The 64,462-nt window shown below is 37.8% G+C and overlaps 3 protein-coding genes across 11 annotated transcripts in view; all 3 read right to left on the bottom strand.

Annotated features, from left to right (window-relative positions):
- Window positions 1-21,765: 21,765 nt before the first annotated feature.
- On the bottom strand, window positions 21,766-25,757 carry LOC127428226 (protein FAM174C-like). The gene is made up of 3 exons (XM_051676425.1): window positions 25,250-25,757; window positions 23,484-23,612; window positions 21,766-23,281 (listed from the first exon to the last, which is right to left on the bottom strand). The coding sequence occupies exons 1-3, from the start codon at window positions 25,534-25,536 to the stop codon at window positions 23,278-23,280; spliced, it is 420 nt and encodes a 139-aa protein (XP_051532385.1). The 5' UTR covers window positions 25,537-25,757; the 3' UTR covers window positions 21,766-23,277.
- A 2,092-nt stretch (window positions 25,758-27,849) lies between these two features.
- ptbp1b (polypyrimidine tract binding protein 1b) lies at window positions 27,850-52,496 on the bottom strand. Of its 8 annotated transcripts, none has more exons than XM_051675605.1 (16): window positions 52,429-52,493; window positions 51,803-51,853; window positions 50,526-50,556; window positions 43,088-43,148; window positions 42,828-43,000; window positions 41,588-41,734; window positions 40,815-40,970; window positions 40,598-40,708; window positions 40,302-40,476; window positions 40,134-40,214; window positions 39,899-40,044; window positions 35,107-35,140; window positions 34,109-34,201; window positions 30,863-31,079; window positions 30,694-30,771; window positions 27,850-30,584 (listed from the first exon to the last, which is right to left on the bottom strand). In XM_051675605.1, the coding sequence occupies exons 1-16, from the start codon at window positions 52,434-52,436 to the stop codon at window positions 30,452-30,454; spliced, it is 1,695 nt and encodes a 564-aa protein (XP_051531565.1). In that variant the 5' UTR covers window positions 52,437-52,493; the 3' UTR covers window positions 27,850-30,451. The 8 variants fall into 8 exon arrangements, 6 of the variants coding, with proteins under 6 accessions (XP_051531565.1, XP_051531561.1, XP_051531562.1 ...); XM_051675601.1 differs by having other exon boundaries at window positions 40,296-40,476; window positions 52,429-52,492; XR_007894979.1 differs by lacking the exons at window positions 27,850-30,584; window positions 30,694-30,771 and adding exons at window positions 32,792-32,862; window positions 33,175-33,268 and having other exon boundaries at window positions 30,931-31,079; window positions 40,296-40,476; window positions 52,429-52,492.
- Window positions 52,497-59,661: 7,165 nt separating this feature from the next.
- si:ch211-262i1.4 (thymic stromal cotransporter homolog) overlaps window positions 59,662-64,462 on the bottom strand; it is a 7,984-nt gene continuing 3,183 nt past the window's right edge. For both annotated transcript variants that reach the window (XM_051675608.1, XM_051675607.1), the window contains 4 exons: window positions 61,886-62,362; window positions 60,565-60,648; window positions 60,036-60,192; window positions 59,662-59,853 (listed from right to left, as the gene is read on the bottom strand). In XM_051675608.1, coding sequence (XP_051531568.1) covers window positions 59,814-59,853; window positions 60,036-60,192; window positions 60,565-60,648; window positions 61,886-62,362 — 758 coding nt within the window. In that variant the 3' untranslated portion in view covers window positions 59,662-59,813. The remainder of the gene's footprint in view (window positions 59,854-60,035; window positions 60,193-60,564; window positions 60,649-61,885; window positions 62,363-64,462) is intronic.

Raw genomic sequence — 64,462 nt, 5'->3', positions numbered from 1 at the left:
TCATGGTCACAATTAGTGGTTCTCGCTCTCAATGGAGTGCATGGTAAGTTGTGCAAGGATCGCGGAGAGTAGCATGAGCCTCCACATGCAAAGTCTCCGTGGTGTCATGCATAATGAGCCACGTGATAAGATGTGAACCGCTCTCAGAAGCGGAGGCAACTGAGACTTTCCCTCTGACACCTGGATTGAGGTGAGTAATTGCGCCACCACGAGGACATACTAAGTAGTGGGAATTGGGCATTCCAAATTGGGAGAAAAGGAGACCTTCTTAGCCACAATGGGGCCGGTTCTTTTTGACTTGGACAGTTTGACGTCCGAGTTCGATTCAGTTTGATTTTGTGAACCGGCTTGACCAGTTTCTTGCTGAAAATCAGCTCAAAGGAGTGACTCGTTCAAGAATCAGACATCACAGCCAGTAGCTAGTTAGTTCTCTCTACTTTAAGTTGCTGTTACATGGTAATTTAAGTTCAGCCAAAGAGACAAATTTCAAGTTAAGTGCCATCAAAATGTATGAGTTAGCTTACTCAATATTTCAAGTTAAGAGCAATTAATATGCATGTGTGGTTCAAAATTTTAATCTGAAAGTTCTATTTACTGTAAATGTATTAACTTAAAATAATGTGTGTAACTGGTTGCCTCAGATGTATTAGTTCTGCTAACTTATTTGGGTTTACGGTATAAAAGACAAAGTAAAAACAGCCCTTAGATTTCTGCAGGCCCTGTTGGAACAAAACATATGTTAATATGCTGAACCACTAGATATATGGCCATCTTGCGCCAAGACTTTTTGGAACCACATTTTGGCTCCACATTAAGTGTAAAGATTTTCACATTTACAAACAATATCTTCAGAAATAGAGGACAAATTATTTAGCTCTCTGTTGATTGATAAAGTATATATATATATATATATATATATATATATATATATATATATATATATATATATATATATTAGTGTTTTTGTTTTTTCTTTAGTTACCAAGACGCTGTTGAATTTTTAAAGTGGTGTTTTTAGGATTGTTCTGGTACTGTTCTCCACCTCAAAGAAAGGATGTGAGAGATAAATTGCATCTGTCAAAGCAATCTGTCACAAACAGAGTGGATAATATTTGTCTTTTTATTTTTAAAACCTATTATTATTATTTGCAACCAACTAAATAGAATTTGTCTATGGATATTTGATAAGAGTTGGCTTTCATTTTTGTTTTAATTAGTTTTTCCTTTTATTTTATTGTTTTAGGAAAGTTCAATTGTTTTCATGCTTCTGATAAACTTATTAAAAATAAATTTTAATTATGAAAACATTATTCTGTTTGATGGTCAGTCGGAACCTCAAAATTAGTTACGGCATTGTTGTAACATCTCTTTGGCATACAATCATGTATTTATTGTTATTGCAGAAATTATGAATGCAATTTAATCTCTGAAATGAACAACTCTAAAGATTCAAAAGAGTATAAAGTCATTACTGAATATTGTTGAAAGAGTGGTTAAGAGCAGTGTTTCTCAACCCCAAAATGGGTTGCAGGTCTATTCTGGTCACAGACTGCACTGAAAAAAAACAAAAACAAAAAAAAAAACAATGCTAAATGTAAATCATTTAAAGAAACTAATCATACAACAGTGCACAGTTAGCACAGCAAAATAAATAGGTTTATCAACTTTTAAAAGGGAGGAGAAAAGTTTCCCATATCTTTTGATGTTGCCATCAAAGGCAGTGCTTCCAATCATAACGCTATTTGGCAAATTCATCTGTCACTTGTAGAAGCTAGCCAAATTTGGTAGATTCCAACATGGACAGGTTGCGTGACATGCCCTCATCCTTATCCAAAACTATGCAAAGTGAAGGAAAGTATGACACAGACTCATTTAAATCTGAAGTGTGTCATTTTTATGTTAAAATAGCCTACCGTTTTATCTCAGCATAATATGCAGAGATAAGTCACTTGCAGGTTGATTTCCTTGAAAAGTGTGGTTCTGTGGTGCTTCAAATTCATTGCTCTTTCAGTCTGACACAGCAACATTGGCTTAACTAATGGCTTGAGTTTGGGGTGGGACTATCTGTTTGATGACCAATGGAAGATGGGAGTAGTGTTTGCTTAACCTTTTTGAAAACAATAAGGATTTTTGCATTTCCGTTTGGTGCTGTTAGTGGTGCAGAAAGTATACACTTAAAGGGGTAGTTCACCCAAGCATGAAAATATTATCATCATTTTCTCACCCTCATGCCATCCCAGATGTGAATGACTTTCTTTCTTCTGCAGAACACAAATTATGATTTTTAGAAGAATATTTCAGCTCTGTAGGACCATACAATGCAAGTGAATGGGTGCCAAAATTTGGACCCTCCAAAAATCACATAAAGGCATCATAAAGGTAATCCATACGACTCCAGTGTTTTAATCCATATCTTCAGAAGCGATATGATAGGTGTTGGTGAGAAACAGATTAATATGTAAGTATTTAAGTTAGTTTTTTGCTAGAAATTCTTCTCCCTGCCCAGTAGGGAGTGATATACATGAAGAATGTGAATCACCAAAAACACAAGATGAAGAACGTTTAAGTTAAAGCGGAGATTGACTGAGCAGGGAGAAGAATTTATAGTAAAAAAGGACTTAAATGTTGATTTTTTTCTCACTCACACCTATCATATCGCTTCTTTAACCATTGGAATCTTATAGTTTACTTTTATGCTGACTTGTGTGATTTTTGGAGCTTCAACATTTTGGCACCCATTCTCTTGTATTGTATGGACCTACAGAGCTGAAATATTCTTCTAAAAATCTTCATTTGAGTTCAGCAGATGAAAGAAAGTCATACATGTCTGGCATGGCATAAGGGTGAGTAAATGATGAAAGAATTTTCATTTTTGGGTGAACTATTCCTTTAAGCTTTAAATACAGGTTCATCTGCATATTGTTGGCCTATGTAGTTTATGGTAATATTAAGGAATTTCAATGCTCTATTTTACGTAAATTTTGGTTTACTTTTGTACTGTATGATAAACAGTTTTGATACTGTTGTGTGTTGGCACTTGATGTCCAACGTAAATTCTGGGTCTTAAAACAAAACCAGCTGAGAACCACTCAATCAAATCAAATCAAATCAAATCAAATCACTTTATTGTCAAACAGCCATATACACAAGTGTATATGATCAGCATAGCAGTCGTGACAGTGATGAGACATATACCAATTTACAATAACATCAAATTAACACAACACAATTTAAACATCTAATATACACATAATTACACACAACAATATACAAATAATAACATACACTGTACAGTATACAATACGTACTATATAGATACACATTATTCAATAAAAATAAAAAATAAAAATATATATAAAAAAGTATATATATAGTAGTAAATTTAGAATGTACAGTATTGTACTGTATTGACATTCAGGCTGTCGGTTGATAGTCAGTTGTTAAGAGAGAATATAATATAATAATAATATAATTTATGACAGTCCGGTGTGAGATATAAGAGTAAGGGTAATAAAGTAAGGGTAATAAAGTGCAGTGCTGATGTATTTTTATCGTGGGAGATCAAGAGTTCAGAAGTCTGATTGCTTGGGGGAAGAAGCTGTCATGGAGTCCTGATGCTGCGATACCGCCTGCATGATGGTAGCAGTGAGAACAGCCCATGGCTCGGGTGGCTGGAGTCTCTGATGATTCTCCAAGCTTTTTTCACACACCGCCTTGTATATATTTCCTGGAGGGAGGGAAGCTCACCTCCGATGATGTGTCTGGCAGTTCGCACCACCCTTTGCAGTGCTTTGCGGTTGTGGGCGGTGCTATTGCTGTACCAGGCGGAGATGCAGCCAGTCAGGATGCTCTCTACAGTGCAGGTGTAGAACCATGTGAGGATGTGGCGGTTCATTCCAAACTTCCTCAGCCGTCTCAGGAAGAAGAGGCGCTGATGATCCTTCTTCACAACGACTTCAGTGTGGATGGACCATGTGAGTTCCTCAGTGACGTGGACACCCAGGAACTTGAAGCTGCTGACTCTCTCCACTGGTGCTCCATTGATGGTGATGGGACTGTGTTCTTTGTCTTTTCTTCTGAAGTCCACCACAAGCTCATTTGTCTTACTGACGTTGAGGGAGAGGTTGTGCTCCTGACACCAGTGTGTCAGAGTGTGCACCTCCTCTCTGTAGGCTGTTTCATCATTGTCAGTGATCAGACCTACTACCGTCGTGTCATCAGCAAATTTAATGATGGCATTGGACCTATGTGTTGCCACACAGTCATGTATGTACAAGGAATACAATAGTGGGCTGAGAACACAGCCCTGTGGGGCTCCAGTGTTGAGGGTCAGTGATGAGGAGATGTTGCTGCCTATTCTAACCACCTGGCATCTGCTTGACAGGAAGTCCAGGATCCAGCTGCACAGTGAGCTGTTTAAGCCCAGAGCCTGGAGTTTCTCATCTAGCTTGGAGGGCACTATGGTGTTGAATGCTGAGCTGTAGTCTACAAACAGCATTCTCACATAAGTGTTCTTTTTTTCCAGGTGGGAGAGAGCAGTGTGTATTGTAGATGCAATGGCATCATCAGTGGAGTGGTTGTTGCGGTAAGAAAACTGCAATGGGTCAAGAGAGAGAGGCAGCACAGAGCAGATGTAATCTCTGATTAGTCTCTCAAAGCATTTGCTGATGATGGGGGTCAGAGCAACAGGACGCCAGTCATTTAAGCAAATTATTTTTGATTGCTTTGGAACAGGCACAATGGTGGATGTTTTAAAGCATGTGGGGACTACAGACAAAGAGAGGGAAAGGTTGAAAATGTCAGTGAAAACATCAGCCAGCTGGTTCGCGCACGCTCTGATGACGCGGCCCGGAATGCCGTCTGGGCCCGCGGCTTTGCGGATATTCACCCATCGGAAGGATTGGGTTACATCCGCTACAGAGACGGAGAGTGAACTAACCTCTGTAGCTTCGGCCGCGAGAGCTCTCTCCGCAAGGGCAATGTTATTTCCCTCAAAACGACATAAAAAGTATTTAGCTCATCCGGGAGAGAGGCAGCGGTGTTCATGGTGGAGTTTTTATTCCCTTTAAAGTCCGTGATGATGTTAATTCCCTGCCACATGCTTCTAGAGTTGGTGGTGTTAAACTGTCCTTCAGTCTTGCTCCTGTACTGGCGTTTTGCGGTTCTGATAGTTTTTCAGAGGGCATAACTGGCTTGTTTATGCTCCTCCGCATTCCCGGAATTAAAAGCGGAGGTCCGCACATTAAGTGCCGCGCGGACATAACTATTAATCCAAGGTTTCTGATTCGGATAGATCCGTATTGTTCTGGTCGGAACAACGTCCTCTACGCATTTTCTGATGAAACACATGCCGCTATCAGCGTAAAGCTCGATGTCGTCATCAGAGGTGGACCAGAACATCTCCCAGTCCGTGTGATCAAAACAGTCTTGTAGCATAGAATCTGATTGGTCCGACCAGCACCGGATCGTTCTGAGGGTGGGTGATTCCTGTTTCAGTTTCTGCCTGTAAGCGGGCAGAAGCAGAATGGAAGAGTGGTCCGATTTGCCAAATGGTGGGCGGGGGAGGGATTTGTAGCAATGGTCCAAAACCCGGTCCCCTCGTGTGTTAAAACTAATGTGCTGGTGGTATATTGGTGCGACTGATTTTAAACTGGCTTTATTAAAGTCCCCGGTCACAATGAACGCGGCGTCAGGGTGCGCGGTTTCCTGCTCACTTATTCTCCCATACAGTTCCTTGAGTGCCCGGTCTGTGTCGGCTTGTGGGGGAATGTACACAGCAGTGATAATGACCGCTGTGAATTCCCTCGGTAGCCAGAATGGTTGACACAGAAGCATGAGAAATTCCAGATCAGGAGAGCAGGAAGACTTGATAGAATGTACATTCCTCTGATCACACCAGGATTTGTTGATCATAAAACATACACCACCTCCTCTACTTTTACCTGAGAGATCTTTCGCTCTGTCCGCTCGGTGCACGGAGAACCCCACGGGTTCAATGGCTGAGTCTGGAATCTCCGCAGACATCCAAGTTTCCGTAAGGCAGATAATGCAGCAGTCCCTCGTCTCTCATTGGAAAGAGATCCGCGCTTTCAGCTCGCAGAGCTTGTTATCCAGAGACTGAACATTTGCCAGTAGAATAGTGGGTAGCGGGGGTCGATTTGCGCGGCGTCTTACTCTGATGAGAACGCCGGCTCTGTTTCCTCTTTTCCTCCTGCGTTTCCGTGGCCGTGCTGCCCAGACAAAGGGCTCCGCTTGCGTGTTTGTAAACAGCGGGTCGGCATTGAGGATTGGAGTTGCATCAAAACTGGAGTTTTGTGGCTTTAAGTCTGTTAGCTTTGAGACCATCTATACTGTATATGCTAGTTTACCCATAAACGCTAACAAAATTAACTTTAAACAGATGTAAATGCATCTCTCTCTTTTGACACTACAGATCACACATATTGATGACTCATCTGGCACTCACTCATTTTGTCCAATAAAATGCTCTCTAGAATAAGAACATCCCTTCTCCTAAGTCCAGAAACATACTTTATGGAAGTATGCGTACATACTGTACACAGATTTGAGCACGTGCGGTCCGGTTGACTGTGCATTGATGTGTTACTGTGGCGGTAACAAGCCTTTGTACTCAAGGGGCCGATTTTGAAGAGTTATCTTCAAAAGTATGGGCCTGCTATTATTCAGATAAGTCGCCAGAGGTGTAGTCAAGACCAGACCCTCCAAGACCCAGACCCAGATCAAGACTAGACCCCTTGAGACCAAGACAAGACCAAGACTAGACCCTCCAAGACCCAGATCCAAACCAAGACCACGTTTATATGGTCTCGAGACATCTTGAGACCAAGACCACAAGATCAAGACCCCACCTCGGGAAAATACCCCTGTTCATTAACAAATCATAATATTGTAATATGATAATAAGAATTGTCATTTTCATTGAAAACACGGCTGGCCTAAATTGCCTAGTGATGATAGTCATCACTAGTATGAAATCAAATATCATTTTACATAATTTTCATTTTAAAGAGTTTGCAGATTGTTCCCTATCTGTCACTCACTCGACATTGTGTCGATGTAGTGACACTAGGGGTAGCTCTTGGGAGCCCCAAACACCTCTGATCTTTGAGAAAAGGCCAATGAGAATTGGCGAGTGGAATTTGCATGCCACTCCCCCGGACATACGGGTATAAAAGGAGCCGGCACGCAACCACTCATTCAGATTTTTTCTTCGGAGCTGAGTGGTTGATTCTCACGAGCTGAATTTCACTGCTGGTTCATTCACCTCTTAAGAAGCGTACACTGTTGGATATATGGCACATTTCAGTGGCTTTCTTTCCCTCTGTGCGATCAGTGCAGAGTACGCCCCTGGGCGCTTTAAAAGAGTATATATTCTCAACAAAGAGTATATTTTCCTCTAAAAGAGTATGCATTGACGGACAGTGTCTTTTTAAAGATGCCTTTCCATCTTTGTGTAATTCCTGGGTGCAGTCGGTATCTCTACACCTCTGACGGCCACGATCGCTGCCTCACGTGCCTGGGCCATAATCACATTGAGGCAGCATTCGTGAATGGTTCATGTTCTCATTGCGAGAACATGACCATTGCAACGTTGCGGTTGCGGCTTTCCTTCTTCCGGGGGAAAGCAACTCCAGCCGCCCCCCGTGCCGGGCCTTCTACCTACGGGTACGAGGCCGGGTCGGTTGATGCTGGAGGCGATTTGGGGACTCCAATGGGTACGGCTCTGCCGGACCGCCATTTCCAGTTCATCTGCTCTCACTACCCTCAATGGCGGGGCGGCTGAGGGATATACGGGGATTCCTCAGGTGTACAAGGCGGTTGCGGTGCACCTGTGCCCGCAAAACGCCGCAACCTGGTGGAATCGTCTGGTACTCCCCTCCAGGGCCTGTAGGACTACGTCGTCTCTGGTGACCAAAGCCTACAGTGCTGCTGGACAGGCCGCCTCCACCCTGCATGCCATGGCCCTCCTGCAAGTACACTAGGCCAAGGCACTGAAAGAGCTGCATGAGGGTAGTCCTGATCCCGATGTGATGCAGGAGCTGCGTTCAGCGACCGACCTCGCCCTCCGGACAACGGATCTGGTCGATATGAGGGACGCCGACAAGGTTTGTTTCCTGAATGCGCCCATCTCCCAGATCGGCCTATTCAGCGACACCATCAAGGACCCCGACTGGGCTATGTGCCCAAGATTCCCACGACCCCTTTTAGGGATCAGGTGGTGAGTCTGCAAGCGCTGCCCTGGGAGGAGGCAGACCCAGCCTTATTGTTGCTGTGTCCGGTGCGTGCTTTGCGCACCTACTTGGATCGCACACAGAGCTTTAGATGCTCTGAGCAGCTCTTTGTCTGCTTTGACAGACAGCGGAAAGGGAATGCCGTCTCCAAACAGAGGCTTGCCCACTGGATCATGGATGCTATCGTGCTGGCATACCAGGCCCAGGCCATGCCCGCCCCTTTGGGAATAGGAGCACACTCTACGAGGAGTGTGGCATCCTCGTGGGCACTGGCCAAGGGCATCTTTCTAGCAGACATCTGCAGGACAGTGGGCTGGGCAATGGCCAATACTTTTGCGAGATTTTATAATCTCCGGGTTGAGCCGGTTTCGTCCCATGTATTGTCAGGTACAAACAGGTAAGTGTGCGGGACAGCTGGCCGGGTGTATCACTTGTGTACAGCACCTTTCCCCTCCGTGAGGCGAAGACATGTGCTCTTTTCTCCCATGCGAGTTCATGAGTCTGTGAACCCTGGATATCTTTCCTCCCTAGCCCTGTGGCTGGCGAATTCGGCGGAGGAATTCCTAGCCAGACCCAGTAAGTGTGCTAGCATGCCCTGTACTGGGGTAGGTGCTCCACAGGCGCCGGTTACCTCCGGTAGCCCCTGTGATGTATTTTCCACGGTACGGTCTCCCTATCGGTCGACCCACATCTCCCTTGGGCAGAGTTCTCTCTGCCTCCGGTCGCTGTGTTTGTAGAGCTCCTCCCCTTCAGGCAGGACCTACCAATGCGCCTCTTCCGTGTGCGAATGGTGAGCCCACATGACGTATTTGCCACATGTTAACCTCCCCTTCGGGCAGAATGTGGTCTCAGCGGTGTCTTTTCCCCCTGAAAGAATAGGAAGGGAAAAGAACCCCTTCCCCCGCACGAATAACAGCGTTAGATGGCCCCTGCCGAATCTAGATACTCTGTGGAGAGAAAAAACATAGAGAGAAAAGGCCGCGGCTGGTGCGGCCTGCTCCCATACTAGTTACGTCTCTCCCCCCCCCCAGGGATGTGGGGAACTACACAACGTCTTTTGGGGCGTTGGGTGAGGCTACGTGCAGACTACTATTATGCACGCAGCAGCTTGCATGCACCTGCATCGGCAGTCCACGTAGCACAGTTTAGCTAGTTGTGGCGTTTTGTATAGGGACCCCTAGTGTCACTACAACGGCACAAGGTCGAGTGAGTGACAGATAGGGAACATCTTGGTTACTGTCTTAACCTCCTTTCCCTGATGGAGGGAACGAGACATTGTGTCCCTCTTGCCACAGCGCTGTACTACCCGCTGAAATGTCCGGGACCCTGTCTCGGCTCCTCAGCACAAAACCTGAATGAGTGGTTGTGAGCCAGCTCCTTTTATACCCATATATCCGGGGGAGTGGCATGCATTGGCCTTTTCTCAAAGGTCAGAGGTGTTTGGGGCCCCCAAGAGCAACCCCTAGTGTCACTACATCGACACAACGTCTCGTTCCTTCCATCAGGGAACGGAGGTTATGACAGTAACCAAGACGGTAAGCATGGTTATGTACTTTAATATTGTTATATGTTAAAATTCTCATTTTAAGAAAGTTAGCAATCTAGCAACTGGGAAATAATATTTAAACAAAAACAAAAAAACATGTCAAAGACAATGACTAACTTACCGACTGAATGATGATGTTGTACCACGTGCTTCACTTATTAATGTGTGACATATTTTGCCGGTTGCTCTCCATTTCTTATTTTCAGAATCTTCTTCAAAATTTTCAAATGCAAATTTTACCACTGCAGGCTCTGACATTTTCCAGACTGCTATATAGAGAAAACAGTCCAGTTTTACGAGATGCCTTCATAATCCAAATATATATAAAATAATACAACTAAAGTGAAGTGACTTGAATTGGCTAGTGCACAACAATTGAAGTCTGCATGGCATTAGTCTGATTTTCACTGCATGTACACTATTAATAATTATGTATACTATTAAACTATTCAAACAACTGTGCATAAAGTTATGCACTGAAAATAACAGTGATAAAACAAAGCAAGAAAAATGCTGTTGTGAAATATTCGCAATAATTGAAAATCACATTTTGAAAGAACTGATTAACTGAAATTACTTCCCAAAAGCATGGTTAATTGAGAAATGTGTTTCATATGTATTATTATTCTAACAAAATAATACTGTTTATTTTTTTTTAAATCACAGACATGTCAGCTGACCACATAAATGCAACGACCAATCAGAGGCATTTAAGTCATCGGCTCAGCCGTTGCTCACAGACTGAGTTCTGTACGTGCTTACTGCCGCACTCTCAAGCAAGGAGTAAAAACTATGTAAATAAGAAATTTATTGTGCAATTACAACAGCTTTATTGATTATAATGAGAGTTTTGGGGGAGAGTGAAGAACTCAGTGAGCTTGCGTTTAACTGAAGTGATTGATAGCTTCAGTGATTAAATGGAGCGCGTTTTTCTCGCTTTCTGTATATAATTTAATCACAATTTAAATAAGTTTTATTTCATGCTGCTAAGAAGAGGAACATTGTAAAGTTGTCCATTTGGTCACTGTCTTAATTTAGGCTACTAATGAATAAATAGAATGAACTAATTCAGGAACACAGTTCTCAGTTTGTTTGGGATGAGTAGCTGCATAAATATGGGAGGCAAATAAAATTATAGTAATAGATCTTATTAATAGCGATTACAATATCAGGGGAAAAAATCTTTAATTATGATTTTAGTCATAATCATTCAGCCCTACTCCCGCCAATAAAGTACACCTCACAATGTAACAAGCTTACTGGGTCATGCGATTACCCCGAGTGAGGTCACGGCTTCTACAGGCAGATGTAATCATAAATCTTTAATGTTTACTTTGTGTTGTTAAACCATAGTTCTTGCACTTACATTCATGTGATGAGAGATGGTGCTTGCCGACACATGCGGTATGACCGAGGCAAAAGTACTGTGCTTGCAAATTCTCAGTAATGGTAAAAATGCAGCGCCAACTAGTGGCTGAAATAATAATCGCTTTTAGTGCACTGGTAAATACACAGCGGTCTTGACCATCAAGACCATAGGCCGAGACCGAGATCCAGACCAAGACTTTAAATGTTGAGACCAAGACCCAGACACTGAGTAACATGATACAGACCCAGACCAAGACCATGTTTATATGGTCTCGAGATGTCTTGAGACCAAGACCACAAGATCAAGACCCCACCTCTGTAAGTTGCTGTAATAAATTTTACTTCACTTACTTGTTTGGCAATATCCTTTTCATTCTGTTGCTCCACCATGACAGTAGTTGGCTTGCAACATTGAGAATGCAGCGCGTACTTGTGTTGTGTTATGAATTGTGTTCTGACACAGTTTGTCACGCAACAATGCACAAAATCAAGCTTGTGTCGCTAGAAGCATCTGTGTTCACGTACTTGCATAGAGTATGTTTCGGCCTTAAAACCACCTCCTTTTGGTTAGCCGTAGCAAGTAGAAAATCCTGGTTTATGGCTAAGAGGTAAACTAAAGGCTACTGGCTATTTAAAAAAAGGGACAAACCTTTTGATATGTCCTGCCCCACTTTCCTGTTTCATGGGGACTTTAAAGGACTGCAGAGCAAACACAGAGTGAGACTCTTTTACAGGGGGTCAGAGTCACAGAATCAGGGGGAAAACCATCCCCATTGATCATGAAAAAAGAAAGGTCAGATCAGGGCAGACCACCTCTTTCCCAAACTGTACTGTCTCACCTCTCCTCAGGTGTGAAGTACTTGATACCAAACACTGGCTTTTGTACCAGTATACATAAAAAAAAAAAAAAGAAGCAGTTCAAAAGAGCAACAGCATAAAAGCAAATCTTCAATCACCTGCTTGAATTGAATGTACTGTTGTGTGTAGCTGAGTGTCTGCTTTCTCTGAAGTGTCCATCAGCATTATAGTGTACATGGTTTAATGTATGTGTAGAGTAAAAGAGGGTTTGTGTGTGTGTGATGGGAGGGTGTTTAGTGAAGGATTATGCAAATTTAATTTAGGGGGTGGGGGGGGGGTCCTGTCCAAAAATTACTTGGCCGGAACGCTTGCTCAGGCGGGGTGCTTGACTAACGTGTGTGACCAAGCCGCCAAAGCCAGCGTTTTCCCACAATCCAGCTTTGTTCACTGGCACATCACCATGAGGGTGCAGAGCTTCAGGCTGTGGAGAGGAGGAAGAGGAAGAGAGAGGAGAAAAGGAAGATAGGGGGGTAAATAAATAAGGAAGGATCCTGGTCCATCTTTCCATCTCATATTTATCAGATTTACTACATTTTAAAATACACCTTTGGGCAGGGGTGTAGCAGTCATTTTAAAATGGGGGGGGGGGGGGGGGGCACAGCCGTCAGTAAGTGGCTCGCACAGACCCAACACTTACAGTGCAGTATTAATATATTACAGTATATATTAATATATAAGTATGATATAAGTATTATATTAATATATACATATTATTTACTTTTAATTTTGTAGTATTTTAAAGATTCAAGTATTGCAAAATAAATGCAAAAATAAAGGGCATCTTGTGGAGCACTTGCTTCTGTTTCACACATGACAATAAAAGACGGAGCACAAGCTGGTCTTGAATAAATTATTTAATCAATTAAAATAATGACAATTGTGCATGTGCATATTTATTTATTTTTATTCTGTGCATGTGCATTGTGAGATTTAAATCCAAGAGGCTTGAGTGTTTTGACTACGTTCACCAAAATTTGTTTTAGATCAATTTAATGATTCAGTCACCATTCCTGGTGATGCCAGAAGGTGGTGACAAATGAGTGTCTTGTGTGAAATTAGTTAGTCACTGAATCAACGATCAAAAGAAAATTTTAATCCTTTAAAATTTGTATGTCTACAGACCTACAAAGAGAATTTAGTAGAAGTTTTAAGCATTATAAGAACAAAGCAAATCTAGCATTTCCATAGTGTTTTTGAGCTGCTGAGCATGACTTTTATTAAAAGTCATCAATAATAGTCTTATAATAATTATGAGTTTCAATAACATCCATGTTTTCATGTATAAAAAAGCATGTCTACATATCTATTCCCTTCAGTAAAATTCTTGTGTTCTAAGAACACAGCAGATCTATCTTTTTTCCTACAGTTTGTTGACTGCACACCAACATAGAGGTAAAAAACAGGAGCTGATATTAAAAATAGCTTTACATATTTAACACAGATCTAATAATCTGCTTAAATTGGCAGAAGCAACCGATCAAACTATTACCTCACAAACATAATGTAAAAAGCATAACTTAATGAAGACTCATGCGCTGATATAAACTCCACTTACAATGTGCTTAAAAGAAAGATTTTCTGCAGTGCATTTCACGTAATGCTGAATTCAAGAAGGATAACTCTCATTTTTATGTTCCTCATCTCTAGATTATTAATTTAGATCAACATCAATGCCGATAAAAAACATGGATAAATGAGCATTGTTGAAAGCAACTTTGTAGAAATGAATGGAGCCACGCTGATTAGACTGTCTGACTGATGGCCTATTATGTAAAGTTTATTTCTGCTCATGAAACTCACCTGTGATTGGCTGGATGGTCACTCAATCAGCCCAAAGTAACAAAACGCAAAGAATACTGTATACAAATCCACCATTTGGCGTGTCTCCTACGTCCCCCGTGGCTGCTACACCCTTACCTTTGGGAAAACGAGGCTCAATAGCTACACTCAAAACTGTACAAAATACTGATTTCAGAATCAGAAGCAATTATTAAAGGTGAGTTCGAGGACAATAAAGAATACTACTGTTTTAAATGGTTACCATTAAATTATGCCTATTGTTTGACTTAACTATTTTTAAAGAATAGTAGCATACAGTGTATACTGCACAGTTTTCAGTAAATAGTACGCTAGTCTTCCATTACAAACATAGTTACTATGCCTTATGTAGGAGTCAGTCTGATGAGCATGAAGAATTAATTGTGACTATCTGTGTGTGTGATGGAATATTTGTTGTTTTAAAAGAGAAAGATGATGAGTAACTGACCTGCCTTGCCCCTGTGTCTCCATCACTAAACTTGTATTTCTTAACACCATTTTTGGCACATTTAGGGGAGAATTCACTAAGAATGAATTACGTGTCTGGACATGGCAGGTTAAAACTGAGACCATTTAGTTCGAGATGGAGTACTCATATTAAAATGAATGGGAGAAATTGTAATACCCAATATGACATGTGTAGAAAAGGAAGTACCGCCTTACAGGTAGAAGAGCCAATAAACTTTCAGATACAGACATTGACTTTCAGTTAAGTCGAGAACGCGCATGCGCATAAGCTGAACCAGCCTGGAAAATAGCAATACCATTATTGTCAGATTTAACTGCTGATTTGAAACTGATACTTGATCGTAATCTTGATCAACCGTTTTGGAGATTTAATCATTGTTTGATGAATTTCAGCCGTTTTGTTCCATAGAAAATGTACACATCCATTGCTTTAAAATAAATAAATATTACTGCCTGCTTTCCTGGGGCGACAATAGTGTAATGTTAATTGCGCTAGAGCAAATATGTAGAGTTTTGTGAATTAGCCTAATTTACATAGAAAGGAGACATGTTTGTATGAAAAGGAACGACATTGATATAATTTAAAGGAATAGTTCACCCGAACATCAAAATTCTCTCATCATTTACTCACCCTCATGCCATCCCAGATGTGTATGACTTTCTTTCTACTGCTGAACACATATGATGATTTTTATAAGAATATTACAGCTTTGTAGGTCCATACAAAGCAAGTCAAAAGGGTCCAAAACTGTGAAGCCAAAAATGTACATAAAGGCAGCATAAAATTAATCCAAAAGGCTCCAGTGGTTAAATCCATGTCTTCTGAAGTGATATGATAAGTGTGGGTGAGAAACAGATCAATATTTACATCTTTTTTGTTACTGTAAATTCTCCTCCCTGCCCAGCAGGTGGTGATATTCACGAATAATGCGAATCGCCAAAAACAAAAGAAGAACTCTTAGAAGAGAAGAGCGTTTAGGTCAGCATACATATGTGGGATGGCATGAGGGTGAGTTAATGATAAGAGAATTTTCATTTTTGGGTGAACTATACCTTTAAAAACTAAAGATGTAGTGCTGTTTCAGTGCTGACTGCGCCTGCTTGAACTAGATTGTGGGTGGTTAGTGACTAAGATGGTTCAGTAAATTCACCCCATAATCTTATTTTTCATCTTTACTGCATCCCTTTTGAAAACTCTTGTTTAATTAATGTTACTTTCGTACTTTGGTAATACTACATGTTAACTTTATTTGCACTATTGTTATTTTACTTATTTTTGCACTGCTTTGACTAAACTAATTTACAGTTTAAAGCAAATTAAATTGCAATTGAAAGGAGCAAAAGTTAAAAAGAAGGGGAGGCCTCTCATCTTCTCCCTGTCCTCTCCTCTCTGCCTCTTCTGTGTCCTAAGTAAAAAAAAAAAAAAAATTAAAAAAGAGAATGCTATTTAGCTTACTATGCCTCACAATGTCAAGCAGGAGCTGCCCCACACCAATGGTGGCTTTGAAAGAGAATAAAGAGTGGGAGAAGAGACAAAATGACAGTAAGAGAGATTGGAAGAAACAGCATAAAGTTTCATTGCAGCTGCACTTTTGAACTTCCTTGGTCACTTAGGTCTCGAAGTGGAAAAACTTTTGACAACAGCGGATGAGAGGAGTGACCACAGTCAAAATCACCACCCTTGAAACACTCATCTGTCGAGAAGGAGAAAACATTTTTCAATCTCTCTGATGATCACCAAAAATAAGAGCCCATTTTACAGCTGATTTCTAAAATGGCTCACGCAGTTTGGAAAACAATGTTTTGTCCCTTAAGAATATTGTCCACTTTTGCTTCATCAGCAGTATAGCCACAGGTGAGGTTGAGAGAATGCCGCCGAACTCTAACTGATGTCAATCAGCAGAAGAACACAATGCAAAATGTTCCAGCTTGAATTGAAAGTGGCGTGAAACTTCCAGGAGGAATATTTTATGCTTGCTGTGCAGACAATGGACAAATGGTTGAGGAAAGCCAGACGACTCAGTGGGGAACCAGGAAAATCTCCACACCAGCCTCCAGATTTCAGACAAAGAAGCACAAAAGGTAATTTTTTTTATCTGCAGACCAGCATCTAAAAGGTATCAAGCAGGAGCTGCTTTTCACGGCTGAGAGAACAGATGGAGTGCTGAATCAAGCTGGGATGATCATCAACAACACACCACTGCTCTTCTGCCTTTCAAAAAGGCAGAGCGTAGCTTTTTGCCAAGTTGGATTTTCTTTCTTTCTTTTCTTTTCTTTTCTTTTTGACTGAATTAATCTCTTTCTAGTACTCTATCTTCTTAAAAGTGAGACTCTATACAGAGCTAAGGCCTTGCACTTGCAATAATCGTTCTTTCTTTCTTTTTTCTGTTACAATTTCCACTGAATTCCAGCTGTGGCAATCAATAGCATTTACCATTTGTTCTCCTTGTTGGCTTCTCTCTCTGCATTTTCAGGAGATCTGTAAATTGTTCTTGACAAGAGTCAACTGGAATCATCAAAAGCAAATCCCATCACAGGTCATCACAGTTCCTCTTATGGCTAAACAGCTACTTTTACAATAAAAAGTTCCAACTGGAATACTTTATGATTATTCACCAAGAGGCCAATCATGGTACTCTACTTCAAAGAATACCATGGCACTAACATGGCACATGTCCAAAAAGAAAGAAAGAAAGAAGGAAAGACCATGGTAATTTTAGGTAGGCTATTATTTTTGTTAGGGCAGTCTGAACTTGATGATTAACATTTAATCATTATAAGCATCAAATTGCACCATGATAAAAATAATTCATGAATAAAACAATATTTAATTGACATTTTGCTTTAATATTCCTATCAGTGTTAGCTACACAAACAGACTGAACAGGTTTCTGAAATAGAATGTAAATCTGCTGTTGCTCATTAAGCAGTGATGGTGTGAGCAGAAATTGACATAACTTCATTATGTCAACCTAAAATAATGACTATGTGTGTATATTTACCTAGAACTATTTCTGTGCCGATAGTAAGTGGTCACATATGGCACAATTAGGAGCATATTAAACCTCTCTGTTTTTCCAACGTAATTATGTTTAATATTATAGTTTTCTATTTTATTCAGGGTCTCCAATGGGTCACACGCAGGGCGGGAACAAGGCCAAACTAAACCGCTGAACAACGCATCACAGTCAGCTCAGTTGTTACAGTGTGCTCTGCTATTAGGCGGGCAGATGTCGCTACCTAGTGGCTGCTTTGGGTAATTATGCAAATCTGCTGAAAACCGTGGCAAAGAGGAAATTAAAGGGATAGTTCACCCAAAAATGAAAATTCTCTCATAATTTACTCACACTCATGCCATTCCAGATGTATATGACTTTCTTTCTTCTACAGAACACAAACAAAGATTTTTAGAAGAATATGTCAGCTCTGTAAGTCCATACAATGCAAGTAAATGGCCTGAACTTTGAAGGTCCAAAAAGCATATAAAGGCAGCATACAAATAATCCATACAACTCCAGTGGATAAATCCATATTTTCAGAAAACATATGATAAGTGTGGGTGAGAAGCAGATCAATATTTAAAGGAATATTCCAGGTTAAATACAAGTCAAGCTCAATCGACAGCATTTATGGCATATTGATTACCACAAAAATTCATTTTGAAAAAAAAGCAAAAATCTGGGTTACAGTGAGGCACTTACAATGGAAGTGAATGTGGGCCAATTTCTGAACGTTATAATACTTTTTCAAAAGTATAGCCACAAGACAAACAATATATGTGTTAACATGATTTTAGTGTGATAAAATCACTTACTAACCTTCTCTGTATAATGTTATAGCCAGTTTTACAACTTTGTTGCCATGACGATGTAATGTCAAACCCTAAAATGATTGTAAAAATTACAGTTTAAACAACATTACAGCTCAAATAATACATGAGTTTTAATAGAATAATTCATTTAAGGGCTTTTATGAAATTATAAGCTTCACATTTCTGCCTTTAAACCCTCCAAAAATTGGCCAAATACACTTCCATTGTAAGTGCCTCACTGTAACATCGATTTTTGTTTTTAAAGAAAAAATAATTTTTGTGGTAATCAATATTATGCCACAAATGCTGTCGACTGAGCATAACTTGTATTGAACCCGGAATATTCCTTTAAGTGTTTTCACGTTCACATTCTTCTTCTTTTGTTTTTGGCGATTTGGATTCTTTGTGCATATTGCCACCTACTGAGCAGCGAGAATAATTTATAGTAAAAAAGGACTTAAATATTGATCTGTTTCTCACCCATACCTATCATATCGCTTCAGAAAACATTCAGAGAATTTTAACTTTGGTGTGAACTATTCCTTTGGTAAAATTAATATCACAAACACAAGACTAAAGGAATAACAGTAACAGAAACACTAAATCACATCTGGTAATTATGCAAATCTGCTGAAAACCGTGGCAGAGGAAATTAAGGTGAAATTAAAACCGTATTGTATTGATGAAAATGCTACTTTATGCATCAAACTAGTTAAACCTGTAACGGAATATGACGAGACACAGATTGACCTCTACAAGTTAAAAATAACAGTAATAAAAAAATATTATAATTTAGTATATAACTATAACAATATTTTTATTTTTAAAACATATTATATACACATATATACATACATTACATATATATATATATATATATATATATATATATATATATATATATATATATATATATATATATGTACATTTGTTTTATTCTATAAAGTACTGACAACATCTCTCTCAAATTCCAAATAAAAATATTGTCATTTAGAGCATTTATTTGCAGAAAATGACAACTGGTCGAAATAACAAAAAAGATGCAGTGTTTTCAGACCTCAAATAATGCAAAGAAAACAAGTTCATATTCATTTTTAAACAACACAATACTAATGTTTTAACTTAGGAAGAGTTCAGGAATCAATATTTGGTGGAATAACCTTGATTTTCAATCACAGCTTTCATGCATCTTGGCATGTTCTCTGCCAGTCTTTCACATTGCTGTTGGGTGACATTATGCCACTCCTGGTGCAAAAATTCAAGCAACTCGGCTTTGCTTGATGGCTTGTGACCATCCATCTTCCTCTTAATTGGAGAGATCTGGAGATTGGGCTGGCCATGACAGGGTCTTGATCCAGTGGTCCTCCGTCCACACCTTGATTGACCTGGCTCTGTGGCATGGAGCGTTGTGCTGCTAGAAAAAACAATCCTCAGAGTTGGGGAATATTGTCAGAGCAGAAGGAAGCAAGTTTTCTTCCAGGATAACGTTGTATGCATCTTGATTCATGCACCTTTCACAAAGACGAATCTGCCCGATTCCAGCCTTGCTGAAGCACCGCCAGATCATCACCGATCCTCCACCAAATTTCACAGTGGGTGCGAGACACCGTGGCTTGAAGGCCTCTCCAGGTCTCCGCCTAACCATTAGACGACCAGGTGGAGGATTGGTGATGATCTGAGGTGCTTCAGGCTGAAATCGGGCAAATTTGTCTTTGTGAAGGATGCATGAATCAAGCCACGTACAAGGTTATCCTGGAAGAAAACTTGCTACCTTCTGTTCTGACAGTGTTCCTGACAATGTTGTGCGTACTTTATAGAATAAAGCAAAAATGTTAATTTTAATCAAACACATAGTAAATCCAGAGAAACTGATTATTTTGCACTGGCGGCCAAAAGTGTGGAATAATGTACAGATTTTGCACTTATGGAAAGAAATTGGTACTTTTATTCACCAAAGTGGCATTCAGCTGATCACAATGTATAATCAAGACATTAATAACATGAAAAATTACTATTACAATTTGAAAAAAACATTAAACGTAAACTACTTCAAAGAGTTCACATCAAAAAATCCTCCACGTGCAGCAATGACAGCTTTGCAGATCCTTGGCATTCTAGCTGTCAGTTTGTCCAGATACTCAGGTGACAGGTGATGATACTCGTGGAGTCCGATTGTACCACCTTTACTGAGCCGCTGGCTCCCCCCTTTACATGGCGCCCTTATGCATTGCATACCTTGCATATATGGTTTTTGCGCCTCTGCTTCTCATGCACCTTACAGTCTAGCTGATCCCACAAAAGCTCAATGGGGTTAAGATCCATAACGCTCTTTTCCAATTATCTGTTGTCCAATGTCTGTTTCTTTGCCCACTCTAACCTTTTCTTTTTGTTTTTCTGTTTCAAAAGTTGTTTTTTCTGTGTAATTCTTCCCATAAGGCCTGCACCCCTGAGTCTTCTCTTTACTGTTGTACATGAAACTGGTGTTGAGCGGGTAGAATTCAATGAAGCTGTCAGCTGAGGACATGTGAGGTGTCTATTTCTCAAACTACAGACTCTGATGTACTTATCCTCTTGTTTAGTTGTACATCTGGCCTTCCACATCTCTTTCTGTCCTTGTTAGAGCCAGTTGTCCTTTGTCTTTGAAGACTGTAATGTACACCTTTGTATGAAATCTTCGTTTTTTTGGCGATTTCAAGCATTGTATAGTCTTCATTCCTCAAAACAATGACTGACTGATGAGTTTCTAGAGAAAGCTGTTTCTTTTTTGCCATTTTTGACCTAATATTGACCTTAAGACATGCCAGTCTATTGCATACTGTGGCAACTCAAAAACAAACACAAAGACAATGTTAATCTTCATTTAACGAACCAAATAGCTTTCAACTGTGTTTGATATAATGGCAAGTGAGTTTCTAGTACCAAATCAGCAATTTAGCATGATTACTCAAGGATAAGGTGTTGGAGAGATGGCTGCTGGAAATGGGGCCTGTCTAGATTTGATCAAAAATGACTTTTTTCAAATAGTGATGGTGCTGTTTTTTACATCAGTAATGTCCTGACTATACTTTGTGATCAGTTGAATGCCACTTTGGTGAATTAAAGTACCAATTTCCTTCCAAAACATAAAAATCTGTACATTATTCCAAACTTTTGGCTGCCAGTGTACATATATATATATATATATGTCCTAATTTTGCAGTTTGTTTTATCAGTGCATACTGTATTTGCCTGGTCAGCTGGTCCTCATTTACTACGTTTTTCTGTGCTCCTGCAACACACTCTCTATGGAATATGTAAAACAAAACAAGGATTCTTGATAGTGATGAGTATCTGTCTGTTGTTTACAGTGTCTTTGTCAGCTTTGGAGAACAAGTACATCAAGACTGACCAGGATTTGATGTTAAACCAAAGCCCTGTGGGGAAATCACTCTGCTCAGCCAAGAGGGAGACATGTATCTTATGGTTCACCACATTTTTATGGGTGACTGAAGAAAAAGAAGTCCCTCTCAGTAGACTGCCTTTTAAATACCATAGACCTCTCATGAAGACAGAATACTGAGAAGTCAAAATCATTCTTATTCAAATCAGCATGAACTAACTGATTAATCTGCAGATTACCAGCAATATTTAATGAAAGGTGTTTTTCTGAAATTCATCACATACGAAATCATTTTGAGAAAGGCAAAATAAAAAACTTTACAAGGTTGAAAATAGAGAATAGAATTTAATAACAAAATAACAAAAAAAAAAAAAAAAAAAAAAGGTCAAAATCACATCCAGTCAATTGCAATTACAAAAAAGGGGACACATATCAATATAAAGGCACACTTTAGGAATCATTCAAATTATGTACATTAAATATTGATATAGTGATTCTTCATGCATATCAAACTGACAGTAATCGATATTTCAGTAAATATTTCACTCTCCACACCTTTTTAAAGTCTAAGAAAGCCATGTGCTCAATGTGCTTCTTCACACAATCATACCCCTTACATTTTTAAGCTGGAAAAGTGAGAATGATGCACATTCAAAAGCCTGCCACCTTTAAACAATGCAAGGAAAGATCATGATGTCTTATAAAGCTTCTCTTCAAACACTAGCTCAAAAATCATAAGCCATGTAGAAAATAAAGGCTGGAGAAAGAGCAGTCTCATTTCCACCCCTCTTCTCTGTAAGCCCAATAATACATGACCTGTAGCGCTCATATGTGATGAGTCCCATGAAAACAAAGTTAACAAGCCAAATGACTTTGAATGCAGAGGTGAGCATAAATGACTAAGTCTGGAACCTAACTTAACAGGATGCGAATGTTTAGTTTCTTAAAATAGAACTCCTATTATTTATCAAACAAACTCAGAAATGGTAGAATAGAGTTCTGGTGAAGAGTGTTGGCATGACTGTCATAAAAAAGGACTGGCTGATGCTTTTTAGCTTCAGCAAAACCCTGGATTTAAGTACCTAAACCATAAAAAATAAAAGTGCATCTCTTATATAAGCTGATATTTGGAAAACATTTGTACACATGGAATTTGTGAACTTGCTAGAATCCATCCCTGAACATCAGAATTCATTTCTGAAATCAATGTAGTAGCATAAGAAAGAAAGAAAGATTTAGCTGAATATATAAAGGTATCTGAAACAAAATCATAATATAAATCATGATGGTTCATCTAAAACAATAACTATAACTAATTCACTGAGTCCAAATTATATTATAGACACAAATTAGCAAACAACTTTCAGCCTTTCAGTGTTTGCATATTGGAAATGATGGGTGGTTGTTTACAGTATTAACTATTAACATCCATTTACTCAAGTTTCAGACTCCTTAAAAAAACACCTCTGAAAAATTATGCATAAGTAGCTTTGGCACAAAACAGTTTTGATCCCATATTAATTTCCATCTGACACCAAAACACAATTTATGACCTTGCAAGAAGATCTATTAGGTCATATCAGTCCAAAAAGTACTGGTCTAGTATAAACCTACACCCGCTTTATTCATGGGGAAAAAAGGAATCCAAGCATCCTAGGTTCTCCCACAGTTGTTGAAAATGACAAAATCATTTGACAGCTGTTATTGTGAAAATCATGGGATTGTCTTCATCACATTCTTTTTTTTTTTTTCTGGCAGTGTCAAACAGTCCCAGAATTCATCTGTAGAAACAAACAAATAAGACGAGCCATCAGAAAGCAAGTCAGACAAGACACTATCTGAGGTATTTCCAAAATGTAGTTTCAGAGTAATCTCAGTCCAAGGTCTAAAGTCAAGTAGAGATTATTGTGCATGCTGAGTAGTACTTAGTTCAGTGTGTGACACTACCGAGGGATCTGATGGAACAATCTGTTGTTTGACTACCTTCTTAAGGATTTGGCCTCATAAACTGTGGTGTCTTCCTCGTCGCTTTCCAGGTGTGCCATCTCCATTGTGTCGTCATAGTTTGACAGGAGCCCATATTTCTTCCTCTGTACATTTGTTTTCTTCAGACTTGAGGGAGGGGGATACATGAAGAAGATTAAACACTCAACATAACAATATCTCTGCAATTCTGTACCTCTTTAGTTACAATACTACTTAAAGGGATAGTTCACCCAAAAATTTAAATTCTCTCTTGATTTACTCACCCTCCTGGCATCCCAGATGTGTATGATTTTGTTTCTTCTGCAGAACACAAATTAAGATTTTTAGAAGAATATTTCAGCTCTGTAGGTCCATACAATGCAAGTGAATGGGTGCCAAAATTTTGAAGCTCCAAAATCCATAAAGGGAGCATAAAAGTATTCCATATGACTACAGTGGTTGTAATCAGATAAGATATAATAGGTGTGGGTGAGAAACAGATCAATATTTACATTTATGCACTTGGCAACGCTTTTATCCAATGCAACTTACAGTAAAATTTACAGGGACAATCCCCCCAAAGCAATTGTGTTAAGTGTCTTGCTCAAGGACACAGTGGTGGTGGCTGTGAGGATCGAACCAGCAACCTTTGGATTACCGTTCCTGTGCTGTAGCCCTCTGTGCCACACCAAGTCATTTTTTATCAAAAATTCTTCTCCCTGCCCGGTAGGGGGCAATATGCACAAAGAATGTGAATCACCAAAAACAGGAGGAGGAGAAAATGAAAGGAATAGGACTTAAATATTGATTTGTTTCTCACCCACACCTATCATATCGCTTCAGAAGATATGGATTTAACCACTAGAGTCGTCTGGAGTACTTTAATGCTCCCTTATATGGATTTTGGAGCTTCAAATGTTGGCACCCATTCACTTGCATTGTATTGACCTACAGAGCTGAGATATTCTTCTAAAAATCTTTGTTTGTGTTCAGCAGAAGAAAGAAAGTCATACACATCTGGGATGGCATGAGGGTGAGTAAATCATGAGAGAATTTTCATTTTTGGGTTAATTAACCCTTTAAAACTGTATTTAATTTGGCTAGCCAAGTCAGATTCAAAGCCAAATGACAGAAAGGCTCTCAAAACCTAGAAATAATTTTTGAGAATCGTAGGAACAATAGTATGGCGTGTTCCGAATGTTCGCATGAATCAAACGTTCGAACGCGCATATGATGCCCAACATGATATCTAGGTAGGGCACTCACTAGATATTGGAAAGTTTGTAATACATTTTCCTGAGCAACCACTGGGCAGCGCCATGATGATTCTAATTGCCTGTTTTCGTATTTCTGGTCTCGAGACGCCAAGTAAAAACGGCCAAAACGAGCGATCCAGAGGAGAACAACAACCATTTAAGTGTTACTTAGTGTAAAAATGAATTTCAGGCTCAACTTGTGCAGCTGTGGGCTGTCATAACTTAGAATCATTGATGATATCAACGTAACTAACATCGGACGATCTCTCCATGTCATCTACACACTCAAGTGACTGTCTATAAAAACGGTCATCTCGACTGTGAAGTATCGACATCATATTTTATTTTTTATACAGTTTTTACAAATGGAATACCTTAAACATTACATTACCCGCTAACAATATACGCCGATGCGAGTTAAAACACTGGAGACCGGAAATTGAAAACAGTCGAATCGTGGAACACTTCCGCGTTCAGGAAAATGGTGGGTAGTTCTGAGATGTTTTTTTCAGGTCATTTTAGACTCACCGGACCGCTCTCACTAAGAAATAAAGGACTCCGATGGCCGTGATTCCGATCAGAACATACAGAGCCCTGTTAATCATCGCGCCGTCCAGATTGAACCTCCCGTCGGGGGATTTCATTTGGGTTATGCTGGTGTTTTTAGGAGACTCGTCAGGACTGATGCTGATGCTGGAAGTGTTCTTGGTTGTGGGTGATTTAGTGGCCCCGAGCTTGGGCTGAGTGTTCGTGTCCTCGGCGAAAGAAACAGTCCACAAAGCCAGAAGCAGAAGCAAAACTTTTAAAGGTGTCATAGTGGTTTGAATCCGCGACGAGAAAACAAACTCGGACACAAATATGAAGATCGATTTAGTGACTGTTCAGTTCCTGTTCCTGATTGAAAATGACGACAGCAGCAGCACACGTGGTGTTACGGTCAATTGTGTCCTGAGGGAAATGAATGATGAGATATCCACCAGTTACTACAGTTATTGTTACTACACCTGTTGTAACTTGGTATTAGCCACCACTGGAATAAAAAAATAGATAAATAAAATGGCAATGTTAAAGCATCTTAAACTGTTTGAAGGAGATATTAATGTATATTAAATCATAGGTCTATTTCTATATAAATTAAGAAGTTACAGTATAAACATTAACGATATTATTATTATGGTGTAAGTTCTTCAAAAATATCTTAACAAAAGAAAAAATTGAATTCATAGAAAACAATTACTTAAATCACCTCTACTTCGATGAACTTGTTTTCAATTTCTGAGTTTTTATATTTTCTCTAGGGGTTGAAGTAAAAAAAAAAAAAAAAAGTGGTGTAACTGCCTGGAGACAATATATATATATATATATATATAATAAAATAAAAAAGTTCAAATGCTAAAATGTTGACAAAAGTTGTCTGGAATCATCTACTTTTAATAATAAATTAATGAAAAATAATAGGTAAAATGGAGTAACCCTAAAAATGTTTTTACTGATATTTGTGACTAAAAGTTCAGTATTTTATATATATATATATATATATATATATATATATATATATATATATATATATATATATATACACACACACACACACACACACACTGGTAGCCAAAAGTGTGGAATAATGTACAGATTTTGCTCTTATGGAAAGAAATTGGTACTTTTATTCACCAAAGTGGCATTCAGCTGATCACAATGTATAATCAGGACATTAATAACATGAAAAATTACTATTACAATTTGAAAAAAAATGTTAAGAACTTCTTAAAATACTTTCAAAGAGTTCTCATAAAAAAAATAAAAAAAAACCTCTACATGCAGCAATGACAGCTTTGCAGATCCTTGGCATTCTAGCTGTCAGTTTGTCCAGATACTCAGGTGACATTTCACCCCACGCTTCCTGTAGCACTTGCCATGGATGAGTCTGTCTTGTCGGGCACTCACACACCTTACAGTCTAGGTGATCCCACAAAAGCTCAATGGGGTTAAGAACCATAACACTCTTTTCCAATTATCTGTTGTCCAATGTCTGTGTTTCTTTGCCCACTCTAATCTTTTCTTTTTGTGTTTCTGTTTCAAAAGTGGCTTTTTCTTTGCAATTCTTCCCATTAGGCCTGCACCCCTGAGTCGTCTCTTTACTGTTGTACATGAAACTGGTGTTGAGCGGGTAGAATTCAATGAAGCTGTCAGCTGAGGACATGTAAGGCGTCTATTTCTCAAACTACAGACTCTGATGTACTTATCCTCTTGTTTAGTTGTACATCTGGCCTTCCACATCTCTTTCTGTCCTTGTTAGAGCCAGTTGTCCTTTGTCTTTGAAGACTGTAGTGTACAGCTTTGTATGAAGTCTTCAGTTTTTTGGCGATTTCAAGCATTGTATAGCCTTCATTCCTCAAAACAATGATTGACTGATGAGTTTCTAGAGAAAGCTGTTTCTTTTTTGCCATTTTTGAACTAATTTTGACTTTAAGACATGCTAGTCTATTGCATACTGTGGCAACTCAAAAACAAACACAAAGACAATGTTAATCTTCATTTAATGAACCAAATAGCTTTCAGCAATGTTTGATATAATGGCAAGTGATTTTCTAGTACCAAATTAGCAATTTAGCATGATTACTCAAGGATAAGGTGTTGGAGTGATGGCTGCTGGAAATGGGGCCTGTCTAGATTTGATCAAAAATGACTTTTTTCAAATAGTGATGGTGCGGTTTTTAACATCAGTAATGTCCTGACTATACTTTGTGATGAGTATCTGTCTGTTGTTTACAGTGTCTTTGTCAGCTTTGGAGAACAAGTACATCAAGACTGACCAGGATTTGATGTTAAACCAAAGCCATGTGGGAAATGCATATACATTATATATATATATATATATATATATATATATATATATATATATATATATATATATATTAGTATAAGATTTTTATTTTATTTTTTACTTATAAAACCAACATGGTAACAATTATTACATTTCTACTAACTATATACACCTTTTAAACAGGATTTTTACAAAATTTCTTATTTTCATAATCTAGGACTTTTTAGCCTAAGGGTCATCTTGTGACTTTTGCAGTAGTAACAACAGGTCCTTGTTTTGACACATGAATATCATGCATAGAGACTTGAGTAAACAAATATTTATTGAAGGCAAAATACATAAAAATTACAACTAGGAATGTCATGAAGGATGAAATAAGACTTTCAAAGCAGTGTAATCAATATTTTAACAGATTATTTAACTATAATCATGCATGCTGATGGTTATCAAAACATACGTTTCCATGGATATAAAAACGAATAACTTTTAACATTGAGATACAAAAATAGTATTTACACCTCACCCGTCCACTGTAAGAAAAACACACTTTACAATCCAAGGCAGATGTTGTAAATTAAGTTTTTATTTTTTTATGCTGTGCAAGAATGCATAATGAGGCTTTATCTAACCACTGTAAAGAATGAATGTTTTCAAAAGATCAGCTTTTTCTCTCTTCAGTTTATAAAGTGACAAGCATCCCTCCCCCCTTGTTTTTTAGGTTTCTCAAACTAATTTTGAAATTGGTCCCATACAAATAATAATAAAACAAAAGGTGAACAGTGGAGGGGTTAAACATACCCAACCTTGTGAGAAATTAAAAAGTAATAAAAATAACTTGATCCTAATAACTATGGACACATTGCTGGGAATAATAAACACATTATAGTTGTGCTTTTTGTATATACTCTGGTCCAACACAGTGTCACATTTAGGCCCAAAGTTCCTGTGTGCCCCTAACAGGCCTTTCATAAAACACCTTTTAAAAATGCTTCTTGGATGGACTGCTACAAGTCTGCCAAGACATTGCTCATTTAAGAAGGCACAACAAATTTGAACTTTTTAGACAATAAAGGCCTAAATTAATTATTTACAAAGGTCAATGATGGAGATCATTTTTGATTTAAGACTTACAAGCATTTATCCTCACATGATGTGCACAATTCAGCAGGTGTTCTTATAATCAGGCAAATGTACTGTATATCTGATGACTGTCCCAATTCACCTACACTGCAGTTTCCATCACACAGTTCTCTACAGAGAGACACAGAGCACCTCTGAATATCACTCGTAAGCACTGAGAAGACATGTTTCTACATGCCTTTTTTTCATTTGAGACTAAAAGGTGTCAGGATATCCCTTATGAAGGTAAACAGAGGAAAGGCTTTGGCTTCAAGCTGTAGTGTACACACAGGTACATGAATACATAAAATATACGAGGCTTTTAAGTCGAATAGCTTAAATAATCTGCTATATCACAAAATAATACGAAGCCCATAGCTAAACATCTACGCAAAGAACAGGACAAACAGTAAACAGACAGTGGTTAATGAGCCACTGACCAAGGCCAACATGCAATGGCCCACAGTATAAAAACAATGCAAATCTAGGCAATACTTCACTATTGAATTTATACAGAAAAGATTGCATAAACTTGAAGGAATGTCTGTAAACATTCTCTGTCTAAAGATACAGTATAAATGATAAAGCTAGAGGATATGACAAGTACAACCCCACTGGGAGATACATTATACAGAGGTGTAGAGTTTAAGGCCTATACCATAAGCCTGATGCAATTATCCCGGTCTCCTGTAAGCATGAATGTTTGGCCCTGAGGGCACAAAATGGATCGTAAACTACAGATTTGCAAACATTAGTGGCAGATGTTTGATTGAGGTTTTGGAAATACTGAGCAGTAAGGCACAAATGGTACATTACGGAATCAAAGGCCTAAAGTGGTTTCCCTCTGCATCTACATAAAATCATTGTTTAAGGCTTAAAAAGTCTGAAAACTGAAGCATAAAAGATAGAGTGATACCTACAGTTATGAAAACAAATTAACCTGTGAACAAGAACCTAAAAATACAACTGTTCTAAAACTTTGAGTAAAACAAAACATTTAAAATAAACTAAAATGCCTCAAAGGAATAGTTCACCCAAAAATGAAAATTATCTCATAATTTACTCTCGCTCATTCCATCCCAGATGTGTATGACTTTCTTTCTTCTGCAGAACACAAACAAAGATTTTTAGAAGAATATTTCAGCTCTGTGGGTCCATACATTTCAAATGAATGGTGTCAGAACTTTGAAGGTCCAAAAATCATATAAAGGCAGCATGAAAGTAATCCATATGACTCCAGTGGTTGAATGCATGTCTTCAAAAGCGATATGATAGGTGTGGGTGAGAAACAGATCAATATTTATGTCCTTTTTTACTATAAATCTCCACTCTATCATTTTTGGCATTTGGCATTCTTTGTGCATTTCGCCATCTTCTGGGCAAGGAGGAGAATTTATAGTAAAAAGGGACTTAAATATTTATCTGTTTCTCACCCACACCTTCATTTCGCTTCAAAAGACATGGATTAAACCATTGGAGTTGTATGGAATAATTTTACATTTCCTTTGTCCTTTTTTTAGCTTCAAAGTTTGGTCACCATTCACTTGCATTGCACAGACCTACAGAGATGAGATATTCTTCTAAAAATCTTTGGGTTCAGCAGCAGCAGCAAAATAAAAAAAAAAGGCTTGCACATCGCATGAGGTTGAGTAAATAATGAGAGAATTTTCATTTGTGGGTGAACTATCCATTTTAATCAAATACTGCATTGATGGAAGTGAGCTTTGTGGATAAGACTCATTAAGGTTTAAAAGTGACTGGCCACTCCAGTCCCATTAAAAGTTTTCTCAAATGGTAGATTTGGAGAAGGAAACCCTAAGATGGTGGTTCTCTCCGAGGTCATGGTTGTGGAACTGAATCAGAGACTCGATTGCTTCATCCACTGAACCCATCTGAATCAGGGCCATCTTGCGATCCTTCCTGGAAGTTGACGGATTAGGATTCATGTTAAAATTTCTGCAAACAAATTTCCTAGAGTCCTAAAGAAAGTTTCCAACAGAATAATAATGGTGAAACAATGCAAACTTACTGAAAGAACTTGAAGTTCTTCACCAAAGCACCATTGGTAGCAAAGAGCATCTTGAGTTCATCCTCAACAACCGAGGGTCTAAAATGGAGGTATAAAGTTAAAGGTGAGACTTGGGTTTTTAAATAATAAAAGGCTTATAAAACAAGGAGCTGGGTCTGTAAAAACTCACGGGATGTTAGACAGGTGAAGTGTGGATGAGGGAGGAAAGATGTTGGAGTAGTTTTTGGAGCCTGGTTTCTTGAAGCGATGAAGAGGAGAGTTGCTGTAGTCTTTGGTGAGACCCTGGTCCTCATGTCCTTCCCGTGGCATCTGGACAGTTGTGTGTTTGGACAGGGTAATACGCAAGGGCCTGCCATATAACTTCTGCCCGTTCAGATGGCTCATCGCTGAAACATAAGTTACATAACAAAATAAACACTGAAAAACAATTTAGATATAAAGGGCATATCAATCCACTCCCTAGTTACATATGACATAAATCAGTACATAATGGCTGACGCCCTATTAGGCAGTGTACTTTATACTGAACTAGGACTGGGCGATATATCGAATATTAACAACATGAATCGTGAAGATTTTGCTGACTTTATAAAATAAGAAATATTGTGAATATCGCAATGATTTTATGGTGCTTTTTATATGGCCGTAAAGTTTCATAAAGAGTGTTTCAATAGACAAATTCACGATCCTTTAGGGCTGCACAATTAATAAAAATAACACCAAAATGGTAATATGGTCATGTCATGTGATTATAAAACCACAAAATGCTGTGGATTAAAAGACATTAAAGGAATAGTTCACCCAAAAATGAAAATTCTCTCATTATTCACTTACTCTGATCCCATCCCAGATGTGTATGACTGTCTTTCTTCAGCAGAACACAATTAAAGATTTTTAGAAGATAGATCTTTGTCAGGTCCTTATAATGCAAGTAAATGGGTGCCAGCACTATGACAGTCCAAAAGTCACATTTAGGCAGCATAAAAGTAATTCATGCGATTCCAGTTCAATTAATGTCTTCTGAAGCAATTCGGTATGTTTGTGTAAAAAATGAATCGATAATTAAAATGTTATTAAATTTTAAAAAGCGCTTATTTACAAGAGAAGAACAAATGTCACGCGAGAGTTCGACCATTTCAAACAGCATCACAGCCCTGGATGGAAGCACCGATTTAAAGTTAAAATAGTTTTAATTATCAAATTGTTTCTTACATAAACCTATCGATTCACAAGACAGAAAACATTAATTGATCGACTGGAGTCGTGCGGATTACTTTTATGTTGCCTAAATGTGACTTTTGGACCTTCAAAGTGCTGGCACCCATTTACTTGCATTATAAGGACCTGACAGAGATTTATCTTCTTCTAAAAATCTTTATTTGTGTTCTGCTGAAGAAAGACAGTCATACACATCTAGGATGGAATCAAGGTAAGTAAATAATGAGAGAATTTTCCTTTTTGGGTGAACTATCCCTTTAAACATGGTCTGTAGGTGATGCGATGTTCTGTGCACGTAAAGGCTCATGCTTCTAGCACTTTTAGAGCAGTTCATGTGCATTGTGAAAAATAATTCTGCATGTTGTTCAAGCATTCACGCAATTCCTAACATTAGTAACTGCTACAAGTTATTATACAAATTTACAAAGGCTGCACAGTGTAAAAGAAGAGGAGATGACAGTGTTTCACCAGATGCGGAACACTGAAATCTACACACTGCACTTTGTGTCAAAATAAAAGCTCCAGGTGAAGGGGAAGTAAATAGGATGGAAATATTACTTTAAATAACACAAATCTGATCATCAAAATAATAATTCAGTATTATATTATAAAAATGATCTTGACTGGGTCCAACAGTATTAATTTAGTATTATGCAATATTCAACTGGGTTCCAAAAAAATAAGTTTTTGCAAAAAAAAAAATCAAAAATACATATGAAGGTAATTAATGCTTTTTATTTAGATTACTATGTATCATTGTATATAAAACAAATATTTAACCCTCTATGGCATGGTGTTGCCCTCAGGCATCAAACTATCTTTTTGGACCTCACACCGCCCCTTTAATTTATTTTTATAAAAAGAAAATATATAATATCACCTGACATGTCTGTGTTCAATGAAATGAGGGGCTGAAGTGGGTCTGGCCTTTTGTCTGGGGGTGGAGCAGTCCTTTCAGGAAGAAAAGCCACATGGGACACAGTGCCTCCAATTGGTAAAATAAATATCACTTTTTAACATGTTTAAATTGAAATAACTTTATATAAAAAAATATATGCATGTGCATGAGCATGTAAAGAAGTATGTTTGATTGTTTAAAGATTTATTTTGTTTTTATTTATATACTAAAAACTTTATATACTTATTTATATTTTTTGGTTTGTTGCCAAACGGGCAACATTGTGCAGTTAGACCACTTTTGTTTGGGCAATATCATGCTAAAGTGTGGAGATGTGCTCGGATGCATAATTAGGACCATATCACCTGACTGCTCTACCGAAGAGATTGTGAAGGCACTGGCATGAGAATTGAGGAACATATGAAGCTGTATACCATCAAGTCATACATCACTGAAGACCTATGCAACACACACACACACGTCATTTGGATGTTGGTTTATATGTTTATATGAAATGTGAGAAACATTTATACATGAGGTGTTAGTTGTAATTAGTAGAGGTTTGTTTATTTGATTGTTTGATGTTTGTGATTTGTTGGAACCATTTGTGGTTGATGTTTGTCAAAATAAAAGTATTTCTAATGCATATATTGCTTGTTTTCCTTATTCCACTTATCATATGTACTATAGAAATCCTTGGTGTTTCAGTACCCTCGTAGCACATTGTTGCCCTGAGGCAACAAACCAATATCTGGTTGGGGGGGATTGGACGGACACATTTTATGATGGATATATTATCAGGGTACCCCAAGCTCCCAAAAAATGGGGTGAAATATCCCCCCCCCCCCAAAATAAAAATTCACACCATAGAGGGTCAAGTGCAGATCAATGAAAATGATTAGATCTCATTCTCTCTTCTGTTCATTTAGTGAAAAACTGTTGGGAAACATGACTTTTTTAAAATAGATTTAAATTAAATGCCTTTAAAATATGCAATCTACAATGCTGTTTGTATGAAATAGTTGTTGCTCTGGGGAAAAAAAAAAACAAAACAAAAAACGTTGATCCATTTCAGAGCAAATACATAAATAATACACACACACACACACACACACACACACACACACACACACACACACACACACACACACATATATATATATATATAGGCTGAAAAATATTTAGATATACAGAACTAGGGAGTGGATATATACAGGCCCAAAGTAAATCTTAAAGTATGAATTGCCTGTTCCTTGAGTAAGATTCTTAGCAAATAATTGTAATTTTGAGGCTGTTTACCGAGCTGGGCCTGCGTCCCATCAGACATCTGTATGAGAGCATTCTCCTTCTTGTTGAACATGATTTTCACTCTCATTACATCCCCATATACACCTAAAAACAGTAAAAGGTTATGTCAAATACACATGAAGCATGTTATGATCAGTCACACCCTTATCAAAACCAGCCTGTGCGCTATAAAATCTACAGTTCACAATCAAGTTACTCCATTATAAATCACACAATCACATGCTTTTCAGAGTACACTACACAAAGTGCCACTATTAAATCCTAATAACAACTGGTGTCTGTTTTGTGGGGTCGATCATATAATAAGGATGCAGGAACTTGCAAGTGTTTCATAAATCGTTTTAAAGTTTTTTTAAAGAAAAGACTATGCATTGCACAGAAAAAAAAAAATATTCTTAATCAAGAGGAGAGTTAAAAGGGAGCCTCGGAAGGCTTCTGAATATTTTGGGGTTTTTTTTGGTCGGTTTTTTTTAGATCATTTGAGTATACAACAGATTATCGGAGGCAGCCTGATCGACTGAGATCATAAAAAGAACTGTAAGAAAAAGTTTTAGAGGGGGATAAAAATGTAGCTTAACCAAAAAATAAAAAAAGAAAAAAAAAAGAAAAAGAAAAAAAGGACGAGCTTATAAAATAGCAGGAGTCTTGACTATTAACCAAGTACTTTAAACAGCTTTTCTCCAAAAGACATGCAATAAAAGATAAAGAGGAACAATTTTCAAAAGCATGCAACATTTTATAAGGTGCCAATTTGTTTTGTCATATCATAAAAAGCTGCAGCCTTACATCTGCTTTTCAAGGAAAAGGTGCTGTTTCACAAGAAGGCTGCAGTTTTTCATGACACGTTTTCATCTCACCACACCAAATACTGCAGAAAACAAGCGAGGCACTCAAAAGAATTGGGCCTCACCGATGCCTTGAGGAAATCAAAACAAATTAAAAAGACAGAACAAATGAGTGACAAATAAAGATGCTGAAGGATGACATACCGAAGAGAATAAAGAGGCAGTGGGGCGTAACTCTCTTTAAAGGACAGCAGAGGGGGCAGCGGAGGAGGAAGAGACAGGTAAAGATCGGAGGCAGAGTGGAGGTTCAACATATCCGAGGCAGCGAGGCAGTTCCACGGGAAATGGCAAAAAACGATGGTTGGATCATGAAGATGGTTAATGGATTGGGAGCATAGAGAGGGGAGGGAGTGGGTGGGGGGAGGAGAGAGGAAGAGATGTTTGTATGTTTGAATTGATGTTGGTGTACGATTGTTGGATGATGTTGGATTGTGTAATTGTTCAACCAGATCAGTAGGGAGAGGCATATGGTGCGTGCAGCCAGATGGCAAAGGAGAACAGGGTTTAAAAAAAATTTAATAAAAATAAAAGAGGAATGGGGTAAGGGGAACAGGGAGGGAGAAAAAAGGAGGTAAAAAAACAAGGTCAGTATACATAAAGAAATACAAAGTAAAAATAGTGCTAAAGTTAACAAAGAAACTTGACCAGCAAAATAATAATGTTCTAGCAATTAGTTACTGTAGTAAAAAACTGTAGTTTTCAACATGAATAAATCTGTTCAATACTATACATGTGTGAATGCATTTTCCTTTGGTCTGTTTACAAAAATAAAAAAAGGTAATATGAATATAATGAAAGTGAACCCTTTCATATAATTAAAGTAAATTAAGATAAGCGTACAAGTCATACGGACTACTTTTTACAGTGCTTAGTTGTCATTTTTTACGTTTAAAGGGTTAGTTCACCCAAAAATTTAAATTCTCTCATCATTTACTCACACTCATGATATCCCAGGTGTGTATGACTTTCTTTCTTCAGCAGAACACATTTGAAGAAAAATATCTTAGCTCAGTAGGTCCTTAAAATGCAAGTGGATCATGATCACACTTTTGAAGCTCCAAAAAGAACAGATAGAAAGCATAAACGTCATCCATACAACTTCAGCGGTTAAATTAATGTTTTCTAAATCGATACGATCACTTTTGGTGTGAAAAAGATCAATATTTAAGTACTTTTTAACTCTAAATCATCACTTCCGGTCAGTGGTATGTGCGGGATGCACACACTGGTGCGGGGACACTCGTCACTCGAGCGTGTTTGCTGCAGCTAGATTATAACGTGATGGCTTACGACGTAGTGAATCATAATGTATGTGTCACGTTCACTGTGTGTATCTTATCATGAAGAAAATTGTCGATTCAATCTCTATAAAGAAGAGAAAGTTTGTTTTTTTGTGAGTTAAAGATGGATCAAAGTGAACATTAAGGTGAGACATTGTAGTCTTAGCCCATTATACACTGGAACAAATAACATTTTTGATTAGTCTTTTTTGGCTTGTTTTCCAAAATAAATCTAAAACTCCTTTAAAACAACGTACATTTCCTTTAGGAGATATACTGCAGAAGAAAAAAACGTATCGGAGAACGTTGAACACTATATTTAATCAGGGCTCGACATTAACGCTTGTCCGGGACAAGTGGATTTTTGACTGGACAAGTGAAAGAGAATTTTACTTGCCCGACCAGACAACAAGACTGATTAAAACGTCAACAATTAAAAAATAACCGGCTGTATTTTTGATAGCCTAGGCCTATGTCACTTATTAGAAAGTTAATATTCTTATTCTGCTGTTGAAAGTAATCCAGAGCATGTAATTTTATAATTTGCTAGCGATCTAGTAAAAGCTACGCCCTGTTTGATTGACAGGCGGCGTATGTGTCAACGGCGTATGTGTGTGTGCTGAACATGCGCGTGTTCCAAAAATGCTCGCGCTATTGTGCACCTGAACGGTCAAATACATTTCATAATTATGCCAAAATGTCTTGGTGAGGTAAACACAGAGAGTGATGTCTAAAGTAAACGTAAACAGCGGAGAAAAAAGCGGATTTGTATTAATATGTCGGACTTGTAAGTATAAATGTAAGCTAACTGACCTGGCTGCTGTCTAGTGTGTCATTATAATAATCAAACAACCATAACAAGAAAACACTCACTGCTCTCGACTGAGTAACTTTAGTAGCTTTAAAAAGTATGAATGTATTATAATCAGTGAAGTGAAGACCAGTAGTAGATTTATGTTGCATTTCATTCTGAATGTTTACTTGAATGATTGATAGCCTACTGCTGTTAAAAACTTTTAAAGCTGTTAAAAAAGGCACTGAATTTTCTTAATTTGTTCTATTATTTTTAATCTATTTCTATTAATTGCTGTTTTTTATTGTTATTTTATTGCCGACTCTTTACTAGTCTTGAATAATTAAGAACTTGAAACCATTCTTCCATTATTAACATATTAGTTAGTGTTATTATTTGTTGTGGTTTTGAAGCTTGTATTGAGAATCATCAAATTTCACTACCGACAACTGAAATTTTGATCTTGTGATAATATATAGCCTTTATTGTACATGGTAGATCTTGCTGCAATAACATGATAAAAAAGTAGATCTCATTCCATTGAAGTGTGAGCACCCCTGCTGTTAATAATGGTGATGGAGGCTTTCCTTTACTTGACTACCATACGTGACATAAACTAATTATCATATGACAATAGCCTCCTCCCCTACCCTATGCAGTTTACATTTCAAGTTCAAGGAAATCCACTGTTAAAAAGTTTTTTTTAAAGTTCAATAAATGCATGATGATTCCAAAGTCAATGAGTAATCCTGTTAAATAATCATGATCTCAATATTGACCAAAATAATCGTGATTATGATTTTGCCATAATCGAGCAGCCCTAGAACTGACACGCGTGCAACACACCCGGAAGAGCAGCACTGTTTACAAGCAAGTAGGATGAATGCTGTACAGAAGCTTGGTTGGTTTTGATCTGTATTTGTATCGGTTTCTTTCCTCACAGTGGTGCGTTTGTGTGCTTATTCTGGATGTCTCAACCGAGAAAAGAACGTGAGATTACGTCCAGAACATGCCGACGCGAATACGTCACACGAGAGACCGCGTGATCTCCCTCTCGTGAAGCTTACCGGAAGCGATGATTTATAGTTAAAAAAATACTTGAATATTGATCTTTTTCACATCAAAAGCGATTGTATCTCTTTAGAAGACATTAATTTAACCGCTGGAGTTGTTTCGATGATGTTAATTCTGACTGTCTGTGATTTTTGAAGCTTCAAAAGTCTGATCACCATCCACTTCCATTTTAAGGACCTACTGAGCTGAGATAATTTTCTATTTTTCTCCAAATGTGTTCTGGTGAAGAAAGTAAGTTACACACCTGGGATATCATGAGGGTGAGTAAATGATGTGAGAATTTCCATTTTTGGGTGAACAAATAGAGCAGCCAGGACATTCTGCTAAATGTCTTTTGCATTTCACGGAAGAAAGTAATTCGGATTTGGAACGACATAAGGCAGTGTAAATGACAGAATTTTCATTTTTGGATGAACAATTTCTTTGAAATTTTCAGTTACAAAAATTATGAAATTTATTGAGGGGAAAAAAAAGGTCATTTCTTTGTACCTTCAAGTGCAACAGACCTTCAGAAAATACGATTTCACAATTTTACTGTAGTATAATATTTGGAAAGGATGAGTGAAACATGAAGTAAAGCAGCAAAATATTCAAATGAAAGCAACACAAGAAAACAGAATAAAGTTCAACCTAATGGCATCTTTTTATGCAAAACCCGAGGATGTTAGAGGTAGAAATAATAAACTGAGTACTGGAAGAAGGTTGAGGACACTTGTGTGAAAACAGACGCCCTGCTTTTTTTAATGGAAACTCTTATTGAATGACAATAGATCACAAACTCTTAAAGGAATAGTTAACCAAAAATGAAAATTCACTCATTGTTCACTCACCCTCATGCCATCCAAGAGGTGTAGGACTTTCTTTCTTCTGCTGAACACAAACAAAGATTTTTAGAAGAATATCTCAGCTCTGTTGGTCTGTTCAATGCAAGTGAAAGGGTACCACAAATGTGAAGCTCCAAAAGCACATAAAGGCAACTTTAAAAGTAATCCATATGACTCAAGTGGTTAAATCCATATCTTCAGAAGTGATATGATAAGTGTGGATGAGAAACAGACAATATTTAAGTTCTTTTTTACTTTCACATTCTTCTTCTTTTGTTTTGGGTGATTCACATTCTTCATGCATATCACCACCTACTGGGCAGGGAGGAGAATTTACAGTAAAAAGGACTTATATATTGATCTGTTTCTCACCCACACTTATCATATCGCTTCTGAAGACATGGATTTAACTACTGGGGTCATATGGATTACTTTTATGCTGCCTTAACTTGCTTTTTGGAGCTTAAAGTGTTGGTACCCATTCACTTGCATTATGTGGAACTACAGAGCTGAAATATTCTTCTGAAAATCTTTGTGTTCAGCAGAAGAAAGGAAGTCATAAACATCTGGGATGGCAAGAGGGTGAGTAAATGATGAGAGAATTTACATTTTTGGGTGAACTATACCTTTAAAAGCTACAAACTATGAGTGAATTTTACACACTTCTGAATCATTAAAAAAGCATATATGTAAGAAAGGGAAAAGAAAATACATATAAAAACTAAAAATGTATGTTCCTTGGCACAGGAAGGATAGGCATGAATCAAAGATAGTTTTTAACAATGTTTCCTGTTAACTAAGAGCAATAGCTCCATGTACTCACCAGGACTTGCCCTTTGAAGGACATAATGGCATAATATTTACTTCTGCCATTAAAAAAAATAAAATAAATACCATCAGCTTACTCCAAATCCCCCTTTATATTAGATATTTAAGTAGATGGATAAGACGTGAGAAGTGCTAACCTCAGGGTTCAGGTTGCTGACCAGCATGACACAGTGGCTGCCGGGGAGGGCGGGGAACCCCAGTCTGCTGGCAGCTGCAGCGGCCGCCGCTGCTCCAGGGATGGCCAATGAAGCCAGGGCTCCAGGGACCCCAGACAGGGTCAACCCTAAAAGAGACAATCAACATAATATTTCAAACATATATGCAATAAACAAGATGTTGTTTACAGATGAGCATCATAATATAATACTGTACCTGCAGCCTGCTGGATAGCAAAGGCTGGTGGAAAGGCGTGAGCTCCAGCATATGGTGCAGCAGAGATGATTCCAGGAGAAGCTGCAAATTATAAGGAGAAGAAAATTAATTAATGCACTTCCTGAGGTTTAGTTACAGCCAAAGGAGGTAGAATGTGACTACAGTTACTAAAGGCAGCCATGGTGTGATGCTCAATAGCAGGTTGGCTGTCCCCAGTGGGCAGGTCTGGCCGTGTGTAATCACGACTTTTGTCGTTATTGTACTTCACATTTAGGCTGGTTAGTTTGGAGAAACTGATACGCAGAGTGCAGCAGCCATTGTAGATGTTCTGTCCATCCAGGGCCTGAGAAAGAAAAGAGATCCACGTAAGCTGATGGTGTGACTCAAAGGAAACAAAAAGGAAGGAACTAGTCTACTTTGAATAAGCCAGCATAAAAATACTATAAAAAGATGGCTCCACTCACCAGCTTGGCATGTTGTGCAGTGAGACCATCCGCAAACTGCAGGAGAGTTTGAAACTGATTGTTTTTGGTGAAGGTGATCACCTTTAACACTGTGCCAAACTTGGAGAAGATCTGTAGAGGAACCATTCCACATATTTTAGTATGAAACAACTGTAATCTTTGATGCAATGCCAACAGTTCAATATATCAGAGTAGTAGTACTGGAGGAAGTTTATACCTGGTGAAGAACATCTAGGGTCACTGGGTAGAAGAGGTTTTCAACAATGACCCTCAAGACAGGGCTGGGACCGGTCATACCTGATGGGTCAACACCAGCTATGGACATGCTACCTGTCTGAACAGCATTCACTGCCTGCAGTGCTGCCTGTGCCCTCTGTAGTCACAGAAAAAGACAAGAGGTTATAAGAAGGATGTCATTTTAATGCTTGCTTCGAGAATTTCCGAAATTTGTAAATGACTGATTACATTCCTGTGTATCCATACAAGCCTATTTTGATGTTTTAACAAGTGATTGGTGATTTGTCAACGGAACAATCTAAACAAAACATAACGTAAATGACATTAGCTACATTTCTGTGTTTACTCAAACATAATGACACAGTTCAAAACAAATTAAAACAATCCTCCAAATGAGCACTGATGGGCTGCAGCTGTGGAATTCACTGCTAAAGACATTGAGCAGCATATAAACTATGTTTAGAGAGTTGCAAAGGAAAATGTGCAATGTGGAAAATGCGGCCACAAAAAATATTAATAATAATAATAATAATAAGATCCGCAGCAATGAGCAAACCAGACACTCCATCTGTTCAATCAAAAAGAATGCAGCTGCTCCAAATAACTCATCGTCATGAAATTCTGCTGTCTTTCTTTACGTAAAAAACATTTACAAATTATTCACTCTGTCAGAAATGTGGAATGAAAACCTCACACAGCCTCTGTATGTGACATATGTGCTGGAGAGAAAGTGGCTTTTTTTAAAGCACTTACCACTTGGTTTGGGGAGTTGTCTGTTTTCAGCTCTTTGTGGTTGGAGTACTGCATGTATATGGGATGATTTCTGATGACTGGCGTTACTGAGGAGTAGTAAGTAACCATCGTCTGTGCTGCCTCTTCTGTGTTCATTTCCAAGAAAGCCTGGGGAAAAAAATGCAGATCATGCAATTTGCCTTAAGCTAACGAAATAATGTTTGCTCCAATAGGTCTGCTCCAAACCCTAGTAGGTTCCCTTGCTGTTTACTCTCTACATAGGCAACATCATAACAGATTGAATGATTGAACTGAAACACTCTCCATGACAACTGTCACACTAATAGTGTTCCTCACATGAAGAGAGACTCGAATACCAATCTCACATGACTGCAACAATTTGATATAACCTGATACTCTAACAAGCACAAAAAAAATACATTAAGTACAGAAATTATTAAATTTGCTGCCTACTGCTTGAAATAGCCTTTTCATCATGAGCACACTTATGATGCTGCCTATGTAGTAGTAATGGATCAAAATTTCAGCTGGCGAATATTTTCGGCCGAAGATGAAAAAAGGCAGAACATTTTCATTTTCCAGGGCTCCGATAATTTGTATTATTGTCTGTCATAGGTGTTAATGTCAAGCTCCAATATGGCATTAAAAAAGCATAAAAGCACAATTGAAGTAGTCCATATGACACTTTATATTCACTTCATTTGCCTTATATTCAAAATCTCTGGAAGCCATACAATAGTTGAGAATCGCAGAGGATGCGTTTAATAAGCAAATATAGTCTGCATGTACAGCACGCTTCACTGAATGAGTGCTGCTCTTGAACTGATGCGGAAAAATGTACTGAGTGCATTTTTAATGATAAAGGTTTTCTTAATATGCTACACATTCTCAGTCTACTCTCATTTATAATGAAATGTGTAGTTACAGAAAAAGTGGTTTCGATGCATCCCTAATAATAACAAAATGAAGAATTTGTTCAGTTATTCCAAACAAAGTCTAATTTAAAATAATAATTTTCGGTTGTTGGCCCAGTGTGTCCAGAATTTTCGAATTCGGCCTAGAATTTAAATTTCGGTTTTAGAACAGAGCTCATTTTTATTTATTTTTTCAAGTTTAGGAAAAGCATTAAAGATTTCATAAATGCAAAATTCTAGAGTGTTTGGCGGAGGGCTAGATTATCTCCGATCATTTTCCGTTTACAAGCTAATGCTGAGTTTTATGAGAGAATAGGGAAAAGTACCTGATTCTTTCCCTTCAGCATGAGCAGATTGGTGACTTTGCCGAACGGAAGGCCCAGGGAGATGACCTCAGCTTCGTTGATGTCATTGGGAAGCTTACGAACATGTATAACTCTAGACGGAATGCCGGGACTTCTGATGTCCCCTTTGAACTTCTTGCTGTCGTTGCCGTTAGCTGCGAAGAGAGCAGATGATCAGGCCACATTGCTGGGACAAAACTAAAAACATCTAATAAGGGAAATGAAGTTTAAAGAGTATATACCCGCTGAGCTCATTATATACGGCCCACTGGAAACACAGGAGAACAGCTCGTCAGATCCTCTCTGAAAAAAGAAAAAAAGCTTTAGATCATAATGTGTCCAGTAACATTTTAGTTTTTACTATGTTTAGGCTGTCGGTTCTTAGATTTGCATAGTTATTTGTAACTGGTTGGTGGACAGATAGTGAACATAAAGCCTTTACTTTCGGATATGAACACAAACAAATACTGTCCTACTTTTAGCCTGAATGCCAACCAGAAGAGGCAAAAGGAAAGTTAGTATGATGACCAAATAAGGACAAGTTTACATCAGCAAAAACTGAAATACAGGAAATGGACAATGTGACAACTTCCAGCCTTCTTGTGCAAACAGCACAGCCTTATAAGAGGGTGGGGTCAGAGTTCAGCCACTACAGACACCCCCCACCCTCACCAGAATCCTATGAATGAACAAGAGATCTCAGTAGACTGGGGAGACGGGTGGAGTAACATTTCCAGGTCGTCGATTGAAAGGAATGAATGGCCAGACTGAATCTGGCCTTTCCTCTAAGGTAGCATGGTGAAAGCCCCTAATGCGTCTACAAATAAACCTCTGCAAACCTACTATTTTCATTGTTTATAATTTGCATAAATAGCCTACTTTTACATACATCTTTATATACTGTATTTTTCTCTTTAACTGCTCTAAGTGTTTGGTAACACTTTACAAATTGGGCTGTACTCGTTTATGTTAGTTAACATGAACTAACAGTAAACTATACTTTTACAGCATTCAATTAATCTTGGTTAACTGGTTATAAATGATGTAGCATATTTGCTTAATATCAGAGCATCTTAAGTAGGGTTGGGCGATACATCAAATACCTACGATATAAACGCAATGACTTTGCTGACAATATAAAATATTGTTAATATTGCAATGATTTTAATGAGCCTTTTATTTGGCCATTAAGTTTCATAGAGTGCATTAGTAGACTAATTTCATGATCCTTCAGAGCTGTATAATTAATCAAAATAATTCCCGATTATATGCGATTATTTAACAACAGATAAACATGGTCTGTGTGCGCTTCAGAATGAACCGGCGACACACTAATCTATGTGCATGCGCGGGGGCGGCGGGGCTCATGCGCTAGTGTTTTTAGCGCAGTGTTTTTCACCTGCATTGTGAAGTACTGCCGGTTCAAGCATTCATGCAATTCCAAACAATAGTAACCGCTATAAAGTTATTATACAAATCTACAAACGCAGACAAAGGAGAGTTTGACAGCGGTTCACAAGATTCGAAATTCAAACTGTCAAACAAACATTGCAGTTTGTTTCATAATAAAAGCTCCTGGTGAAGGCGAAATAAACACGACTGCACTTGCAGTGTCAAAATAAAAACCCCAGTTTGAAGTGAATAGGACAGAAATATATTAATTTATCTTTAACAAATCTTATCCTGAAAATAATAATAAATCAGCATTATATTATAATAATAAACTTTACTGGGTTCCAGAGTAATAATTTAGTACTATGCAATATTTATATGGTTTCCAAAAAATAAGTGAAGTAGTTTTTGCACACCTTGTTCATTCACAAAAAAAAATGTTTTAGTAAAATATATGAAGGTTAATAAGATTTTTATTAAGCTTCTATATATGATTGTATGTTAAATCAATGAAAATTATTTTACTCTCCCTTGTGTTAACTCTGTGGGAAACATGCCTTCATCTATTTTAAACAGATTTTTATTTAATACCTTAGGAATAATTCTACATTGCTACAATGGCTGTTTAGATGAAATGATGGTTCTTCTAATAAAAAAAAACCTTTATGCTATTTCAGAGCAAAAACCTAATTATCGAGATATATATCGAATTTTGTCAATTTGCTGAAAAATATTGAGATATAATTTCTGAAGCCATATCGCCCAGTCCTATTCTTAAGCCAAGATGACACATTTGTCAAATGACATGTTATTAAAATATAAACACAGTACTGCCAATAACATAAGCCTTTGTTTAATTTCATTTGGATGATTAAAACAAAACAAAAAAAGCTTTAAATGCCCAATTTAAGACAATCCAAAAAGCACAATATGGTTAACACAGTAACAGAAAGAAGGATGTTGGATGCATTAAGACAAACTATGTTCTGATGATCCAATCTTGCCATGTGTTGAACTAGAGTAAAATCAGCGTATTCAGCAGGACCTCCTGGAGCCCACGTAACCACACGCAGTCCTACCCACCATTTATTAAAATTCCACGGCAAAACAACTCAATGAGAACCACATGTAAAACAGAGGGGGGTGGCTAAACAACGAGCATCTGGTAAGACATCTTAACACACTAAACTAAGCTATTCTCTGAAGAAACAAACTTTTTAAGCATTACTCCAAAACAAGCAGGGCTCCAGACTGCAACTACATTGGTCGGAAATGCGACCAAAAATAATTGATTGCGACAATAATTTAAAACCTAATCACCATCTAATCTAATGGCATTAATTGATGCTCAAGAAGACAACACGCTACTGTATGCATACTATACTTTTTGTAAATATCTGTAATGTAGATTCTGAATAGCAGTACTAAATAAAAAAATATTTTATCTCTTATATTTATATAAATTAGGGGTGTGAACATTTATGAGACAAAAGGGAATGCAAATTTATATTCCCAACTACATACTGTTTATTAAACCTCCGATTAATGGGTTATCAGCTGTCTTCCTTTTCTTCGGCTTTCTATCTTGTTGCTGAACAACAATCTAAATCGAGCAATTCTGTGATTTAATGACTAAAAACAGCCATTTGGCACCTTAATATTTCAGTTTAGGAGCCAATGGTTCCTCAGTCATTTTTTTTAGTCTGGAGCCCTGTACTGTTTATGGATGGACTGGCTCCATTGTAAGTGCCTTACTGAAACCACTAATTATTTTTTGTGGAAATCAACATTATGCATCTGTAGATGCTCTAGATTGAGCTAAACTTGTATTGAACCCGAAACATTTCACTAACATTTATCCTGGTTCAAGGACTTCTATTATCCATGCATAACAGTAAACATGATTTTTGCTTGTTTTAAAAACTGAGTGACAATTTGAATTTTTTTCTGTGGTAATCGACAGCATGTCACAGAGCTTGACTTGAATTAAACCCGGAACATTCCTTTGAAGCTGTCAGACAGCACTATCACTGTGTATTTAACAAAGTTAAGCATAAGAAACACAGACTTTCAATGTGTTTAAGTTTTATTTGGTGTGGCAAGATGGAATACTGTGTTAAATAGATTAGTAAAGGTGTGAAGAGCAGAAGAAGGGGCGAAGACCACAACAATTCACAACAAATAAAATGGTTACCACAGCAGCTCTGATTGTAATGCGCTCACCATGGAGACCTTGTGTACTGCAGGCAACTGAAACCCAACCCAGAACTGAATACACAGGAACCATTATCATTATATGCCCAGGTGTGCCTTTCACCTACAATTCCTCTTCAGGCTAGCGCCTAGACCTCAGTTTTACATTACCTCATGCAAGAATAGGAGCCACTGAATGGTAATGGTCCATGTACAGGCTATGTATACAAATTACTACCTGGTTGTGCACCATCACAGCATGCTGGGAGTATAGTGTATTGTCAGCTTGCCTTAATCAGCATTTGTGGGGCACTAAGCTTACAACATACATTTTCACAAGATACTGAAAGCGAAAAAGACTGATAGCATCAAGCAAACCCCATGTGACCCATTAGCACCTCCCCCAGCCATCTTCTCACTGATCAGCACTGCTGAACAAACACAAGAGCTACATGTGTGTGCTGAATGATGAGGCAAACATATTTGCATTTGATGAATAGACATCATTCATCTGGTCATATCAACAGCCAAAACCAATCTCTGAGGAATTCTCTGAAATGGGTTCACTCATTATGATGATCTAAAACACCAGAAAAAACAATGACTAAGTTTAAGACAAACATAAAATCAAAACTGACCCTATATACTTTTTAAATAGATGCCCTTGGTCTTCAGTGCATGTCTCTCGTCCAATCAGTTTCGAGGACCAGAACTAACTGTTGTGTGTGTGTGTATGTAATATATATATATATATATATTATATGTACCCACATACACAAACACACATTAGGGATGTGTACGGATGGTCGACATTTGGTTAATCTTTCAACGTGCCACTATTTGAGTACTAAAAGCACTATTCGGTTATTCAACCGAAAATCACTATTCGGTTATACAAACTGATGGGTTTTCTGGGCGCGTTTGGTCAGTTTTTCCAAGTATAGGGTGAGTTAGAGCTTGCTCAAACATGCTTTTGTGTGCGTCTGTGCTGTTTGTCTATATACTGTTAAACACGCACTTGACTGACAGCTTTGACTGTTGCGCTGAATCTCACATTTTTTCTTTGAGCGTCTCACGCAGGATTGCCTCATTTTTAGATACCAAGTAAAGTTAAAAAGAACTTCCATTTTAATAAATGCATTTCAAAACAACTGCATTGTGTTTCATTCGTTGTGCTGCGTTCTAAAGTTCAGGTTGCAAAGAGGACTTTGTGACTGTTACAACATTAAACATGATTCCAGGTTGTTTTTCACGAAGGAAAGTTTCAGCACTTGATAAAAAGTAAGACTGATGTGTAAGAGCATTTTTTCCCCTTTTGCTCTGGTGTGCATATTCACGCACAATAATTAGACAAGTACGGTGCCATTTGATTTTAAACCATTTAAAAACCAAAGCACTCCAAAGAGGCTATTTAATTGCAGCAGTGTAACTCCATGTACATGACAATACTTGTTTTTGCTGCCTCACGGATTTGCCTGGGCAGAACACATATAAATGCAGTGAGAGTGATTTTTTTTTTTTTTTTTTTACTTTAATGCGAAACCAATGAAAAACCAGTTAACCATTTGTGAAACCTCGCAGTTAATCGAATGTTAAAAGCGGTAACTGAGCACATTGCTAATTATATATATATATATATATATCTCCTGTATATATACTGTATATATACATACATACTTAGTGGCATAATACTGATTACCACAAAAAATTATTTTGACTCGTCCCTCCTTTTCTTAAAAAATAAATAAATAAACAATTCAAAAACCAAGGCAGAAAATGTGAAGCTTATAATTTTATAAAAGCACTTACATTATTCAGCTGTTAAAACTAACGTGTAATGAGCTGAAAAGTTGTTAAAATCATCGGTTTCATGGTCGTTTAAGGGTTTATGGCGTTGTCGTCATGGCAACACCATTGAATAAATTGGATATTACTTTACATAGAAAAGAAAGCAATTTTATCACACTAAAATAATGTTAACACGCATTTTGTTCACATCATGTGGCTACACCTTTGAAACAGTGAGCATTTTATTATTTACAGATTGGACCCATTCTCTTCCATTTAGGGGTGAAAAAAAATGCATTGATGCATCGCAGTGCATCAATCTATCAGAGAAATTTTGATGCATCAATTACGAAATTTAAGAATTGATTATCATTATATAATAACACCCAATGTGTCCGTCTCATATTACACGAACCTATATATCGACCGATATATCACTTTTGCTGATTAATCAGCACCGATAACAGATTTCTGGAACTATCGGTTATCGGCAAAAATCCACACAGATAGTTTTTCCCCGTTGCGTCCGGTGCTGGACCAGCTGGGAAGGGTCCACTGTCATTATACAGTATGAGAGTGGCCTTTAGAGGCGAAATAAAACTATCACTTCACTGATGCCTTGTGGTGTTTGTTTTGACATGTGAGACTACACTCTGCATGGAGCAGAACACTTCAGATGCGGATTTAAAACATCAACAATGAAAAGGTATGTATACAGTACAGTACAGTACACATTCTCATATCATTATAAAATAATTCATTTGTTGACTAGATGCTGCATTAGTAGAGAACAGCAGCATGTTTGCCGACAAGGAAAGATGTTCAACTTGGAAATGTGTGTCTCACGATCCGAATACCACTGCTATCTGTGAATATTGCTACTCTACATACAACTTTGGAGTCTGGAGTAGTAGGAATCAGTGCAAGAGTAACACAATGTGAACTGTCTATTGAAGCATTTTCCTCCTCATTTTACTTTTGACTTAACGAGAATATGGGTCAACTAAAACTTTTGATTTATTTATTTTATGCTCATTAGTTGAAAATGAAATGCTCTTTTTTAACATAGGATAGGAATGTTCTATACAATAATACAACGGTGCTGAATGGTTTATGTATTTATTGCGCCCTCTTCTGGACTAAGGAAACAACGTCAATTTTAAAAAATCAGCTGACTTTAAAATATGAATATTAGTTCATATATATTCATATTTATATATTTACTTCATTTAAAAAGTACAATACATTTTCATGGTTCAGTCAGTACTGTTTATTTTTGTAATAAATTTCAGCACTATTTTACTTTGAGTGTTATTTTTTCATTCAGTATCAATTTTAAAAACTATCAGTTTATTAATCGGTTATCGGCAGGTACTGCCCAAGTTAGTTATCGGTATCTGTAAAAACCCACTATCGGTCGACCACTAATTGTAAGTGCCTTACTGTAACCCAGATTTTTTTTAAGAAAAGAAGAGCCAAGCTTAACTCGTGTTGAAGCCAGAATTTACCTTTAATCTTTTAGAAATCCTTAGGCATAGCACTGAAACCTTGCATAGTATAAGAGAACAAAGGAATGTCATTGACAACCATTTTCACAATATAAGAAACCTCTCTTATGTCCAGTACCAACCTTTTCAATTAGCATTAAACTTCGAAAAAGGGCTAGTCCCTGTACTCTTGTAACCCTCAGATAAATGCAGGTTTTATGCTACATATGTTACTGCATGACCTGAAACGTGTAAGTTGGTAACCTAAATGAACCTCATGAATCAGTCTTTTGTTCCACATCCTGCGGGTCCCTCCTCACTACCCACATACCACAGGAAATAATCTTTAATGAGAGAATGTGCGGGAATGTTCACATTGTGGCCTTGTGAAGGCAGATCCAGGCAGTGATTTAGAGACATAACTTCGAGTTTCACAACAGGCACAAACAACAGAATTATTATGAACCAGTGTTTAGTAATGCAATCATCTCAGGAATTTCAAATGCCTTTTAGGTGAAACAGTAAGAAACGTTGAGAAAGCATACTGTGCAATGACGCAATGTTAAAAGTGTCTGTTCTGGCAAATCCTCAATTTGCTTTAAAATTTTTCACCCCGCTGTTGCCAGGATTAATCATCTCTGTATGGAGAGATAAGTCAAGGTGTGGAAGTAACAAAGGTCATGTGAATTCTTTCAACACAGAAAGCCATTGCACAGTGCATTCACACAGGAAAAGGAAGATAGATCTCATTTACTTAACCAAGCCAAGCTGTTGTATGGCAAGTTGGAGGTTTAAGGACTTCTTAAAGTAACAGTCTTACCTTTGTACCAACTGCAATATCGTGAACAACGCTGTAAAGGAACACAGAGAAGGGAAAAAATCTGTGATGGGAACCACAAACAAAATACACAGCATGAAGTTGAAATGGGAAAGGGGAGCAGAAACTCTTAAGAGTTTAAACCCTTTACCATTCTGACCTTTTGCATTTGTTTAAGATAGACACAATGAAACAAAAGGTAAAGAAACAAAGCCTGTGAAGAACAGTTATGCAATTTCAGAATACATTTGAACCTTTTCTGTCTTCTGTCAGTAAAAATGTAAATGACTCTTTTACCTAAATATTAACCATAATGTAATATGTATTTAACTGGTGCCAATGGGTCTGATATTTCATTTGGCTCATGTTGGTTAGATGTTTTTCCCATTAAAGGAATAATTACAGAGTAGATTGAACCTAGACTGCGTAATCTAGTTAGTTCCCACAGATCTCCCTTAGAGCAAGAAATATGGGTGGTATTTTGGGTCAGTCAATGGTCTAAGATTAACCCCCACATCCTGTTTCACATGAACTCAAAGCAAATGCAATGCCGGAATCTCTTCTCTGGCTCAGATTAGCTCAAAAGTCCAAAAATGAACATAGCTGTAATGTTTAAAAGAAGCTTTAACTGTAAAACAATGAATAGTTAACTGTGACAATCACAAGTCATGATATATTTTGCCCAAGAGGGAAAAAACTGAATGCAAACAGAGAACTCAAACAATGGGCCCCCTTAAGACAGGGGTCGTTTTTTCACAATACTTGAGGTGGTTAAACTTCCTTAGTTTCTGTGTATGACATTACATGGTGCACGTCCAGTTAGTCTGCCTGGTTCATCCAGGTCAGGATCAGACAGTCTCATTGGACAACCTTTAGAGCCTTTCATCATGGTGGTAACCATAGTTTCCGTCAAATTGTCAGTTGCAACGGTTACTGCTACGGCAATAAAACTGTGGTAAAGCAACCATTTTCACCACAAAAGAAACAATTAAATGATACATTATGAAGAGAAAAAGAATAAACAATTATTCTAAAAGCTTTTTGTACCGTTTTACAGCAACTAGTTATGTTTGTATTTTGACAGAAACGATGGTTACCATGGTAATTTTCACACGCAAACACAGTGTACTAAGATACACAGTATGCCAATATTTCTCTGGATCAAAAAGTCAAATAAAAGAGTAATATATGGCGAGAGAAGAAAAGCAAGAGACTAAATATATACATTTACTCATATTAGAAATTTTACCCAACTCTGAGCTGTAAAATTTCAGACTTACTCTAATTCTGGGTAACTTGATCCCATAGGATACAATTCAGTCTCTAGGCGGCTGCACAGGGAAAAAGATGTCAATGCCATCACAATCTAACTAGACAACTTATCTCTTACTAATAAATTACTTTTGCCAAATTATTAGTCAGAATAATGTAGGTTTGCATCTTTTCGATGCTTGTCTCCCCCTATTTATACGTATCAAAGAATGCTGCTCTTCTACTTTCTGTTTATAATATCTCTTCGAATTGTAATCATTGCATATACGATGGAACAAGTCCTCTAGATGGAATTCTTAGTTGTTGGGGGGAAAGTTGAATCATGAGCAACTGCCTTATTTTAGACTGTAAAGCACGGACATCCATGCATGCATCAAACTATAAACAAACTATAGGCAAACCTTGAAAAATGCAAAAATTAAAACGTGCGTGCATCAGGCAAAAATCTGAGGCACGGGAGAACTACAGGGTTGTTTCATCGCAACTCGTGATGAAAGCGCTCGCGCTGACCAATCCAACAAAAACATGCATTACGGTTCTTAAACCTAAAGTTTTATATGTGTGGTTGTGAGGGATGAATATCGCCAGGGCAGTCTAACTTCTTTTCCATTTATAATAATGTAGCATCACTTACCCGTCCATTGCACACCGAGGAACAGCAGCTCTGATCTGCAACTTTTTGCTTGGCTGAGTTTTTCTTAAAGCGCGACAAAATGGCGGAGTACGTTGAGCGGAACCTCAGCGATGAGCTCAGTGATTGGTCAGCTCTGGAAAACAGTGGGAGCCTGAAACACGAGGTGGCTTGTGATTGGATAAGACGAGTTGAAAGCAAAGTACGGTACAGTTGAGGAGGGAGAATTTTGTGTCGCGCATCCTAGTATTGTTCTGAAGGAAGTACATTAATCTGCGAGTTGTAGGATTTTTCTTTGAAAATATACCATAATGCGCTTATGAATATATTAAACATGTTTTGTTCGTTTAAGTGGTTTAATGCGTTAATTTGTCAGTGTATTAACAACTTTATGTGATTTAAATAGATTAGCCTATGGGTCCCACCAAGTACTGTATATTAACTCAATGTGGAAGAAAAGTCAGCCATTCTTACATTGCACTGATTCAAGACAGCCTCTAATAAGTACAAGGAGTAAATGTTCTCAATGGTTGGTAGACTGTGTGGACAATACAACAGCAGAATGAAAGCTAATATGGCTGGTCGCACATTAATATTTCAGGTAGTGAGTCTTGCAGAGATCCATTATGTCTGATCAGTGACTTAATTTGTCTACTGCCTTTCTACAACATGCAGAAAGATGTTGGTGCAATATACAGCCCCAATTCCAAAAAAGTTGGGAATGGGATAGTATTGAACATGCTAATGAAAACAAAAAGGAGTGATTTGTAAATTCTATCCAGCCTGAGCTATATGAAAGCACTACAATTACACATTATTTGATGTTTTACATTGTAAATTGAATTATTGATTTGTTTTTTTAATATACACTCATTTCAATTCAGGTGGCTGCAACATGCTCCAAAAAAGTTGGGACAGTTGAATGTTTACCAGTGTGTAACATCAGCATTACTTCTAAAACACTTATTTGGGCACTAAAGACACAAGGTTATTAAGTTTAGCAAGTGGAATTTCCCCCCATTCATCCATTATGCAAGTCTTCAGCTGCGCAATTGTATGGGGCATTTATTGCCATGCACTGCATATTGCGCCACACTTTCTCAATTAGAGACAGGTCAGAACTGCAGGTAGGCCAATTTATCATCCGCACTCTCACTTGTAATCCAGGCTGACCGTTTGGATAGCAGCATAGAGTATGTTGCTCCAAAATTTTTTACATATATTTCTGCATTAATGGTGCCCTCACAGATGTGCAAGTTACCAATGCCAAGGGCACTGACACCCTCATACATGACAGATGCTGGCTTTTGGACCTGACACTGATAACAGCTTGGATGGTCCTTTTCCTCTTTGACCTGGAGAACAAAACGGCTGTTTTTTTTCCAAAAACTATTTGAAATGTGGACACGTCAGACCACAAAACATGATTCCACTGTATTACTTTCCATCTCAGATTAGAGTGAGCCTAGAGAAGTTGGCAGTGCTTCTGGACAGTGTTGATGTAGGGCTTCTGCTTTGCATCGTAAAGCCTTAACTTGCATCTGTGGATGCAGCGGCGAATGGTGTTGACTGACAAAGTTTCATCGAAGTATTTCCAAGCCCATTTCATGATATTTATTTCAGACATATGATGTTTTTTAAGACAGTGACGTCTGAGGGATCAGAAACCACATGCATTCAGAAGTGGTTTTCGGCCTTGCCATTTACACACCGAGATTTGACTGGATTCCTTGATTCTTTTAAATATATTGTGCACTGTAGAGTGTGAAATGCTCAAAAATTTTCCAATTTGTCTTTAGGGAACATTCTTCTCAAAGCACTGGATTATTTGCTGATGCATCTGTTGGCAAATTGGTGAGCTTTGACCCATCCTTACTCTTGAAGGACTAGGCTTATTTTGGAGGCTCCTTATTTACTATAGCACAATTGCCTCACCTGTTTAACATCCCCTGTTTTACATCACCTTTTTATTTCAACTTGTCAGATTGTTTTTAGTCCTGTATTGCCCCAGTCTCAACTTTTTTGGAGCATGTTGTAATCATCTGATTTGAAATGAGTGTATACTTTCCAAAAAATGATTCAATTCACAAGGTAAAACATCAAATAATGTGTTGTTGTAGTGTTTTTAATATACAGTGCATTTATAAAGTATTCAGACCCCTTCATTTTTTCACATTTTGTTATGTTGCAGCGTTATGCTAAAATGCGAAAAACTGAAATATCACATTGATATAAGTATTCAGACCCTTAACTCAGTACTTAGTTGAAGCACCTTTGGCAGCGATTACTGCCTCAGGTCTTTTTGGGTACAAGCTTTGCACACCTAGATTTGGGTATTTTCTGCCATTATTTTCTGCAGATCCTCTCAAGCTCTGTCAGGTTGGATGGGGACCGTCGGTGGACAGCCATTTTCAGGTCTCTCCAGAGATGTTTGATTGGGTTCAAATCCGGGCTCTGGCTGGGCCACTCAAGGACATTCACAGACTTGTCCTTAAGCCACTCTTGCATTGTCTTGGCTGTGTGCTTAGGGTCATTGTCCTGTTGGAAGATGAACCTTCGGCCCAGTCTGAGGTCCTGAGAGATATCTCTGTATTTTGCTGCGTTCAGATTTCCTTCAAACCTGAATAGTCCCAAAGTCCCTGCCGCTGAAAAACACCCCCACAGCAAGATGCTACTACCACCATGCTTCACCGTTGGGAAGGTGATGAGCGGTGCCTGGTTTTCTCTAGACATGACATTTGGAATTGAGGCCAAACAGTTCAATCTTCGTTTCATCAGACCAGAGAATCTTGTTTCTCACAGTCTGAGAGTTCTTTAGGTGCTTTAATTTTTGCAAATTCCAAGCTTGCACTGAGGAGAGGCTACTCTGCCATAAAGCCCAGATCCGTGGAGTGTTGCTGTGATGGTTGTCCTTCTTCAAGTTTCTCCCATCTCCACACATGATCTCTGGAGCTCAACCAGAGTGACCATCGAGTTCTTGGTCACCTCTCTTACCAAGGCCCTTCTCCCCCGATTGCTCAGTTTGGCCGGGCTACCAGCTCTTGGAAGAGTCCTGGTTGTTCCAAAATTCTTTCATTTAAGAATTATGAAGGCCACTGTGCTCTTGGGAACCTTCAATGCAGCTGAAAATTTTTTGTAGCCTTCCCCCGATCTGTACCTCGACACAGTCCTGTCTCTGAGCTCTGGCAGTTCCTTTGACCTCATGGCTTGGTTTTCTTATATGTATTTTCAGCTGTGAGACCTTATATAGAAAGGTGTGTACCTTTCCAAATCATGTCCAATCAATTTAATTTGCCACAGGTGGACTCCAATCAAAGTGTAAAAACATCTAAAAGAAATGGGATGGACCTGAGCTAAATTTCAAGTGTCATAGCAAAGGGTCTGAATACTTATGTCAGTGTGATATTTCAGTTTATTCTTTTTAATAACTTTATAAAGTAATCTGTTTTTTGCTTTGCCATTATGGGGTATGGAGTGAAGATTGATGTAAAAAAATTATAATTTAAAGCATTTTAGCATTAGGCTGCAACTCAACAATATGTGATAAAAATGGAGGGGTCTGAATACTTTATGAATGCACTATAGCACAGGGTCAATAGAATTTATAAATCACCCCTTTTTGTTTTTATTAGCAATTTCCCTTCTTTCAAAAAAAAAAAAAAAAATTGGGAATTGGGGTTGTATTTAGGCTTATGTTTGAATGAAGGTTGCAGCGTCACAGATTACTGTCTTAAAGGGATAGTTCACCCAAAAATTTTAATTCTCTCATCATTTATTCACCCTCATGCCATCACAGATGTATATGACTTTCTTCTGCTGAGCACAAAAAAATATTTTTAGAAGAATATCTCAGATCTGTAGGTCCATTCAATGCAAGAGAATGGTGGCCAGAACTCTGAATTTCCAAATATCACATAAAGGCATCATAAAAGGTAATCCAAAGGACTCCAGTGGTTTAATCTATGTCTTCTGAAGCGATCCAATCGGTTTTGGGTGAGAACAGACCAAAATATAACTCCTTTTTCACTAAAAATCTTGACATTAGCAGTCTCCGTGGTGATCATCATTTCAAGCTAGTGATTGACCGTTATGGTTTTTTTTTATGGCCAATGCCAATATCCAGAGAGCAGGGTGGCCGATAGGCCAATACAATGTTAATACCAACATCACACAATTTAATATAGTAAAAATATAAAATTGCAAAAAAATGAATAAACTCTTATTTAGCACCATATTTACTCAATTTCACACTAAATTTTAACTTTGTAAAAAATTATCTAAAAAAACAATATTTTAGTTTAAACGGTAGATTGCAGTTTCTTCTGATTTCTGTATAGTCATCAAAGTTTTGTAATTTATTTGCAAATGAAGAAATTGTTAATATATTAGGAAGAAGAAATAACAGTAGTCCAGCAACCATGGATGGCATGTGCGCTTTAACAATCACATTTTCTCAAAAAATACCAAATCAAACCAATTGCACATACAGTGCATAGTGAATAAGACATTTACTTATAGCACATGTGAAGCACTTTTACTTTGAAGTTGCTCTCACACGTTTGTGCGGATCCAGCGCAAACAGCAATCTCCTGACAGTTTAAATGACATAGATCAACTGCTTGGATAGTCATGGACTGACCGTCATGATTTGTGAATCAGAGGAACCTTTGATCCTGATCCTGAAGATTTTGATTTTGCTGGAAATTTGCTGGATTTTCATGAGGTTCATGAATTACATATTTTTAAATGAGATATCTGCATATCACGGTATATAATAGAAGTTTTATTGATATTTGCCTTTTATCATTAGAAAAGTTACAGGGAACTGTTGAGGAGAGACTGTTAGAATACGTGCTTCAGATTTATGAGTGTTCCACAGGATGCTGGATCTGCTGAAGTTGTGTGAGGTTGGTTTATTACATCTGTTTAAATGAGATATGCATATATTTGCAGATGGTATATTATATTAGTTTGATTGATATTTGCCTTTTTATCATTAGACAAGACAGTAAAAGTTACAGTGAACTGTTGAGGAGACAGAAGAAGAAGGAAACAGGTGAGCACTTTAACATTATGTGATCAAATGCATCTGCCACGTCTAATATATGCAGACCGTTTAAGTCACACTGTGTTGCACACCAGTCTGTTATTGTAGTAACACGATGGCATGTAACAACAAAACGAACTGTGACTGGTTGTTTACATGTCTCAGTTGCTTCACATGCAAGCAGGCAATTCTCAGCGCCCTCAAGAAACAAACCGGCCAAAGGGGAAAATTTATCGGCCAACGCCGATAATTACAAAATTCTGAATATCGGCCTATTTATTGGCTTCGGCAATATATCAGTCGACCACTATTTCAAGCTTAATTACACTTACTAGTACCATCTAGTGCTCTGTGCATGTGTTAAGCACTAAGTGAAGTGTAATCAAGCTTGAAATCATGATCGTGCCTACAGACTGCAATGGCAAGATTTACAGTGATTGGAAGAGCATTTTTAGACAAACTAACACACTCTTCAGCCCTTTGTTTGCTGTGTAGACCCAATGTTTGGATCAGACCCTTATTTAGTTGGATTGCTGACAGGTAGATTTAGGCCCCTATGGCATCAAAGTCTACATGATCTCCTTGATGTCTAATAGCCTCTGGTGTGAGACAGAGTCTATTGTGACCACCTGGCTGAGGGGAGTTTTTACTGTCATTTTTATTCTGTTTTCATGGACCAACCTCAAACCAGGCAAATACAAATTATTTTTGGTTTGGAAAAGGCCTAAATTATATAGTATACAGAGTACTTTATATAGTGTCTAAAGTAACAATACATCTATTTTCGCTTGTTTCCTTTTATACAATTTTAGTATTAGACCATATGGCAGTAACCCTAAAAGGTTCTTCAAGCTTAAAATGTCTTGTCCAGAAGGACTATCTGACACGGAGAGCTTTAGAATCGGGTATCATCATCAATAATTACCTGTTTGCGACACTCAGGAAATTACTTTTTCCCTGTGCCCTGGGAGACACACCTGCTTTAAGATAAATAATAGATGGGAGGCAGCAACAGGAACTGAGACTCATTTTCTCCAAGGTAGCCAACAAAATGGGTCACATGATCTGGCCAGGTAAATAATAGGCCAGAGCAGAGACTGAACAATCATTCAAGCTTTGAATGAGCAAATTATACAACTTGGAAAATTAACCCTAAATTTGTAACTTGAAGTTGTAAAAAGTGTTTCTGAAATGTGATCAAAAATATCTGATGTACTAAAGAATAAGATCTTAATAATAAAATTGGGCACACATGTTTGCTTCTGTGAATTTGAGTACTCTGTATTTTAGATTTGTGGTTTAAAGGAATAGTTCATCCAAAAATGAAAATTCTCTCACCATTTATTCACCCTCATGCCAGCCCAGATGTGTATGACTTTCTTTCATATGTTGAACAAAAACAAAGATTTTTAGAAGAAAATCTCAGCTTTGTAGGTCAATACAATGCAAATGAATGGGTGCCAAAATACAATGTAAATGAATGGGTGCCAGAATTTTCATTTTTGGGTGAATTATCTTGCACACTGGTTCATTTTGCATTATTTTCATCCAGTTAATTTAGAAAGATGAGTCCATTGTGAGAAGCTTGATCTTGCTTTCGATTAAGTGACACCATGTGGAAGCTTTTGGACATTACAGGTAAAAGACCTCTGACCTCTTGTCTGTGAAGATTCATTCATTCTTTTAAACAATTCCTTCAAAATGATTTGTCTATCTAAATTAATTCTGCAAACATGTATGAGCCTTAATTGAACCTGTTGACTTGATTGTTTTTTACATTACCTACCAACATTTCTTTAAAGTTATCCATGTTGTACACTTCAAATAATAAATAAAATATGCATTATATTTATAGTATATTTAATATACATTTCTGTGAGTTTATACAGACTATGTATTGAGGATTCACCACTCCCTGATAATAAAACTGATGGTGTTAGCTTCACTGAAAGTTCTGTTATGTTTTCCACCTTAGATGCAGTAATGTCATACTTATAGACCTGGAAAAGGTTTTGCATTTAGAATAATGCAACCAGTTATACGTACAAAATAATGACCTACTTTATGGATCTTTGAACACTATGAACTCAAATATTGATGAATCTTCAAATGATGTGGATAAAATGGCAAAAATCAGTAGCAGAAACCAGACTGGAGGAAAGAGGGGCCAAACTTGAGAAAAACTCCTTTATTGTCCTTTATTATTGTATTACAGTTTTATGCTTTAGTTAGTGATTTAAGAAATCAGATACAATGTTTTGTGAATATCCAGCCCCTGACAGATCAGTTCTTAAAATGGAATGAGAGCAGAAACATTCTCATGTGAAAGATGTTCATTCTTTCAAATAGTTCCATGTCTTAAACCTCTGCCACTTAGATAACTGAAAATGACAACAGAAAGATACACAGCAATGATTTACTCAGCAATCATTTACATTTAAACTGTTTAAAGTATATACATCTGAAATGTTTAGCACAACAGATTTAAGCAAACAACATGATCTAAGCAGAAACTGCCAAATTATCTTTTCATGGTGGTCTGCTCAATTGCCAATTTACTTACAGGATTGGGATGGCACTGATGTAGCTAATGGCACCGGAGAGGAGGAAGCAGAAGCCGCTGTACCAGCCGAGAGTCAGTGGATAAATGGTGGTGAAGAAGACATTAGACAAGAGATCAGACACAGCCAGAACCAGCTGAAGCAGTCCAAAGACTCTCCCTGCCAAAAGACCCAGCAGATGACTCTCAAAAAGTAACATAAAATGCATTCTGACTGCATGTAGCTTGTGATTAAAAGAAACTGATTAATTTGCTTATGCAGCAAGACAACCTTGGTCAACCAGCTTCACCAAAAAGACCATGATGGTCTAAGTTTTGCTTGTGAACAACATGGATATGCTGGTTGACAGCTAAACCAGCACTAACCAGCCTGGACCAGCATAGAATTTCATGTATGACTAAGCTGGTCTTTTAAATGGGGGTGAGCAAGTGCCACTAGATAAGAGATATTTCATACATAATATCTGTATGTATGAAATACATACAGATATTAGCATGGGCTTGTTTTGTTTCTATGTAGTTGTAATATTACCGTATTGCTGTGGATGCAGATTCTTGGACAGCATTGCTCGCAGTGTTGGCATGGGAACACAGGCAAACATCATGATTGCTCTGGCTGTTTGAAACAACATATCTCAATGCTGAATCATGTTAGATACCATTAAGACTTACAGTTATGGCTGTGTATACATGTTTTCTTTATGAATGCATCAAATTGTTTTAAAGGAGGATATTATTTTTATGAAATATTAAAAGTACTGTAAGTGATACACTGAATTAGACGGCCCCCACCCCTTTAACCACAAGCTCTCTCCAAAATCCTGCCCTGAAATGACACACCAGCCAAGTCGATGCCAGCAAACCTGACCATGCAAAATAATTGACGGGCTGGGAGGGGGAGTTCTGACACCTCCCTTCAGCTCAGATCAAGAGACAACCACTTGCCCACCCTAAAGATCAAAATCACCACCCCGGCTCTGACTGAAAGGCATTTCTGATGGCTAAGTTTTCTGTTTGGCTTAAAGAGTGGAGCTTATTTTTGCTGTTTACAGAGCCTAGGTTTGAGATTCTGTGATACCTGTCAAATAGTAGTGACATTTTAGGCATTGTATTCAAAAATCACACAGAGCTCCTTTAAAGGGATAGTTCACCCAAAAATGAAAATTCTCCCATGATATACTCACCCTCCAGGCATCCCAGATGTGTATGACTTTCTTTCTTCTGCAGAACACAAATTAAGATTTTTAGAAGAATATTTCAACTTTGTAGGTCTTCACAATGCAACTGAATGGGTGCCAAAATTTTGAAGCTCCAAAATCCTTATAAAGGGAGCTCAAAAGTAATCCATATGATAGGTGTGGGTGAGAAACAGGTCAAAATGTAAGTCTTTTTTTATTTATTTATCATAAATTCTTCTCCCTGCCCAGTAGGGGGCGATATGCATGAAGAATGTGAATCACCAAAAACAAAAGAAGAATGTGAAAGTGAAAGTCAAGTGGAGATTGACTGAGCAGGGAGGAGAATTCAGAGTGAAAAAAGGAGTTAAATATTGATCTGTTTCTCACCCACACCTATCATATACTGTAGCATCAGAAGATATGGATTTAACCACCAGAGTCATCTGGAGTACTTTTATGTTGCCCTTATGTGGATTTCGGAGCTTCAAAATTTTGGCACCCATTCACTTGCATTGTATAGACCTACAGAGCTGAGAAATTCTTCTAAAAATCTTTGTGTTCAGCAGATGAAAGAAAGTCATAAACATCTTGGATAGCATTTTTTTGGGTGAACTAACCCTTTAAACGACCTCTGTAATGACCATAAAAAATGGTATTCTATTTAGACAAACTCACCCAGGAAGTAGACCCAGCTTTCTATGGCAAAAGCCATAATAGCCATCCCGGTGCAATTGGACACAATGCCCAGAAGAGTGAGGGCTGTGTCCCCCATCACACTAAACAGAGTCAGGACCCCTAAGAAGCTACTGAGATACATGGCACTGGTTGCAGCCCTGCCATATCCTGCCCACACTGAGTCCCAACTCAGGGGAGGCTTCAGTACATACAGCTGGAGCACGTTTTCTGCGCCAACCATGCCCACTATAAATACCATCATAGCAACCATCAGCATACCAACGGAGACTCTGTCCATTTTATTCACACTCTCAGATTGTGGCAGCAATGATTCACTTTCAGTATCTGAGCATCTTGAGTCAGAGAGGAGAAACACAGAGTACAGTAATGCCAACACACTGACCACAATTGCTGTCACAAGAAGAACTGATGGTCCGATCTGGTACAGAAATCCAGACAGGAGACCTCCCACGACCCCTGCAACGCCAAAACAAAAGTCCACAATGTTCAGTTTAAGAGTACGTTTGCCCTGCTCTGAGCTTAGCGCCGCCAGAGCTGCCACCCCGGCCCAAAACATTGGCCCTCCTCCACTCAGACCATGCAGCAAAGAACCCAAGTACAGAAACTCCAAAGGAACCTTAATGTACATGAAGATGACAAGCATAAACATGCCCAGAACAGAACCCATTTGAGAGGCAACCAGGAAGACTTTTGGGCCATGGCGATCAGCAATACGGCTCAGGGGTAGTATGGACAACATGGCTGCCACAGAGGATATTACACTTTGAATAAGAAGAAAGCGTGATGATAATGCCTGCGCAAGATCTGTATCTCCAGCTGTTGTCTCCAGCGAGTGGTTGTACACGATCTGTGTGAGGGCCATCTCAAAGAAGGAAGTGCCCAGTTTATTGATGACAACCACTGGCTCCACTAAAGTCCGAATGGTCCCCATTTGATTGGCAGACAGGGAGCTTGTGTTTTGAGGATGTGATTTATTTCAACCTTTAAGACAGATAAATAAACAATATTTTGACAAATAGACCCATATATAATCTATATTGCTTTTGTACTCTTAATTTGAGACTTTTTAGGATTTATGATGGTTTTTTATTTTTTGTTTTTGTTTTTTTTGTAATTATAAATACGTTGGATTTTTGACAACTGGAACACTTATATGATTTGATGTTTATAGATGAATGAAAATACCAAAGTAATACTCAGATTCTTAGGTACCAGATCTAAATATAGGGTAGACTGGGGCAAGTTGTCATAAGAGCAATAATTTAGTAATTTTAAGGTACTGAATCAAAAGTGCAATTAAACTAGTGATTGTTTCCCAATGAGTGGGTTTATATGTTGGTTTTGAACTCCTTATTGAAAACTAGGAATCTTACATTTTGGGCAATTCTGTCATATTAACAAAATCCCAACAGCATTAGATTAATAACAGTAATAATTATTAGGTGAACAGATACACAATAACACCACACTGATACATTAAAGCAAGATACTATATTTTGAAGGCATATTTAAAGCAAAAGACTGAACTCAAGGCAAGGGTATTTCATAAATCTCAGGTCAGGACAGGTTGTTACATGTGTTTTATATGTTGTAATTAATTGTACACAATTACATTCATTAATGGTTTTATATTTTCTCATATTACCTTTTCATCTGTTCTTTTTCATTATTTTCTCTCTCTCCCTCTCTCTCTCTCTCTTTCTCTGTCTCGCTCTCTCTCTCTCTCTCTCTCTTTTGCGGAACAGTTTAGTGAATATTTTTGACAGTGTTTCATTGTTTTACCACTTCATAGCCATTACAATGGCAATGAAATATTCTATAATATATTTTGCTTACATATATTTGAAAATATGTATATTTTTTCCATTAGATAGTAATTCATATTTTAAAATTGGACCTAGACAGAAATTTACTTTCAAAACATACCCATCCTGAGAATTATTCTCTGGAGTAAAACGTGTGACAACTTGCCCCGGTATCCCCTACATAATAGTCTATAAAGTACATGCAAATACCCATACACACTAAATGATGCTGTCTTCACCAATACAAGCTCAACTTAGATCAAAATGATAAATAATGAATGAAAGATGTAATTTCACTTAATTATAAACAAAAGAAAATTTGTATAAACTAATGCATTCAAAAGCCAGTACAGGCTAACATGAATGTGAATTTATAATTATGAAAAAAAAAGGAAAAGAAAATTGACTACACATACCCACAGGATTGTATATCCACAGAAAATTGATTTTAAATAACAATAAAAGTGTGGAAGTCCCCGCTTGGTCTTGAACACTATCAGTAAAAGGATTGAAGCTGTGTGATTAAAGTGAAAATGATTTTTAATGGAAACTTGTTGCTGCTTGTAAATCTGTGCAAAGAGAGCTGTGTTTACCATGAGACTGGTGATGAGAATGAGACGCCCCTTACTTAAATGTAACCTTTCTTTGCAGAAAAAAAATAAAAATAAAATAAAAAATCAATAAAGACAGCACAAAACAGTGTCAAATAATAGGGTTTTTGGGTCTCTTTTTTTTGTGTGTGCAAATTTCA

The sequence above is a fragment of the Myxocyprinus asiaticus genome, chromosome 37 (genome assembly GCF_019703515.2).
Source record: "Myxocyprinus asiaticus isolate MX2 ecotype Aquarium Trade chromosome 37, UBuf_Myxa_2, whole genome shotgun sequence".
Classification (NCBI taxonomy): Eukaryota; Metazoa; Chordata; class Actinopteri; order Cypriniformes; family Catostomidae; genus Myxocyprinus; species Myxocyprinus asiaticus.
The sequence above is the reverse complement of the archived record's forward strand: the minus strand, read 5'-3'. Positions and strand labels throughout refer to the sequence as shown.

Excerpts from the sequence above, each read along its gene's own strand:
- ptbp1b (XM_051675601.1), bottom strand. Across the intron at positions 50,557-51,802 it reads TCAAGTTACCCAGAATTAGA|CGTTGTTCACGATATTGCAG; the intron begins GTAAGTCTGAAA and ends GTTCCTTTACAG. Across the intron at positions 30,772-30,862 it reads CTTCACCTGTCTAACATCCC|ACCCTCGGTTGTTGAGGATG; the intron begins GTGAGTTTTTAC and ends CCTCCATTTTAG.
- LOC127428226 (XM_051676425.1), bottom strand. The coding sequence starts at position 25,536 with ATGACACCTTTAAAAGTTTTGCTTCTGCTTCTGGCTTTGTGGACTGTT. Across the intron at positions 23,613-25,249 it reads TTCTTAGTGAGAGCGGTCCG|TCTGAAGAAAACAAATGTAC; the intron begins GTGAGTCTAAAA and ends CCCTCCCTCAAG.